The following is a 50,914-nucleotide window of genomic DNA, read 5'->3' as shown; positions in this document are numbered from 1 at the left end:
CGGTGGGCGCCCCTCGGCCGCCACCCCCGCCGCAGAGGCACAGGGAGGGCCGGCGCCCGAGGGCCGCGATTTTCTTCTCCGCGCCGGCCACCCGAAGAGGGGAGGCAGGGCCGAAGCACGAGCGCGGCACGAGCGTCCCCCCCCAGGGCTGGGGGTCGGGACGCGGGTCGGACCCCCGCCCGACTCCGGCCGCCGAACCCCCCTCCTCGACCCGCGGCGCCCCACCCCGCCCGCACGACTCCCGCACGCGCCCAGACCCCGCGCGCCCCCGGCCCTCAGACGCCCCGCGCGCGCCTCTCCGCCCCTCGCGTCCCCCGACGCGCCCGAGCCCTCGGCGCCCTCCGCGCGCCCCGGCTCCCCCTTCCGGGACGCCGGCGACCCCGCGCGTCCCCGCCCCCCGCCCCCGGACGCCCCCCGCCCGGCCCGCCCCCCGCGCCGGGACGCCCGCCTGCGCCGCGGGCCGAGGAGAGGGCGCGGGCCGGCCCGCTCGGGTCCTCCGCTGCGGCTCGGCGCTCGGGCCCAGGCGCCGCCGCGCGCCCCTCCTGGAGGAGGAGGAGGAGGAGGAAGGAGGAGGAGGGAGGAGTTGCGGGAGAGGAGGGACGAGCGCGGCAGTCGCGCCGGCGCTGGGCGAGGAAGCGGAGCGGGCCGCCGCCGGGTGAGCGTCTGCGGAGCCGAGTCGGGGGCTGGGTCCGGGCTTCGCCGTCGGCGCCCTCTCGTCCGTAACCCGGGAAACTGGCCGCGGGGGCTGCTGCTCCCCTCGGGGCGGCGGGGGCGGACCCGGCGCGCGCGGGGCTGGGGAGGCCGCCCGGCGCGCCTGCAGCCGAGGGTCCGGGCGGCGCGAGGCCCGGGCCGCCGCGGCGGGTCCGCGGGCGGGGAGGCCGGGCGGGGGGGCGGCCGGCGGGGAAGCGGCGTCCGGGAAGCCGGGCCGGGCGGGGAGCCGGGCGGGGGAGGGCCGAGGCCTGCTTCCGCCGAGCGCCGGTCCGACCCCTCGGCCTCCCCGTCCGCGGCGCGCCGGCCCGGGCCTCCGCCTTTGTTGCCCGCAGCCCCGCCGGCGAGAGGCCGGGGCTTGGCGAAGGCCTGGGGCGGCGGCGCGGGGCCTGCGCGGCTCGCAGCCCGCCGCCCGGCCCGCTCGGCCGCTCCTCGGGCTCGGGCTCGGGCTCGGGCTGTGGTCCAGGGGCCGGAGGGCGCGCGGGCTCGCGAGGGCCCAGGCCGCGTCGGTGCCGCCGCCGCCCCCGCCCGCCGGGAGGTCGCGCCGGGGGGCCCCCCGCGTGTGCCGCGCGTGACGGTGCTGCTGGATGGGATTTACTCGCACGGATGTGGGGCCGTGGGCTTTTCAGCGGCCCCTGGAAGCGAGACAGGCCTTAATTTTCAATTTGCTTCAGGAGTTGGCAACTTCGGGGACACCATGGTGGCTCATTATGTGGCACAACTATTGACGTTTCTCGGTGGCAGGTCCTGGCACAGAACTCGGAATGCGCGCAGCAGGCTGGATGCCAACTTCACAGTTAGTCGGAAAGTGGAATTTGGGGTTCCCGTCCCCGCGTTTTGGAATTAAGGGCCAGGGGGGGGGGGGGATAGGTGACACGGCGCGGGCTGCCGGGAACGAAATGGACCGTGATGAAGTCAGTTCAGCAAATGTTTCCTGAAGGTCTGTCCTGGGTGAGGCGACGTGCTCCTGGGTGCGAGGTCGGGGTCGGAGAATGTAGTAATCCCAGTAAAAACGGGAGCGAGGCATCGCACGGTTCCCCAGGACGTTTTGAATTGCCGGGGTTTCTTGGAATACAGATACGGGTGATCAGACAGAAGTGAACTGCCACCGACTTCAGGGCGAGGTGTCGGACGTGCCCTCAGCCACGGCAGGCGCACATTTAAATTGGCTTTAAAAACCCAACACAGAGCGCGAAATCCACTTAGCTTATTTGAATGAACGAGTGTTAAGTGGAATACTCCGTGCTGTGGAGGATCCTCCTCACTTAAAAGCATCGGCGGTATTGTTTACCAAGTTGCACAGACAAAGCGGGAAAGTGTAGCCGGGGATATTTCTCTTTTCCTCTGGGCTTTCTAATTTTTCCTCACTGCTGCATCTTCGCGGCGGGTGCGGTAACTTTCGGAATCCGTCTCTGTTCGAAACACAGTCTTTGGTCGCAACCCTTTGGTTCCAGGACCTTCTGAAACGTTTTCTCCTTGCCTTTGGGGAAGCTGGCTCACAGACCGTCCCCTTGATAACGAATCTCAGGAGAACTGATTATCCGGGGTTGGTCAAGTGCTTTCCACTCTTTGGTCTGGTTAAGGACGAGCCTTTACCCTTTTTGGGTCTCCATTTCAGCATCTCTTTGGAAATATTTTCCCCCTTATTATGATCTTTAAATGCCTTCTAAATTGATCGGAGGTACCTGGCACTGCCCTTTTGCCTTCTTTTAGTGGGAAGATAGGGCAGGCCTTAAACATGGCCTCCCCGGAACCGAGGGGCACACTCTCGGGTGTCCCGTGGCATCGTCCCAAGGCAGCACCTTATAGGGAGTGGCAGGGAAGGGGTTTGGGTGACCTTGACCTGGGCTGTAGCCTACCTGGGCAGTGCCATGACCTGGGAGGAAAAGCTGTGCTGACTGGATTCTTACCCATTTTGCCATCGGGAGTATTCCTTTTAATGCCCCTCTTTTGAGGGGAACAGAAGCAAGTGTCTGCTTAAGACTGTCTTGTTATGTAACTTCACTCCTCAGAGAAAACTCTGGTAGTTTTTCTCCACTGCCGTTGGTTTTCAGGAAACTTGTGTTATTAATAGCAAGTATCTTTGGGGCGCCTGGGTGGCGCCAGTCTTTGGGGGTCTGCCTTCTGCCCAGGGTCCTGGAATCAAGCCCCACATCGGTCACCCTGCTCAGCTGGGAGCCTGCTTTTCCCTTGCCCTCTGCCTTCAGCTTCCCCTGCTTGTGCTCTCTCTCTCACTCTCTCTCAGTGTTTCAGTTAAATAAGATCTTTAAAAAAAAATAGCAAGTATCTTTTATTTTGCTCATAGAAGTACTTGTGTGATCTTATTTAAAAGTCACAATATAGTCTGAAAAATGGAAATGTTATGTCCATTTTTCAATTTGTGGCAATTACTGTTTTCTCAAAAATATGCAGTCATGTGGAATGGGTTGTTACACAAATATGTTGAATATGAGGTCAGATACCCCATGTTATTTATATATAGCGTAACTAATGGGTGTGTGCACATAGATTTTAATACTCAATAGCGGTAGGTAGGTAGGTAAATGACCTAAGCTAGGATCACTGTTTGCTATTTTGTTTGTTGGATCTTTTATGGGAAGTGAAGATTATTTCAGTTCTTGGTCCCCATCCCTAATCTTTTTCCAGTTTTAGAAATGGCACATCTGTGGTGCCTGAGTATTTCTGTAAAATTACTCCTTTTACAAGGGAGAAATTTATAATACAAGTGTATGCCATAAAAAGGGGGAACTTTGTTCTATGACTAGATTGAGAGAGAGTAGTTCGGGGAGTAAAAACGAAAGAGCATTGGGACATGTTTTAAATTGCATCTACAGTGAAGTGGTCTTTAATGTTTTTGTGGTTAATTTGTTATTCTGTATAGTATGTTGGTTTAGCAGGTAAGTAGTGAAGGCTTTAGAACTAAGGCACATTTTAAACGGACTTCAGGATCTCTGATGATGCATACAAACATTAAATTTTACTTAATGGGGCAATTATTTTTAGGTGCCTGTGGACTTACTGATGTTTTGAGAATGGATGTACTTAGATAAAGTCATTTAAGATTTGAATTCTCATGTTGCAAAGGGTCGTGAGTACCTTTTGGTGGTGTTTGATCTTTAATATACATTACTAGCTTTGTGACTTTGAACCATGTCCCTCCATGTCCTCCTCCTGTGGGGCTCAAGTGAGGATAATAAACCCACCTGACAGAGTTATTGTGAATATTTTATTTAAAGTAAACTCCAAACTCTGTACCATGGGCTACAAGATTTCTGCCCAGTTCTTCCATTCATCTCAAACAACCCTGTCTTTCTCACCATGAAGTTAACCCTCTAGCCTTTCTGTTCTCTCGCGTTCCAGGCTGTTTCTGGCCTCCTCATCTGTGACGTGGTAGTTCATTTGCCTAGAGTGTTGTTCTTATTGTCAGTTCATTCTCTCTCAAGCCCAGGTTCATGGCATCGGGGAAGTCTGTCCCGACTACTCGTCCTTCTAGGCCCGTCAGGAGTCCTGTCTTACCAGTTTGTATGTTTTCATCATGACATTTACTGCAGTGTATAACTATTTTATTTCTTTTGGTCTTTCTCCTCCTCAAAGTCCCACATGGGCAGAATGTGCTCTGTGTTTCTGTGTCTCCCTAACACATCCTTTAGGGACATGGCATACAGAAAGTGCTTGTAGTTTTTATGTTGTTGTGTACACATTAAAGGCAAGGGTGTACAGGGTAGATGGTAGAAATCTGTTGGCTTTTTGTGTTGCTTATTTTGTGTTGCCCATCTGATCTGCTTAGCTGAATAAATCATAACACTAATAAGACCAACGTTTTTGTAACTTTAGGGCCCAGCTCACCCTACACAGAGAGAACAGTGGTTTTTTTGGTCTGTTTGTTTATGTTTTTTTAAGTCAGGTCTACTCCCAACCTGGGTCCCAAACTTGACCCGAAGATCAAGAGTTACTGCTCTACTGACTGAGCCAGGCAGATACCCCAGGAACTGTCTTTAGCTGTAGACCCATAACGTGGGTCTGAGCTTACTCAAGTGTCCAGCTGGCCACTCACGAGTAGGCACAGGCCTTCATCACTTCTGGAAGTGTAGTTCTCTAGAGTGTATGGAGAGTAACAACTCCAGAGCACATTTCCCTTAATGTTAGCTCACATAGCTTGATAAGGTAAACCCATGGTTATCTGGCACCTCTGGCATTCTCAGTTCTGTGATGCGGAATTCAGCAGGAGGGAAAAAACCTCATTTGGAATCAGACCAGTACGAGGCCTAGATAACTAACTGGTTATGGGGAAGGCAGTCTTTCATAGGGATGAAGATCTAGGTTTGAATTTCAGCTCTGTGACTTTATAGGGTAGGATTTTATTTTTATTTATTTATTTTTAAAAAGATTTTATTTATTTATTTGACAGAGATCACAAGTAGGCAGAGAGGCAGGTGGTGGTGGGGGGGGGACAGGCTCCCCGCTGAGCAGAGAGCCTGATGCGGGGCTTGATCCCAGAACCCTGGGATCACAACCTGAGCCGAAGGTAGAGGGTTTAACCCACTGAGCCACCCAGGCGCCCTAGGGTAGGTTTTTAAAATAAATTCGGTCTTACTTGTTTTATCTGTAAAATAGTAATAGTGTCTTTCTCAGCATTGTTGTGGAGATTAAATGAGAAAACACACAGAAATGTATGGATTCAGTGAGGAGTATAACCTGCTGATATTAATAATCACTTTAGGGGCACCTGGGTGGCTCAGTCAGTTAAGCATCTGCCCTCAGCTCAGGTCATGATCCCAGGGTGCTGGGATTGAGCCCTGCATCAGGTTCCCTGCTCACTGGGGAGCCTGCTTCTCCCTCTCCTGCTCCCCCTGCTTGCGTGCTTTCTCTCCGTCAAATAAATAAAATCCTAAAAAAAAATAATCAGTTTAAAATATACTGAGGTTAGCTAAAAGGAGCATTGTGGGTGATTAGTAACATATATGCAAGACTTCGTTTTTCTTTCTTTCTTTCTTTTTTCTTTTTCTTTTTCTTTTTTTTGCATTTACTTTATTTGAGAGTGTGTGTGTGAGATAGAGCACAAGCAGGGGGAGCACCAGAGGGAGAAGCAGGCTTCCCGCCGAGCAGGGAGCCCGATGTGGGGCTCCATCCCAGGACTGTGAGATCGCGACCTGAGCCAAAGCCAGACACTTAACCAACTGAGCCACCCGGGCATCCCAAGACTTGGTTTTTCTTAAAGAAGCCCTGTGTGGGACAGGGAGTAAGACCAAAGGAACAAGAAAAATGAAAATAAAAGAGGAAAGACTGTGGGAGCCCATGGAAGTATTGATGGTGGCAGCTACTAGGATTGTGAGGGTTACAGATGTGGGCAGCTATCGAGTTGCTTGGCACTGGGTCACTGCAATCAGCTGGGGGGAGATGTAGACCAACAAAGGTACAGCACTTGGCCTTCTGCAGGGCTCCAGGCTCTTGTTTTATACTGGTGCAATATATATACGTATATTTGTATCACTGTTAACAGCCATCACACTGAAATATTTTCTTAAAATTATTAAAAGGGCATCACACTTGGAGAATATGTTTGAGGAGCAGTGACTGTCCCATTGTCCTTGGGAGCAGACTGTTGAGTAATAGAGAAGAAAGAAGGAAGAAAAGACAGAGATCTCTGAAGGCCTGGGAGACAAACCGTTATCTCAGCATCAGTGAACCTGAAGATGTCACTATGCCATCCTGAAGTTTTGCAACAGGTAAATTTGGTCATCCGAAGAGGCACCTATGTACAGCACTTCAGTGACAGCACGAGATTATTTATATTTGGTGTGCGTGCTTGTGTGTAAGGTTTCCCTTTTAGGAGAACAGAGGACTCTGTGGCCCCCAATGGGAAAAATGTCCATCAAAAACAATTTTAAGAATTTGATGTTATTCTTTAGAATGATTTGGGAAAGGTAAATTCATCACGTGCTCTAGATGGCCTATTATTTGGAACTGCTGATGGTTGTCCTTGTGGGGAATAGGTGTTATTTTGGGTACCCCAGCAACACTGGATGGTTGAAGCAGCAGGGTTAATACACCGGTAAAGTAAGGTAATTCTCACTGGTATACTGTTACTTAGTATGATTTTGCTTTTGTAAATTTTGTTTTGGTGTTTATAGTAATGAGATGTTTCTTATTAAAGCTTCATTTTGGTTTTAAAGGAAATATCATCCCTATGACAATAATCATTTTTATCTGTTGACAATTGCTTTTGAAAGTGAAAAAAATATACTTAGGGAATAATATTATTACCAAATGTCACAGACTGTGGAAGTATGTAAGCATTTAACACACATAGAATTATTTTAAGATTTTAATAGTTTTGTGCATTTGGAGAATTACTGCATTTGAGGATTAAAAGGGAGCTTCAGATTATTGGCCAGCTTCATCCTTGCATACATCCTGGGGAGAGGGAAACTGAGGTGAAGCAGTCGGCCCAAGTCATAGACCACAGTGCTAGCAGAGTCGCAACTGGAGGGCACGTCCTGTGGATGCGCGATGTTTTCATTCACTCCTGGGAGGTGGGGAACTTGAATCTGTGTCTTCGTGGAGGAGGTAACAGTTGAGCCGGCTCTTGGAGGGTGAGCTGTGTTTGGGAAGAACCGTAAGCGGCGGGACATTATCTTAAAGAGGCTGAACAGCAGGAGCTATAATAGCAACCTAGAGATTCTTTTCTCCTCTTTCCAGAGTGAGGCTACCTATATTCTGTTTCTTAGTTTACGTCCTTGATTTAATGGAGCTCATTCTAGTAACTTCCTGAGAAAGGTGGGGTTATTGTGTTTTGTTCAGTCTTTGTCAGAAAGCATGTATGTTCCAAATATCTAATTTATAGTCTGTGTGTGTAGAATTCTAGGTTATTGTTTTATTTATTTATTTTTTTTTTAAAAAGATTTTATTTATCTGTCAGAGGCAGAGAGAACACGTGTACGCACACATGCAGGGGGAGCAGCAGGCAGAGGGAGAAGCAGGCTCCCCGCTGAGCAGGAAGCCCAGTGTGGGGCTTGATCCCAGGACCCCGAGATCATGATCTGAGCTGTAGGCAGATGCTTAACCAGCTGAGCCACCCTGGCGCCCTTCGGTTATTGCTGTAGTCAGGATGGAGTAGGTGATGCTGCATTGATAGATGAACTCTGAAATTTTCGCGGGTAAATAGAAGTTCTGTCTTGCTTGCCCCAAGTCTGCACTGCGCCTGGGCTCTTCCTGCATCGTCTTTGGGTCCAGTCTGCTTTCACCCACAGGTCCCCGTCACTGTCCCCCGACGGCTCTGCGTTACCACATCAGGCGCAGGGGAGAGCTGACGGGTCACGCTGGCCCTGAACTATTTGGCCCAGAAGTGACACATGTCATGTTCCTCACAGTCCATTTACCAGAAGCCGTGGCCCTGCACGGGTGCCTAGCAGTGTGCACATGCACAAGAAGTCGCTCCCTGGGAACGCATGCTGCACTGAAAAGAAATTTGCTCTTGGAATTTTGAAGATGTTGGACCAGCAGTTTGCTGCGTTACTGAGTTAGTTGCTGTTTCCCATCAGTTGTGTGTCATGTTCCCCTCATTTTGGGGGAAGCTTTTAGTTTCATTTTGCTATCTCCTACAAATTTCATCACGGTGCGCCTGCTTATTGTTCTTCTTTGTACTGAGTGTTCCATGGAGCCTTTCAGTCTGTGAGCTTGTGTCGTTCCTTTACAGGAAAATTCTCCGTTTCTTCTGTAATTTCTTCCCTTTCATTTTCTTGTCTTGAACTGAAGCTCTTCTTCACCAGATGTTGGACTTCGTGGATCAGTATCTTAATTTTTTTAGTTTTTTCCTCAACTTTTAAAGCCAGAATAAAAACGAAAGCAGCAAACATAGATCTTTGGACCTTACTTTTAACCAGTTTGTAAAACAAAGTTCTCAAAGGGCCTTATCTACTGGGTACTTAACCAGTGAGGCTGTACTTGGTCATCGGCAATGAAAGCGCTACTGTTGTTTAGGGAACTTGCGGCGTTTTTAGCTAGTACATTGGTAAGTGTCTACACAGGTATAAAAATGTAAACATTAAACATTTAATATGTGCATACTTCATAGATGGTGATGAACTGGTATATAGGTGTGCTACCTTCTTTTTTTAAGATTTTTTTTCTTAAAGATTTTATTTATTTATTTGAGAGGGGGGGGGGGGAGAGAGGTCAGCAGGAGAAGCAGACTCCCTGTCCAGCAGGGAGCCTGATATGGGACTCTATCCTGGGACTCCAGGATCATGACCTGAGCTGAAGGCAGTTGCTTAACCAACTGAGCCACCCAGGCACCTTAAGATTTCATTTTTTAGGTAACGTCCACATCCAGCATGGGGCTTGACCTCATGACCCAAGATCAACAGTTGTGTGCTCCACCGACCGAGCCAGCTAGTCACCCCAAGTGTTCTGCTTTTTAAATTTTAAATGTTAAAGTATGAATTAAAGTTAAAGAGGAGTGAATTTAGCTCATTAATCAATTCTTATATAAGCCAGCTCCCTTAATATTTTAAATGATTGGATTTGTGAACATTTTCATATTTAACTTAATAGAAATGTATTGAACACAGTTAAAAAGATGCTTAGAGATGCTCGTGTAAAATTTTGTTTCTGCAGGTTAAATTTCTTAGTCTCTGCATATTTTTCTTTGCCCTGAGTCAGGTACTTACAGAACTGAGCATGCTTTAGAGATCAAGCTATTTTATATGGGAAAACAGACTAACAAAGGAGAGATTGATTCAGTGTCACACAGCAAACTAGTGCTACCCCATATTTTTGTGTCAGTAGCCTATAGGGTGGGAGAGAATCACTTGAAAATTTATTAGAGCTTTTGTTGTAATTATAAATTTATTTATTTTTTTAAAAGATTTTATTTATTAGAGAGAGAGCTGGGCAGTGGGGAGAGAGAGGAGCTGGGCAGGGAGTCTGATGTGTGGGGCTTGATCCCAGGACCCTGGATCATGGCCAGAGCTGAAAGGCAGATGTTTAGCTGACTGAGCCATCCAGGTGCCCCTTAATTTATTCTTAATTAAATTTGAAATTACTTGGCAGTTTTAAGTTCATTTTTCTTAACTTGCTTATCTTTAAATTTCTTTATCTACCTTTGTAATCATGCAAATAATCATAATTCTTTGTAAAATAAAGCTTGTTGTGTAAGATCTGGAGGCCCTAAAAGAAGTCCAAGGAATTCTGTTCCATTTACTATTTTTCATTTATTTTTATTTGCATGTAGTCGTCAAGAACTGTGACGAGTAGGAGATTGCACCTTGTGCTCAGGCTGTCACCTTAGCCTGGCAGTTTCATGATTGCTGCTGGAAGACCTGACACTCCTGGGTCAGAGATAAAGGACTTCATTACTGAGGGCACTGACAGCATGTGAGAAAAGAATGTAGAGGCCCGAGGAGAAAGCAAGGAAATGAAGTGGGAGGCAGTTAACTACTGTGGCTGAGAGCACAGGCAGTTAAGTGGCAGCAGGAGATTGGATTCTGCATGTATTTTGAAAGTAGTTGAACCATGACCCTGAATGTGGCGAGGGAGAGGGAGAGGAACCATGGATGATTGTGGAGGTTTCAATCTGAGCAGTTGGAAGGATGGGGTAACCATAGACCGAAGTGGCAAAGGCTGCAAGTAGAGCAGGTATGGGGCTGCGATGGGAGAGATCCGGAGTTTAGTTTTGAACACATTTAGTCTCGGATATTCCTAACACAGTGAGTGGCAGTGTCAAGAAGGAAGTTGACTAAAACGAGGCTAATGAAAGATGTGGATCTGGGAGTGGAGGAGACACCAGCGCTATTTCAGGCATGAGACCAAGGGAAGTCACTGGGGTGTGAGGAAAAGTGACCCAGCGTGAGTGCTCCGGTATCCAGCGTGACAGATTGGAGACACGGTAGTGGAGAAGGACTGATCAGCTGTGGCAGGTGCTGTGGATAGAGCAGGTAAGAACTGAGCACTGATGCTGGATTGACAGTGAGATGTCATTGGTGACCTTGACCAGAGCAGTTTGTTTGATGTGGTAGAGAAGGTGTCTGATGTGGGTAGAGGGAAACCGGGAGGAAAGGATTAGTAGGTCTCCAGTATGTATGTTTCTCCCAAGGTGTTTTGTTGCAGAGGGAGTTAAAGAGACGGAACCATAGCTGGTGGGGAAGGTAGCCTAAAGACAAGTTTGTATACATGAGAAATGATGCTTTTAGGAGGAATCCAGTAGAGAGGGGAGCTTGTTGGGACATGAGGGAGATCCAGTAGACAAATGGAGGGGAGGGCCTTGAGAGAGGTGCACGGATAGGTAAAGGAACAGGATGGTTTTGTCTGAAGTTTTCTTCTCATGTCCTAATTTTCTCAGTGAGCGAGGAAGCTGGGCCATCAGCTGAGATTAAAGATGGGGGAATACCTGTTACAGGTCGAAGAAAGATCGGGGCTGGTTGGCAATAAACAGGAGAGAGTGAATGGATCAGGGAAGTGTAGTTTGATTTCCAGGCAGCATTAAGTTTCCAGCAGAGGTTCATGGGTCATGACGTTAAGTGAGACCAGGCAGAGTGGTATGTGTTTCTCCAGCCACGTTTTCCTGTAAGGGTATAGACATGGCATGGGCAGAGTTGGATTGAAGCAGTGATGTTTTGCCAAGAGAGTGTGTCAGAGTCAAGTGAGAACGGGAATTGAGGGTACATGCTAGGGAATGATTGTGATTGAGTGTGGAATAGAAGCTGAGTAAGGAGTTAAGAGGGTCACTGAAAAGCTGATGAGTTTATTATTCTGAGTTAATATTTATACATTAAGTCTGTATTAACTCTATATTGATATAATATTCATCAGACTGAATATTTCAGGCCAGACCTAACTATACACAAATCAAAATCAAGTGTCAGATTGGCAAAAATTTGTTTTGGGTGGGGTAAAGAGAAAGAGAAGGCTGCCTAGGCTTTCATTTAAAAAATACAATATTCTTATCTATTGATTTATATTTTTGTTCATTCGTGGTAGAACTGAAAGCCAAGAAAAGGCCTTGCATTTTGCTTGAATCTGATGGATTTACTCAGCCACTCCCTTTAGAAAAGTAACTTAAGAACAAACTCACAGACCTCTTCTTATAAAAACTCTGTATTTATAGAATATTTTGAAAATAAAGTATTGAAAATAGTATTTACGGAGCATTCCGTGGTCCAGATGGCAGTTTTGCTGTATTTCTTTCTGGTCTGGTGTGCCTCCCTATTCTTTCTACATAATCGAGACCACACTGTACATATGATTTTGTTTCCTGTGTTTTTGCACTTAACAAATGAACAATATGAACTTTTCCCTCATGTTATTTATAACCCTGTATAAATATCAGTTTTAGTGGTTCCCTGAAGCTCCAGTGTGTAGATGTGCTAGAATTTTGTTTACAGTTCTCAGACTGTTGGAAATTAGAATGTGTCTGATTCTTAAAATTTATTTTTTTTATCCTATTTAATAATGTAGGGGACATTGTCATGCTTTGGTTTTGTGTTATTTCTTTAAGAGTTATAAGAACAGCATTATTGGATCAAAGAGTATGAATATTTTTCTAAGAGTTGCATAGAACCAAGTTTTTTTTAAACAGCTATGTTAAGACATTTTCAAGTAATGAATATTATCATTTAGAAAAATCTTTACTAATTTGGGTTGTGGAAAGTTATTCCTATTTTAATTTTGTTTCTTTGATCTTATCAGGGTTAGATTTTTTGTTTTGTTTTGTTTTGTTTTGTTTTTTTAAATTTAGATTTACTTACTTGTTTTAGGGAGAGGGGGAGAGGAGAGGAGAGGAAAGTGTTTCTGTGAGTCGAGGGAGGGACACAGGGTGAGAATCTTTGAAGCCGCCTCTCCACTGAGAGGAGAACCTCATTCAGGGCTTGATCTTATGGTCCCTGAGATCATGACCTGAACTGAAACCAAAACCAAGAGTTGGAGGCTTAACTGACTGAGCCATCCAGGTGCCAGAGGGTCAGTATTTTTTTTATGTGTTAGCCACTTGGTTGTCCATGTGCAAAACTGTAAATTAATCCTTACATTGTATAAATCAATACTGGATTAATCAAGGACTTATAGGTGAAAAACAAAACTTCAGTACTTGTATAGGAAATACGGAAGAGTATAGGACTTCAGCATCAGGAGGATTTCTTAAGACAACAAAAGGAGCAAACAATAAAAGAAAACTGACAAAATCAACTAAAATAAAACGAGAAACTTCCTTAAGGTGCCACAAGAAGAATGAAGTCAATACACAAGCATTCTACAGCGGTAGGAAAAAGGAAGTACAGGGTCCCCATGAACTGACAGGCACTGACTTCTGGGGGTCTAAAATGTACCTGCTCTATCAAAAATCTTTTTGTTACCTACAACATTTTTCTCACACTAAGGAAAACAGAGAACGATTAAAAAGTCAAGCTGTTCTGCATTCCCACCAACAATGCATGAAGGTTGCAGTTTCGCCACGGACTTGCTAATACTAGGTCTGGTCATTCAGGTGGCTGTGTGCTGGTATCATTGTGGCTTTTAATTTCTATTAATGACCAGTAATATTAAGCACCTTAATAATAACGTGTGCTTATTAGCCATTTGCATGTCTTCTGTCTTCTTTAGTAAAAGATCTATCCATGTCCTCTGCCAATTTAAAAACTTAGGTTATCTTAATTCAGTTGTAAAGGTTTTTTATTTGTTCTGCATAAAGATGCTATATCAGATATGTGATGTACAAATATTTTTTCCTAGTCTGTGACTTGCTCTCTCTCACCATGTTTTGGAGCATAAAAGTCTGTAATTTTAATGCAGTCCCAGAGTTGAGTGGTTTTCACGAATAAGGTTCTCCGTTCTCGCATGCTGTTAGTTCATCTCCAGAGTGCTGAAGTGGTCGCATTCTACAGTTTGACCCAACTGTATGGTTGCCTCTTGCAGAGAAGGTTTGTCAGCTTCCTCTTGCCATCACCCAGAAGTGAGTTCCCCTGGGTAGACGCTTGTTTGATGTCTGTTCTAGATGACGAATCTGAGGCCTGGGTGCGCACGCTCATTAGGAAATGCTGCCTGTGATCTGAGTTCAAGTGGCGTGGTTCCAGGTCTGTGCTCTTAGTCACTAGGCTCTGCTGTCCCATTCTAAACCGTCCGAAAAGGTGGTAGTTTCTAGACTATGCACCGAAGGTCTGTACTCGGGTCGGTTACTTGGCCCCTTCCCTTGTGACTTTGGACAGATTGTTAAACTTTCTTTCCTTTTTTTTTTTTTTAAAGATTTTTATTTATTTATTTGACAGACAGATCATAAGTAGGCAGAGAGGCAGGTAGGGAGAGAGAGGAGGAAGCAGGCTCTCCATAGAAGAGAGAGCCTGATGTGGGACTCAATTCCAGGACCCTGGGATCATGACCTGAGCGGAAGGCAGAGGCTTTAACCCACTGAGCCACCCAGGCGCCCCTCCTTTTTTTTTTTTTTTTTTTTTTTTAACCTTTTAAAAGATTTTATTTATTTGAGAGAGAGAGAGAGAGAAATGCGCTTGAGTTGGGGAAGGGGAGAGGGAGAGGGAAAGGATTTCAAGCTGACTTTGCCCAGAGCACAGAGCCTGATGCCGGCTCACTCTCAGGACCCTGAGATAATGACTTGAGCCCAAACCAAGAGTCAGATGCTTAACCGACTGAGCTACCCAGGTGTCCCAGACTCAAACTTTCTAAGCTTTAGTTTCCTCTTCTATAAAATGGAGATAAAGATATAAAGACAATACCTTCTGATAGAGTTCTTATGAGGATCCAAGAAGATGAATGTACGTTTTTTAGGATGTAGTCCCCTCTGACTGGGCAGTGGTTGTGCTGGTATTAGTAATGGAAGTTGTATGGTATAGAGGTACTAACGGCTGGCAGGACCCCCTCCTCTTCCTCCTGGGTATCTCCTGTGAATGGGGATAGCCCCTGAACTCTGCCTGTGCAGCCCCTCCCTGTTTCTGCAAACGCTGCTTGCTTATAGTCTGTACTTGAGTCTAAGGTCCTTGAGGGTAAGGCCTTTCATCTCTGTGTAGGTCTGGCAGCATCTCCTTAAACTTTTCCAGGAAGTGCAGTGTCTTACAGTGTCCAGACCAGGATGTCACCTGAAATGATGATGGGAGAGGGACTCGCCGTGGTGAGTGGTGTAAGTTAAACAGAAATCATAGCGAATGTCGTGAGAAGCACTTGCCATATGGGGCGAACCCCAGGGTGCCAAGGTTGTCCGGTGTCAGGGATTTGGGTTGGAGAAGGTGCTCATTCCTGGCATGCAGAGGGAGCGGCGCCACGGGAAGAGGCTGCTTGTGAACAGGGGAGCGAAAGACTGAAGACGACAGTGCGGGACCCGAAATGACACGGGGCATGGAGGGGAAGAGTTTGCCTCCTTGAGATAAACAGCGAGGGAGAACTGGGAATGGTTTGGAAAGGTTTAGGGAGAGATGGATTTAGGAAAAGTATTGAGACCTTTGACCCTGAGGGCATCAGCATCCTGCTTTTCTGGATAAGAGGTGACCGAAACTCACAAGTACATATTTTACCTAGCCTGCCTGTTTTCTTTTCTCAGGTTGTGGTGGGAGTGGCAAAATGGTATGTAAAGTGAAGAAGCAGTTATCATAAATTACATGGGAAATGTTTTGAGCATTTCCATACCCCCCAAAATAATCTCTTTGAGGTTTTTCTGGTACCTTAGAACATGTCTTGCCAATGGAAGCGCAGAGTGAATCGGGTAAAGCACACATGCTCACGGGCCCAGTTCCGAGCTCCCGCGGCTGGACGCTGGACACTGAGTGCAGTTCCCCGGGCAGGAGCTGGGGGGCGCCACGCTCGCGGCTTGAGGGAGCACAGCCTCCCGCCCCGCTCACTGCCAAGCACAGGGAATGCTGTTTCTGCAAAAGCCAAAACCCTCTGCGGATTTCTTTTGGTCAGCCAAACCCGGCACTGATGGAGCTCTTTTTGTAAAAGTTAACGTGGTGTGAGGCGCAGTTCAAAAAGCGGACGATATCGGAAAAGAGCAGTCTGTCGGGCTTCCGACCCCTTGCCCTGGTCACTCGAGCTGCAGTCACGGAGGCCGGGTAGTCTTTGAGACGTTCACTCGATACGTGTGGGCATATGAACACGTACACAAATGGGATCATGTTTGCATTTTGTTTTGTAGCTCGCCCTTTACCAACAATGTATTTTGGACCCCTTGGTTTATCTGCATGATATCCTGTCGTTTTGGTGGATTATAGTTTATTAAAGTAGTTCACTGATTTTTGTTGTCTGTTATTGTTTCAGATATTTAGATTAATTCTGCATTTTTGCCAAAATAAATTTTTTAGCATATGTCTGTAGGGTGAATAAATGGACTCATTCTGTAGAATTAGTTCTTTGACCTGTAGAATCAGTTCTACCCTTAATCTCTACCTCAGCTTCCCCATTTCTACAGTGGGGATATTACTGTTTGGACTACTACTATTACCTGCAAACACATATCAGCCTAATACGCGCTAGGCTATGTTGTGAGGACACCGCATATATTAACGCTTTTTTTTTTTTAAGATTTTATTCATTTATTTGACCGAGAGATCACAAGTAGGCGGAGAGGCAGGCAGGGAGAGAGGCGTAAGTAGGCTCCCCATGGAATAGAGAGCCCAATGTGGGGCTCCATCCCAGGACCCTGGGATCATGACCTGAGATGAAGGCAGACACTTAACCTACTGAGCCACCCAGGTGCCCCATATATTAACATGTTTAAACCTCACAACTGACTTGAGTGGTAGGTTCCGTTATTTTGAAGATCATACAACTGTTAAATCGTGGACCCAGGAAATATATGAACTCCTGCTTTGTGGTTCCAGAGTGCTTTCCACTGTGTTAGATTGCTTTGTGTGCAGTACTGAGTACACTGGGTTCTAAGGGTTTAGTAAGATGCTGTGTATTCAGAAGGCTTAAACCAGAGCCTGGCATGCATTGGGCTAATGTGTGGCCTATATTTACCAGTACTAAGGTAAATGATCAAGTAATAGTAGCTTTTAAAAATTTTAATGCTTTAGGGAACATCATTTTCCGTATGTCATTGTTTTTGGCATGAGTATATATCCAAAACACAAATTCCTGATCACATAATTAACTTCTTAAAAGCATATGTGAATTTAAAATTTTGATAAATATTTTCAGATAATTCTCCACAAATCATACCAATTTGTATTAAGTTTTTTATCAGTTTTTCATGCCCTTGCCAACATTGTTACTGATTTAACTTTTTTCAAACTCATAGGTGAGAGGTACTACCATTTCGCTTTTCCTTTCAGTGCATTTTTAAAGTTGAGATAGAATATTCTCCAGGGAGGGCTGCCTGGGTGGTTTATTCAGTTAAGCATCTGACTCCTTGATTTCAGCTCAAGTCATGATCTCAGGGTCATGAGATTGAGTTCTCTGTTGGGCTCACGCTCAGCGTGGAGTGGAGTCTGTCCCTCTCCCTCTGCTCCCCCCTCCCCGTGTGTGTGCATGTGTGCTCGCTCTCTTTCTCTCTCAAATAAGTTAGTAAAAATTTTAGAATATACTTAGAATAAAAGCCAGCCTTTATAGCGTACCATCTGTTGATTTTTAACAAATATATTCAGTCGTGTAACCACTACCACAATCAAGATATAGAACAGTTTCTAGCACCCCAGATTCCTTTAATTTCATTGTTATGAATGAATTGAAAATCTTCTAGGGTGATAATTGGCTACTTGAATTTGTTTTCTCCCTCTCTCACTTGCTTGGTTTCTCTTGTTTTCTTGCCTTTCTTTTTTCTTTCCTTCCGTTATTTCTCTGTGAACTGTTCTTTTGTATGTTGTGCCTGTTTGCTTATGGGATTTTGTGCCTTTCTCGTACTGATTTCTAAGAGCACAGTGTGTGCTACAGAAATTAGTCCTTTGTCATGTGCTCGCAGTTTTCCTCTGGTTTATCTTTTGGCTTTAGTAATGCCATTCTTTTAGCTATCCAGAGATTTATAACTTTTGCATTGTTGGATTGTCATTCTTTTCCTCTATGGTTTCATGGTTTTATGTTATGCATAGAAAAGCTTTCTGCAGTGCTAAGATTTTTTAAAAAGATTTTTCTACAACTTTTGTATTTTCTTTTATGTTTATGTATTTGATCCTTCTGCACAGTACTTTTATATAAGAAAGTAAGAGCTTTGCTTTCTCCATCATTCCCCAAATCGTCACCCAGCCTGCTCATCATCCTTTCTTGAAGAATCTCTCTTCCCCCCAGTAGCGTCACGTGTTCTGTTGGGCACATACTCTTTCGATGTGTGTTTGGTCTATTTCTTGACTTTCTAGTCTTTTTTCCCCCCTCCAGTTTTAAGCTGTATGTTTTGTTTTAATTTTTAATTTTAATTTTTTTTTTTTTTAATTTGAGAGAGAGAGAGAAAGTGAGAGCATGAGAGAGGGGATCGTCAGAGGGTGAAGCAGACTCCCTGCTGATCAGGGAGCCCGATGTGGGACTCGAAACGGGGGCTCTGGGATCATGACCTGAGTGGAAGACAGTCACTTAAGTGGCTGAGCCACCCAGGTGCCCTAAGCTGTGCAGCTTAATATCTTGTGCAGCTCATTCGCCCTCATTTATCCTTTAGTTTTTTTTCCTCTTTTCCTTGTTTATAGGTCCAATTTCAGTATAATTTTATCTGGTTTCTTGCAGATATCATTGATGTTTTCTTGGGGTCTTGAGAAATGTTTTGACAGGATTTAATTGTTTTATCTGAGAATAAAATGTGTCTTTCTATATATCTAAATCGGTTATGATCCTCTTGAGTTTTAAAGTTTTTCATGTATTTCTGGACATTTTTGAAAAATTAATTTCATCTGGGGTGCCTAGGTGTCTCAGTCGGTTAAGCATCTGCCTTTGGCTCAGGTTGTGATCCCAGGGTCCTGGGGCTGAGCACTGGTTGGGCTCCTTGATTAGTGGGGAGTCTGCTCCCCCTACTTGTGTGCTCGCTCACTCACTCTCCCTTTAGCAGATAAAATCTTGAAAAAAATCATTTCATCTTTTTCGAAACTATTGTAAATCAAATCTAGTCTTTTACTATATTAGCCTATTTTAGCCTTTTTTTTTAAAAAAGATTTTATTTATTTATTTGACAGAGAGAGATACAGAGAGAGAGAACACAAGCAGGGGGAGTGGGAGAGGGAGAAGCAGGCTTCCTGCGGAGCAGGGAGCCTGGTGTGGGGCTCCATCCCAGGACCCTGAGATCATGACCTGAGGTGAAGGCAGAGGCTTAACCACTGAGCCACCCAGGCGCCCCCCCCACCAGCTTTTTTAAAGTAATTACTAGTGATTTTTAAATGTAAATTTTGTAAGTAGTCACTAGAGGGAATTTTTTTTGTTTTCTTTTTTTCCCTAATAGTTGTTCAGCTGCATCTGTTGTATTCTAGGTACTCACTCCTGCCATCTGTAAATAATGACAGTTTGCCTTCTCCTTTCCAATATTTATACTCCTTACCCTTGTCTGATTAATTAGCTAGCATGTTGAAAATAATGTTAATTAATACTTGATAATCCACATCTTTGTTGCTGGCTTTTTATCATTTCTTTATTCATATGACTCTTAATTTTGTTATATCATCATGTGTTAAATGTCCATCTGTTTCTATTTTGAAGGGTTAGGATTGATAATTTTTTTTTGGTGTGTGTGTTTGTGAGAGAGAGAGAGATTTATAGCTGTTGTCATATGATTTTGCTCCTTTGCTCTATGGTAAATTATAATGAATTTACAAATAATCAGCTGTGCAGGCAGTCCTGGGATGTACCTTACATAGCTGAATTGTTTCCCCTCACCACTCTGGTGTTTAAAATTTGCATTTCAGTATTCATGAGTGAGACCTGGGGGGTTTTTTGTTTTGTCTTGTATTGAATGTATTGTCTTTGTCCAGTGGTGGTATCAATATTCTTTAGCTTCAGAAGTACATTTGGGAGGCTGCTTGTACTATGTCCTGAAGTAGGTTAGTGAGTTTTGTATTTCGTGTTTTTAGTAATTAGTCCCCTTTTCTCCCCAAAGGAAGAGGGGTCGTGGTAGTTCTTTCAGGACTTCCTCAAGTTGTTTGACAACTATTAGTCTCTTCTGGATTCCTGCCTCTTGTAAGGCAAATTTTGGTAATACATATTTTGCCTTAAAATTCCCATTTCATCTAAATTTCAAATTTTTATTGAAATTACACAGTACTCTTACATATTTTGTAGTTACTTCATTTCTAATCCATATAAATACAGTTTTATACTGTATTTATACTTATTACTGTTTTATACTTATTACTTCATTTCTAATTCATATAAATACAGTTTTCCTTTTTCTTACAACAGCCAGCTTAGCTGCTCATCAACTAAGTTGTCATTTGACCGAAGAATCAACTCTTAGAATGTTTACCACTATTTTTTGTTTTCTGATTCATTGGTTTGTGTTTTTGTCTTTTGGGGGGGGGGGTGGTTTCTCATTGCTGACTTCTGGAATTGAATGCATACTTTGTTTCTTTTAATTCCTTGCTATTTATTTTTATTTATTAATTTTAAAATTCCTTAATGTTTAGTTTTGTAAGCCTTTAAGGCTTAGAAGTTTTCTGGGAGCACAGTTAGTAGGGTCTTGCAGAATCACATAGTTTTTGATCTGTCGCATTTCCATGATTTTAGTTTATAAAGAGTATACCATTTTTCTTCTCTTTGAGATTTCCTCTTTGATTCAAGAGGATGCTTGGTCATTTTTACTTTTCTGTTTTCCTTTTTATGTTTTTATTGTCTTGTCGTCATTTGAGGAGGTTTTTTTTTTTAAGAGATGGGAGAGGGACAAGGGGAGTGGGGGAGAGAGAATCCCAAGCAGGCTCCTTGCCCAGTGGAGCCCAGTGTGGGGCTCCATCTCCTCCTCTTGAGATTATGACCTAAGCCAAAACCAAGAGTCCGATGCCTAACTGAGCCATCCAGGTGCCCCAGTGAGATATTTCTGATTTTTCAGTTTACCGATATTTCCATTGTGACCTCATATATTAGTACATTTGGAAAAGCAGATGCTTTCTTACTTTTTAGAGTACAGAATCCATATATTAAAGGAATAAAGTAATTATGTAATTTAAATCTGTATTCTTCATTTTCATTTATTTTCTTGGGCTGAAAAAGATATTTTAATGTTCGATTTTGTGTGTATAGTTTTTTTTTTTTTTAATTGATTTATTTATTTTAGAGAGGGAAAGAACATGTGTGGGAGAGGCTGACAGAGAGAAAGAATTTCGAGTGGACTCTGCGTTTAGTGTGGAGCCTGTCTCGGGCTTAATCTCCTGACCTGAGATTATGACCTCAGCCGAAACCAAGAGTTGGACGCTTAACTGAGTGTGCCACCTGGGCCTCCTTGTGTGTAAAAATTTTTGGCATTTTTATTTTCTGTGTGGGTTATACCTTATGTAATGTGCCCCTTTGTATTTGTATGACTGTTTTCACTATCTTGTTACTGTTACACTAGCTTTCTTTTTGTTTGCATATTCCTTTTTTCATTCTTTTCTGTTAGAGGATTTTTCCTTGAAGCAAGTAAGATTGGTGTTTGTCAGTTAATTGAAAAACTTTACTTAAGTATGGACTCACGTATTTTTAAACATTTCATTTTTAATTGAAACAAGTAAATATGCAGTCTTTCGTAATTTCCATATGTAGGACCAGTGTCTTTCCTTTAAATATCCATTGACGGAATTCTATCAGTCTGAATTGTGTAAAATCTGTCCTTCAATGATATATTACATGTGATTTCCATTTTGACATTTCTTTTAAGTAGAAGTTAATCATATTTGCAAAGCAGTCTTTGTACAAAAGCCTGTATTTTTTTAAAGTACTGTTTTGTTGGCTTTTAGAATGGTTTTGTTTACACTTAATTCCACAGAAAATTTTTAGCCATCTGCATTTATTTAGTGTTTACGAATCAATTATTTTTGTAGGAAGAACTTAAAAAAAATTACTTACTTGTTTGCATGCTTAAAATATGCAGTGAATTTAAATTCAAAAAAGTTTGGATGAACCTCAGTCAAACCCAGGAGGTATTTTATGTAATGGGGATATACCAGTGACTGATAACATTCATGATCCCAAGTAGAATACAAGTAAACTTGATTCACTTGATAGAATATGATAATCGCAGAAATGCTGAAGAAGAGGATAGTCTGATAGTGGCTAGCAGATGCTGTTATGGTGTTTTGAAACTTTGTTTTGCATATGATGGGATTTTTAAGACCAGACCTGAAAATCTTTTTCTAATAGTTGAGTTTATCTCAGTTATATATATTGGCATACCAAACATTGGAACCTAAATTCTGTTGCATTTCATCTAGTATTGGCCATTGCCTTTATTTTCCTTTTTATCATATGGTCTACTTTCTCTCCTTTCTCCTCCCTTTCTGGAAGGATTTTATTATCTGTTACTTATTTTTCATTTTTTATAAAGTTAATGGCAAGTAATATACTGACAGATTCAGGAACAACGGAATAGAAACTGAGGAGCTGAAATGGAAGGGCACGAACCATGGTTTGCTAAGAAACTGGCCACCTTTAGGGCAGAGAGATGATAGTGAAACTCTTTGTCTTGGTAACTTATGTGGATGCCTTGCTTACCTTAAATTCTTTCTCTTTGTTCTTTTAAACTGTCTTCACAGATAGTTTAAGCTGGTAGTTCTAAGTATGGTCTGTGGATCCCCTTTGATAATGAGGCTGAAACATTATTTGCCATTCTCTGAGGGTGCAGAAGCAATGGTGGATACAATTGGTGGTGCCCTCCCATGGCCACGGCTGTGGCCCCAGCTGTGATTTGAACATTCATAGCAGTCTCCTGTTCTTTACCTTTAAGCACTTGCAGTAAAAAGCAAGTCACAGTTACGTTTAAGAATGTTACTGAGGAGGGGCTCCTGGGTGGCTCAGTAGGTTAAGTGTCTGCCTTCAGCTCAGGTCATGATCCTGGGGTCGTGGGATCGAGTCCCCCATCAGGCTCCCTGCTCAGTGGGGAGCCTGCTTCTCCCTCTGCCTGCTCTGCCTGCTGCTCCCCCTGCTTGTGTGCTGTCTCTGGTAAATAAATAAATCTTAAAAAAAAAAAAAAAAAGTCACTGAGGAAGCTGTAAAAATTGTTACACTTATTAAATCTTGACCCTGAGTACACATCTTTTCAAAATCCTTGTGACGAAATGAAAGTGTATAGAGCATGGTTTCTCCCACAGACTAATGGAAGAAGGTGTCTCAGGGGAAGCATTTGTGCTGTTGTTGGAGATGCTGCACTACAGCTCCTCTTTCATGAAATCTGTCAGGAGATACCACTTTTACCTGAAAGAACTGTTGAGGGGGCGACTGGCTGGCTCAGTCAGTAGTGCATGTGACTCTTGATCTCAGGGTCATGAGTTCAAGCCCCACGTTGGGCAAAGAACTTAACTTAAAAAACAAAACAAAACCTAAATAAATTAACAAAAGACCTGTTGACCAACTATGGTTTTTTAGCTTCAGGGTTTCGGTAGATACAGTTTCATAAATTTACAGACAGTATTGGTGTCAGTGATAAATCCAGGCTTTAAAGCAAAAATCAGAATTATGGAGAGCTTGTGTCTCCCACTGCTAGTTTACTGCTTCCCAGTGCGTAGACTTTCCTGATGGGATCAGTCAATGGTAATGTTAATAAACGGGATTTTTCAAGATTGAGTAATGAAATCACCATGATACTACAAAATAATACATACCTGGATGATTGATTCAAAATGCAAGCTTAGACCATGGGATTTGAATGTAATAAAGAAGTTATCTAAAGGGTTTCAGATTTCCCAGTGCAACTGAGTTTTTAAGAAACTATCACTTGTTGATTTTTGGTATAATATCACAGGAAAGAATACCCACGGTTATATGAAAATATTATTAAAGAAAATATTTCTCCCTTTACCAGCTATGTATCTGTAGGAGGTTGGATTTTCTAATTAGGCTTTAACTGGAACAACATATTGTAGCAGATTGAATGCAGATGGAAACATGAGAGTCCAGCTGTCTTAAGTCAGACAGAAAAACGATTTACAGTAATGTAAAACAGTGCCGCTTGTCTCACTGAATTTTTATTGTTTGGGTAAATATATTTTTCAGAAAAATGTTATTTATGTTAACATGTAATGAGTATATTGTTATTGAAAAATGATTAACTATTTTAAAGTCTCAGTTTTAATTTCTAGCAGGCAAAGTTTCAGTAGATAAAAGCCACACAGACGAGCTTTTGGTGGTTCTTGAGTAATTTGTAAGAGGATGAAGGGGTCCCCAGACTGGGAAGTTGGGAACTGCTGAGTTGGCTACGTGGCAGCCTGTCACGGGGGGAGAATGGGAGCTTCGATGTGCCACGATCACATTCCACATCTCTCCTCGTGACACATTACTTAACTTGGTTGGGCAAGTTTTAATCTCTCTGAGACCTGGTTTCCTCCCTTATAAACCAGCAATAATAAAGCTATATTACTTGTTGAATGTTAAATAGTTGATGTTGTATTTTAAATGTTTTCATTAGGTGTTTTAATGTCAGGCATGACTATCTCCAGTCATTCCTTTGAAAACAGGCTGGGAAATCGTTTGAAGAGGTTAGCGTCTGCCCATGTGAACAAAGTATTCATGTCTAAAACCTTTTCCTTTGAACCTTTAGACACATTTTCAGTATGTGTAAACTTAAAATTTTATAATTAAAAAGCAATAAAACTAATTCAGAACATTTACTTAGGCATGGTGAGGCAGATGGTAATCCTATAAAAAGATGGCATATATTTTTGGAAGTGCAAACAGAAAAACAGATACTCTTAAAACTTCCAGAGTGATCTTTGCCTGGAAAGTGAAAGGAAGAGTTAAAAGGCCATACGGCCTAATAGAACTTTTTACAGTATTTTCATGTCCAGGATTGATTTTTGTTTATTTGATGTTAATGTTGAGTTGCATATGGATTGGTAGTTGGAAAAGGAATAGTTATCAAGTAGATAATTACCAAGTACTTTTACTCTGGTTGTCAGTCTTTTTTTGTACAAAAGGGATGCAGTAATGGGAATCAGAGCCATTTGAACCCTAAGTTTAGTGAGGTTAATTTAAACGGGACTACGTAGCCCCTCAGAATCGTTACCAGTTCTGCTGCAGGGGCACCTGTGTACGTCGTGCTGCCTCTCACTGTGGACCAGTGTTCTCCTTCATTTCACTGCCGTCTTCACTCAGCACATTTTTTTGAGTGCCTTTTTGGGGCCAGGTGTGTGCTAGATGTGGAGGATAAAAATGTCAAAAAAAAATTAACATGTTCTTTGCTTTCATATTGAGTATAGATCGTCCGCTGCGGTGAGTCATTAATCACTCGTTCATACAGACAGATCTGAGTACACATCCCAGATGAGAATTCTAGGCCGGAGAGGTATGCAGTACTCTGCGGTCCTGGACTTGGGGGGTTTCACCCTCAGGAAGAGCAGAATGTGGTTCTTAGAGGAACTACTGGAACAGCGGAGGCGTGAAGGAGTTAGTTGGTGAGGAAGATGAAGGAAACATTTCCAGTCAAAGAGGCAGTATGGCAGAAGTTCAGTGTTGAGCGAGAATGTGCTGAGTGTGAATGCTTTCAGTGTGACTGGAGCCGAGATCAAGGAAAGAACGGCGTCACGCCACGTTAAGGAGTTAAGTGACTTTTTGGTAAATAATGGCGAATTATGGCTTGAGGGCAAGGTGGGCAGCGTACGCGATCGCCTGCCCGATGAGGTTTGCGGCTCTGACATCGGCTTACGCAGAGTGACTGAGCGTCTCCTGCGCCCTTGGTATGGTCCTAGATTCTTGGGGGGCAGCAGTGGGTAACACGGAGCTTCACTTCTGTGAAGCTCACCTTCTCCAGCGTCCGGAGGGGGAGAAAGCACAGTAAACGAGGAGGGGGTGTGCTGGGGAAAGTACCGCGACGCAGTGCCAGGGGCTGCACTGCAGCTCACCTGCCTGCTCGGGCCAGGCCTCCCGGAGAAGGTGACAGCAGAGCAAAGACTTGGGGAACGTGAGGGGTTTGCAGGGTGGTGGTCGCAGCAGCACCGGTGCCCCGAACGGCCGCGTGTTGGTGGTGGTCTCAGAGTGGCAGTGGGGCAGAGGACAAGTGTGAGAATGGGAGAGGCACATTATGGCGGGCTTAGGGCTGTCAAGACTTGTGCTTGAAAAAGTGAGGCAAATGGAAAGCATCTGGTGTATTACTCTTCTTGTAGTTTGTCCATTGAATTCCAGAAAAAGCAGAGTGTCTGTGGGCAGGTTGGGGTAGATATCGCCTCCATACCGGCTGCCTCGATCCTCCGCCGTACTCTTTCCTGCTCAGGTCTGCTTTCCCAATCAGATCTGAAACTTTCTTCGGCTTCTGTAGCTACTTTTCAAAACTTACCTAATTATGGATCTCTAAAGCGTAGGCTTACAGCGTGTGGCATGTCCTTACAGATATTTTCCACCCAGCCCCGAGATGAGTTTGTATGCATTTCTACTGTATTATCTGTGTCTGCGCACCTTCAAGCACACACGGTCACATGTTTCTCGCATGATGACTAGTGTATTCATAACTGCGGACCCAGAAGGGTTTGTAGCTCTAGATGTTTCCTGACAGGATCATATTTCAAGTGATTAGCAATTTTTAAAGAAGTTGAATGTTAATGTCACTAAAATTACATCAGAAAGTGAGGCATTATCAAGAATGGCTTGTAAATGGAAATTAGATATTAATAAAACCTTTGTATGCAATTGACTCATGTTTGACTCTCTCCAGTGTTCATATGTTGAACCTGAAATTCTCTCAGCCTCTTTTTTTTAAATTAATTTATTTTCAGAAAAAACAGTATTCATTATTTTTTCACCACACCCAGTGCTCCATGCAGTCCGTGCCCTCTATAATACCCACCACCTGCTACCCCAACCTCCCACCCCCCCCCCCCGCCACTTCAAAACCCTCAGATTGTTTTTCAGAGTCCATAGTCTCTCATGATTCACCTCCCCTTCCAATTTACCCCAACTCCCTTCTCCTCTCTAACACCCCTTATCCTCCATGATATTTGTTATGCTCCACAAATAAGTGAAACCATATGATAATTGACTCTCTCTGCTTGACTTACTTCACTCAGCATAATCTCTTCTAGTCCCATCCATGTTGCTACAAAAGTTGGGTATTCATCCTTTCTGATGGAGGCATAATACTCCATAGTGTATATGGACCACATCTTCCTTATCCATTCGTCCGTTGAAGGGCATCTTGATTCTTTCCACAGTTTGGCGACCGTGGCCATTGCTGCTATAAACATTGGGGTACAGATGGCCCTTCTTTTCACTACATCTGTATCTTTGGGGTAAATACCCAGTAGTACAATTGCAGGGTCATAGGGTAGCTGTATTTTTAGCTTTTTGAGGAATCTCCACACTGTTTTCCATAGTGGCTGCACCAACTTGCTTTCCCATCAACAGCGTAAGAGGGTTCCCCTTCCTCCACATCCTCTCCAACACATGTTGTTTCCTGTCTTGTTAATTTTGGCCATTCTAACTGGTGTAAGGTGATATCTCAATGTGGTTTTAATTTGAATCTCCCTGATGGCTAGTGATGATGAACATTTTTTCATGTGTCTGATATCCATTTGTATGTCTTGATTGGAGAAGTGTCTGTTCATATCTTCTGCCCATTTTTTGATATGATTGTCTGTTTTGTGTGTGTTGAGTTTGAGGAGTTCATTATAGATCCTGGATATCAACCTTTTGTCTGTACTGTCATTTGCAAATATCTTCTCCCATTCCGTGGGTTGCCTCTTCGTTTTTTTGACGGTTTCCTTTGTCTCAGCCTAACTCTTGCTGAGAAATGGGAGAGTGTGGTCTACCAGGGGAAGACCTGTAGTTCTCCTAGAACTACAGAAGTAGTTTCCAGTGATTGTTTTAGCATCTGCATTTTATGAAGAAAGTGTTCATCTGTTTTTGGGGTAAGGTAATGGGAAACCCTGGGTTTTGTTTTTGACTTTGTTTTTGCCATCCCAAGTTACCGGCCTAGTGGGTTTGTGTATGCTTGTATGTTGAGGAGGAGGATATGTGGCTCACAACTGGGAAATGCATCCTTAAACTAGAACATGTTGATACTTGAAACCTTTTTTTTTAAAGATTTATTTATTTTTAGCGTCGTTGCACGTGCACACAGTGTGGGAAGGAGCAAAGAGAGAGGAAAAGAGAGAATCTTAAGCAGACTTTCCGCTGACTGTGGAGCCCCACTTGGCGCTCAGTCTTAACCCTGAGATCATGACTTGAGCCAAAATTGAGAGTGAGACCCTTATCCGACTGACCTACCCAGGCGCGCCGGAAACCTTTTCATTCCTCTGAACGCACTTAGAGTCAGACCCAAATACATTGATGTGCGTCTTACGCCCCACTCCACACCATCCACTTGAGGGGCAGCTGGATTCTGTGTTTGCATCTGCAGCTCCCACCTCAGCCCAGAGCTTGCCCCTCCCTCCGTCCGGAAAGCTGTTCTCTCCGCCTCAACCTTCCTTTGCGTGACTGGCATCGGTGTAAATACTGGCTTGTTGGAGAGGCCTTGGAGGGGTCTTCAGTGTTTTGGGAACCTAGAGTAGGAACCCCCGGTATTCTCTGATTGCTTCCTTTCCTTCATGGTATCTCTCACAGTTCCTAACTATCACGTCTCCCTTGGTTTACTTGTTTCCTGTCTGTGCTGCCCAGACAGCCTCTGCCCATATAGTGGCCACCGTGATGGACTGGACTCTGTTACTATCAGAGGCTCTTCCTTCTACTGAAGACAGACTTTCTGTGGGTCAAGACTCCTCTGAGGTTCTGATGATAGTGATGAAAAGAACAAGGACAGAATGTTTAGTCCAAGTTCAGGGGCACCTCAGAGCCACTAAGACCTGCTTGTGGCTTTCACCCACATGTCCACATAGGGCAGTCAGGGAGCAGCTGGGAAGCAAAGTTAAGAGTCACCATATACTCTCACCGTCTCTTGTTTACAGTCTAGTCTGACTGACAGCTTTTAATTGTTGGTCACCGTTCAGAGTTTACTGCTTGAGGATGCTGTATCAGACTGTCTCAGGCCAGCCTTTTCCTAGCATTTCTTTGACCTCTCTCGGAGCTCACAGATGTCCTCTCTTAGTTTTGTGTCAGTTGAAGTTCTCTTAGATCTGATAGAGTATCTTAACACGCGGCAGGTGTGGGGAAGGAGGGAGAGAGCTTTATGAATAACAGCGTACGACAGAAAGGTCCGTAGTGCCTCCTGGAACATTCAGTTACTTCGTACTTTTATTTCCTGATGATAGCATACTTCAGTGTATTGATAATGCCCTGGATGCTCAATTTTCAAAAGCAGATTTTTTATTTTTTAGATGTACTGTAACTGTGTGGAAGTAAGTAATGGGGGGTGGCATTTAGTATTTTTACTTCTTTCTCTTAACTCGTGTATTTGGTAGCATTTCTTCAATAGCCTTTACATGACGGAACACAAAACACCTGCCATGTGGAAGTATGGGGCTGGATTCTGAGTGGTAGACCTTGTCAGAATCGGCGGGTATTTTCTGTGTGGCCTTTTTAGATGGAATTGCCAGTCCTGCATCATTTGTAATAATGACTTTTGATTTTGTGGATCAGTTGCTCCATTTTGATAAGAGGAGATTTAGCCAGTTTTGTACAGTATGATTTCCCCATGCCATTGTTCCTATCATTTACTTAATAGTGAAGGAATATTCATTTGGTATCAGAGATCTTAAACAGATTATAATAAATATGTAGTGATAGTTCCCGATTAGGAATAGAAAAATGAATGAGACATGGTCTCTGTCTTCAAGCACTACCATCTGGGGAATAGGATAGGAATAGAATGCAAGCAATTCTGGGTCACTGTGTGACATACTATTAAATACATGCAGGGTGTGTTCGGAGAAGGGAGAGAGAACTCCCTTCTGGAGGGTGATCAGAGCAGATTTCAGGAAGAGGAATATTTTTTTAAGGAATTCTCTGAAAGGTGGATTAGGAAAAAGAAAGAGAACTTTTGCCAGGAGGAGGGAATAGCATAACCAGGCACAGAAGCAGGAAAACAGAAACCTTTGTTATTAAGATCGAAACTGAGCTAACACTTTATACTAATCCTAGAAAATTAACTGGGCTAGAGCCTGTGGGTCAGATTTTAGGTTGATGTACATGTTTGGGTTTGAGATATGTTGAAGTGACAGTCCAGACAGACCATATATAAGCCATTCTGGTTGTTGATCTGTTGACCTACCTAGTCTGTGGAGAATTTGCTGATTTTCAAGAATTAATGCAAACATGGGATGCCTGGGTGGCTGAGAGGGTTAAAGAATTAATGCAAACCGTACTCTCTTTGCAACGTCCCTGATACTGGGGTTGAACATGTTTGTTTTGTCTCATGTTTGCATCCTTTGGTTTTATAGCTATTGGTAATTAAGTTTTCTTAATCTCTGTGTGAACTGATGCCCAGTTCTTTTATGAACAAAATTGGATTCATTGTGCTAGTGAGCCAGAAAATTATCATGAATGCAGGCGGTTTTATTAGTGTTCAGGTCACCATTTCAGCCTGTTAAGACAAATAAATGCAGTTTCTACTGCTGTGAAGAATTGTACTTTAAAGTTCTCTCTGGGGGTAGGGGGGGCAACACCTGGGTGGCTCAGTGGGTTAATCCTCTGCCTTCGGCTTAGGTCATGATCCCAGGGTCCTGGGATCGAGCCCCAAATCGGGCTCCCTGCTCAGCAGGGAATCTGCTTCCGCCTCTCTCTCTGCCTGCCTCTCTGTCTGCTTGTGACCTGTCTGTCTGTGTCAAATAAATTTTAAAAAAATGTATCTTAAAAAAAAAAAAAAGTTCTCTCTGGAGATGTCTGAGTGGCTTATTCGTTAGGCATCTGCCTCCAGCTCTGGTTGTGATCCCAGGGTGCTGGGATCGAGCCCCACATGGGTTCCCTGCTCAGTGGGGAGCCTGCCTCTCCCTCTGTCTGCTGCTCCTGTTCGTGCTCGCTCTCTATCAAGTAGATAAAATGTTTAAAAAAAAAAGTTCTCTCTGATTAAGAGAAGTTAGTGGATGCTTTGGTATACTTACGTTGTCCTGTTTTTCTTAGCTTCACAAAAGAATTTGATAGATGACATCTCAGTCCCTTTGTGCATCTTTTTGAACAAGTTTTGTTATTTTTTTAAAGCTTTTATTTTTTAAAGTAATCTCTACCCCCGACATGGGGCTTAAAGTGATGTGAGACCCCAAGATCAAGAGTCACATGCTCTTCCCACTGAGCCAGCCAGGTGCCCTGATTTTATTCTTTATCATTTTTTGTGCCTTAAGACATTTTATTCCTATTTTTAGTATATGTGCTGCCAAAGCGAGCACTTAGACATTTTATTCCTATCTCAAAGTCTTAAAGATATTTTATATTTTGTTCCAACTAAAATGAGATTTTCACTGTTAGATCTTTAATCTCATAATTTATTTTCACTGCTGGTGTGAGGTATGGAATCCAGTTTTCTCATTTTTCCAGATGTATAACCAGTTGTCTTCACGCTGAGGACTGAATTGTGTCCTTTGCCATTGGTTTGCTGATGTGCCCTGTTTCCATGTATGCCTGGACCTGCTTCTGTGTGTGATAGTGTTTCTTTACTTGCAAAGATTTCTCCAGATATTTCCCTGGCACATTCATAGGTAGTATTGCAGCATTTATGTTACTCTGGAGTGGTATTTAATTGCAGCAGAATGTATGACTGACTTTCAGGCATTTTTAAAACTTCATATGCTCATGCAGCGTACAGATTTTCATGGAGCTACATAGGTTTGCCTTCCTGAAATATTTCTGTAGCAAGGCAAGTTGATATGATAATTACTATGGAAATTCTAAGTGTGGTAGGTTTCGTGACATCATTGGTTGATGACCCCTGAAGCGGTTGCATAGTTGGGGGTGCGGGGTGTCACGGTCTGACCCAGGACTTACTCATCCTCAAGCCCATAGATCGGGCTTGTGTGATGCAAACACACAATATTAATTTTTACCAGAAAGCTACTTTGTACATTTTTACTTACTATTTATTATTTCTATGATATCAGCTCCTTTCTGTTGTTCTTTTTTCTTGTTGACCTTTTAAAATTTCAACATAATTTACACGTGTTGTATAAGAGAAGAGCTTATTTTACTTAACTTGTGTTTCATATCCGCTTCTTTCTAGTGGTTGTAATTCATCTTTATCACATAGCAAAAAAATCTCTAAATTCTGCTGCGTAGAGGAGTTATACTTAGAGATGTACCTATCACGACCATAGTTGGATTATTATTCTTATCAGAAAAGATTACATGTTGAAATCTGTCTTTGGCTACAAAACCTATATGGTCTACTCAGAAGGAGTGACTTGCCAACTAAAGTATATTGTTACATTCTCCATTTCATGTTTATGAGTGGTCATATTTTTGTTACATTAAAATTGTTAATAACTTAATTATTACATGTTTATGCTTAGGTGGAAGATAATGGTACTTGGATAGTGAGTTCATCTAATAGACAACTTAGTATGTTTAAAAGTAACTGGCCCTCCAAGTACATATATGCATTTTTTTACAGCTTGCTCGAAAACATAGTACATGACAGTAAGACTTTTTAAAATTGCTTTTTCCTTTAAGGAGATGATATTGCTGATCCCCCGATAAATTGTCTGATGTGAGTGGCTTTTATTAAAAATGATTTCATTCAGATTCTATGCACACAGTAACCAAATCCTGTCTATCTGTAAATGTTTGTAAGATGTCTCTCTTAGTTCCCTTTGTGTTATCATCAGTATATTACTAATAGGTTTGTCTTAAATATTGTCCATTCATACATACATTCATACATCTCTCTGTGCTACTAGATTATGAGGCCATAAACGATTTATTAATCTGTGTATGACCATACAGTGCTGGTGTGTAGCAGGGACTTAGCAAATGCATAGTGAATTTGTGAATGTCATCAAGCTTAGAGCTTTTTTTCTTTTGCCAAGAAACAGAGTGGTGCTGAACTGATGGGTGGGGAGGATCTTGCTCTTAGTTTTATTAGCATTTTGCTCAAGTCAAGCTAATCATCTTATTTTAGGACATTATACTTTGATGGTTGCAGAACCTGCAGAGCTTGGACAGAGAGGAAATAAAACGTGTGTAGTTTAAAACAGAATGTCTTGGGGCGCCTGGGTGGCTCAGTGGGTTAAAGCCTCTGCCTTCGGCTCAGGTCATGATCCCAGGGTTCTGGGATCCAGCCCCGTATGGGGCTCTCTGCTTAGCAGGGAGCCTGCTTCCCTTCCTCTCTCTCTCTGCCTGCCTCTCTGCCTTCTTGTGATCTCTGTCTGTCAAGTAAACAAATAAAATAAATAAATAAAATCTTTAAAAAAACAAAACAGAATGTCTTTGCAAGGCAGGTACTACTGTTACCAGTATTACTTCTGGGGCCCCAAATTTTCCCTATAAAATGATATTCAGAAAGTCTTTACAGGTTAAAATCCTATCTTTTCTCTGATGGAATGTTTTATAAGATAGTTTAGAAAACATATTTTTGGATACAGAAGTAAAAATTTGCCAGGGGGAAAAAGAAAGAAGAAGAGGAGGAAGAAATAATCATTCTGGAAATCTGCTTCGTAATCTTCCGAATAGACCGACACTTACACCTGCGCGGCTTCGGCTGGGAGCGGCGCAGAGCGAGCGGGGCTCGGGCGGCGCCGGGCGCCCGCGCGGGGAAGCTGGGGCCGGAGCCTTCTTGGGGGACTCGCGGGCATGCGGGCCCATGCCCTGACTTTCTGCAGGTTCTCGCGGATGGTAGGATTCTTTTTATGTGTCCCTACAGATGATTCCGTATTTGAAAGTGTATGTAAACTATTGAGGAATCGGCCGGGCTTTGTTACTCTGCCAGTTGGACCCGGTGTCATGGTCCCTGAGCCTGTGCTGCTGGGGACGCGGGCGACAGCAGCGAGCGTCGCCCCGGCGGAGCGAGTTAGGAAAGGCGGGAACCTGGACTCTGTCTCAAAAGCGAGGTGCGGAAAGGAGAGTAGGGTTTGTTCTTGAGGCGTCGCGAGGAGTTTGTCAGACGCGGACCGCCGCAGGACCGCGGGCTCTTCCGGGGGCGGCGGGGGGCAGCGGGGGCGGGGGGGGTGGGGACAGCCGGGGACAGCGGGGGACGGCGCCCCGCGCGGACGGCGCCGACCCTGCTGCCGCCACACGCGCGTCCTCCTTCGGGAGCTAAAGGCCTGAAACAGTGAACTCAAACGTGTGTGCAGATACCCCGTAATGAGACTTTTTAAAAACTGCACGTTTTCTGCTTCCAGGGGACGGCTCCGGAGGCTCTGCGAGGCCGGGCGAGGCCGTAGATGCGGCATCGCGGCCTCCGCGGAGGCGTGCGGAGCGCTTCGCGGCGAGCGGCTGAGCCTGGTGCGGGCAGCGCGTCACCATGAAGAAGATCAGCCTCAAGACCTTCCGGAAGTCGTTCAACCTGAGCAAGAGCAAGGACGAGACGGATTTCATGGTGGTGCCGCAGCCGGCGCTGGCCGGCGACTTCGGGAAGGACGAGCCCTTGTTCGGCGGCTGCTACGGGAAGGAGCTGGCGGGCTGCGACCTGAGCGGCGACGGCGAGCAGGGCGGGAAGGGCCGCTCCAAGAGCGAGAGCCTCATGGGGACGTTGAAACGGCGGCTGTCGGCGAAGCAGAAGCAGAAGGGCAAGGGCGGCGCGGCGGCCGGCGGCTCGGCCGACGACGACACCTTCTCCTCCTCGTCGGCGCCGCTGGTCTTCAAGGACGTGCGCGCGCAGCGGCCCATCCGCTCCACGTCGCTGCGCAGCCACCACTACAGCCCCACGCCGTGGCCGCTGCGGCCCACCAACTCGGAGGAGACGTGCATCAAGATGGAGGTGAGGGTCAAGGCCTTGGTTCACACGTCCAGTCCGAGCCCGGCCCTGAACGGGGTGCGGAAGGATTTTCACGACCTGCAGTCGGAGACCGTGTGCCCGGAGCAGAGCAGCTCCCTCAAGGGCTCCGAGTCCCAGCACGGGGACCTGCACCTGCACCTCGAGGACCACGTGCCTGTCGTTATCGGACTTGTGCCTCAGGACTACATTCAGTACACCGTGCCTTTAGACGAGGGGATGTACCCGCTGGAGGGGCCGCGCGGCTACTGTCTGGACACCTCTTCGCCCATGGAGGTCTCCGCGGTCCCTCCGCAGGTGGGAGGCGGCTCCTTCGCCGAAGACGAGAATCAGGTAGACCAGGACCTCGTGGTGGCCCCGGAGATCTTCGTGGACCAGGCGGTGAACGGCCTGTTGATCGGCACCACCGGAGTCATGCTGCAGAGCCCCCGAGCGGGGCACGACGACGTCCCCCCACTCTCACCGTTGCTACCTCCGATGCAGACCAATCCAGTCCAAAGGAACTTCGGGGCGCTCGCCAGCACAGACGCCCACGTGGCCGAAAGCATGCGCTGCCATTTGAATTTTGACCCGAACTCTGCCCCTGGGGTGGCGAGAGTGTACGACTCGGTGCAGAGTAGCGGCCCCATGGTTGTGACGAGCCTTACGGAGGAGCTGAAAAAACTGGCGAAACAAGGGTGGTACTGGGGACCCATCACGCGCTGGGAGGCAGAAGGGAAGCTGGCGAATGTGCCGGATGGCTCGTTCCTTGTTCGGGACAGTTCTGACGACCGCTACCTTTTGAGCTTGAGCTTCCGCTCCCATGGCAAAACACTTCACACGAGAATCGAACACTCCAATGGTAGGTTTAGCTTTTATGAACAGCCCGACGTAGAAGGACATACGTCCATCGTTGATCTAATTGAGCATTCAATCAGGGACTCTGAAAATGGAGCTTTTTGTTATTCAAGGTCTCGGTTGCCTGGATCTGCAACTTACCCGGTCAGACTGACCAATCCCGTGTCGCGGTTCATGCAGGTGCGTTCTTTGCAGTACCTGTGTCGTTTTGTTATACGTCAGTATACTAGGATAGACTTGATTCAGAAACTGCCTTTGCCAAACAAAATGAAGGATTACTTACAGGAGAAGCACTACTGAAAGATTACGAGAACCCTGCATCTTGCACTTTGGGAATAAGAAAAAGAGATTGAAATACAGTTTACAAACTTACATTGCTATCAAAATCTTTTGCTGCCATACTATTTCAGTTTTATGTGTAAAAGTAATCAATCTGTTCAGGGGTGGGGAAGTGTCAGCAAGGTGTCTTGGGTTTATTTTGGTTCTTTAAAAAGGGAAGTCTTGCGGTTTTGGAAGTGTGAATTATCTTTCATAAATGTGCAGAATAATCACAATGTGAATGATCAGATTCTCCTTAACCCCCCCCCCCCCAGTCCTTTGCTGCTATCCACTGTGATTTTTATGCATTAAAAGCACATTTCATGTGTATTCAACCCTAAGTAAAGTTGAATGAAACCTACAGAATGAATATTGTTATGTCTCTTTAAGTGGCCCGTTTTCAAAGATCGTGTTGAATAAACATACCCATATGAAAAAATGCAGAATTTACACATACACTGAAAATGATTTTTAATCTCATACTTCAGATGGATTTATTTAGAACTATGATTTGACATAATCTTGGGTATTGGAATGCAGATCTGCAACATAACTTCTACAACACTTATTTCCAAATTGTTTTTGAGGTTGTGCTGTTTTTTGGTTGTGAAAAGTTGAATTTTTCTGTTGCCTTCATTTTCATCTTGTGGTTTGTCTATTTTAATAAATGGCCTTACATGAAAAAAAAATCATAAAGAAGTGTATACCACCAATTTAGAAATTGTTGCCTTTTCTGTCATTAAGCTCTGGTACAAATTGGAATAACATAAGCAGACCTATGGGACTAGAACTATTATTGAAGAGACACTAGATGATCATAGTTTCCTGTGATAGTAATTTTGTTGTGTTAATTATACTTTCCTTTGGTAAAGTGTTTTATCTGTGATTTCTTTAGTTTAGCCAACATTTTCTTTGGGTGAACTTGATGTAGAACTGACCTTCGTAAAGGACTAGATTCTCTTGGGACATTTAAGTTTATATAAAGTTTTAAATTGATTTGAGTAGAAAACCTTGTTTTAGATTTGGGTTTATATTCTTCTTTTATGTAGTCACTGTTAAGATGTGCTAGATTTGACCCTTCCTTCTCTCCACCAAACAAAACCAAAAAACCTGATGACTTTAGTTGAAAAATTGTATAACTCGTGGAGCCTCCTGTAAGAAGAATATTAAAAACCATATCAGGTATATAGAAGTCTTGTTGCCCATTGTTTATACCGCCATTTAAAAATCGGTTTTTTGTTTTGTCTTGTTTTAAATTTAGTTAAGTCTTAAGTAAATTGGCAGCCAGCATTAGTTGTTTTATCTCTGATTCAGTTGCTTGGGTTGGGGCACAGAAAGGAGTGTGTTATCCCCAGTACTTTGGTTATTTTGAAATTCAGTGTTTATTCGCTTCAGTGAGTGTTTTGGAAGCATCCCATCTAGAAAATGTTTCCACCTCCGATGAAACATATAATTTAAGACATTTCTTCCTTTGCCACTCAGTTTTCCTATCTCTTACCCCTCAATTAAAAGTAAGAGTAAAGGTCTTAGGTCACCCTTAATGGCTTTGTCATGCAGACACGCCAGTGTCCCTGTTTTTTGTTGCTGTTGTTGTTTCTGTTTTATAGGGTCAGAACTGAGAAATACCAAGAAAAGGCACAATAATACCGTGTTATGGTATTTTGACTTAAAGGGGAAAAGGTACTTAATTTTGGTGGAATGTTGATTGTACCTTGTCGCAAAGACTCCTCTTTCATTTTCTGATACGTTTTCACCTAATAGGATGGAATATGGAGTATACTGTAATAATATAATTTAAGTGTTCACTATAAGCTATTTGGATTAAGAACTATAACAGAGTTGTAAACTTATCAAATTAATGCAAGACATTTAAACTATTTTTTTGCAAAACTATTTATTTTTAAACAATTTAAAATATATCTAGGGTGAGTTAAAAGTCCCTGTGCATCTATATTAGATGGCAGGTATTGTCACAGAGTCACTGTGTATTAATAATAAATGTTGAAATGGCTTCTCCGTGTTTCTAGAAGCATTTACATGTACTCTTTGTGAGATCATGGTGCACAGAGGTCTTTGGACTGCCCTGAACCCTGTCTCGTCATGTGGGCAAAGCCTGCCCCCCACGTTTTCCTCATGATGCCATGTGTTCAAGATCTAGCTATTTAGTTTCAAGTTAAGATTAGTTTGATTTTCATCTAAATGTTTTTAAAATTGTATTTTGTGTTTTATGGAGGGCAAGTCTTGATGCTGTTCTATTTCAGAAAGCCAGTTTTTTATGTGCTTTTTGTGTAGTCGTAACATAAAATACTTCAAGGTGAAATGCCCTATTCTAATCCAGTTTGAAATTGCTAGGGCCTGATAGTGTACTGATAAAAATAAAAGTATTTGCCAAGAAATTATTTACCAACAAAGGAGTATTGGGATATTTTCTGCTTTTGTGTAGAAAGAACCATTTGGCATAGGCAGCACAACATAATGTGAGAAACTGGCTTTATAGGATCCTAAAATAAAATAGTCTTTAAAAATGGAAAGGGGAAAAGAGAGAAATCTCTGTCCTATAGTTTGATTTAGATACCATTTGGTTAAATTTCTGGATTCTACTGAATGGCAGTTTAGATGGCGCGGGAAAAACCTGTAAGTGATTTTTAAAATATGTGCTTCTAAAAAATCTGAGCTCAAGGCAAGAAAGAGAAAACAGGAAAGCTGTATCCTTTTGCCATAGTAAATGAATCAGAGTCATTTTTTTTAATCAAACATTTTGTCACAAAACACGATGGAGGCCAGAAGCTAATTCTAGGCTTACTAGGACACTATTAGGCATTTTTATAAATAATAAGAAAGCATAGAAAGTACTTGAAAAATATCTCACTCTTTCTCTTTCTAAGGAAAACTGTTCTCTTTCTACTTGGTGCAATAATCTGAAAATCTAGAAGGTCAGAAACATATCACAGGAAATGATCATAGAACTAAGAATAGTTTTTAAGGAAACCGACTACAAGGGTAACCATCTTGCTGTTGAAGAAAATTGTGTGCCAAAAGACAAAAATCATTGGCATATAGGAAATAAATACAAAGTATACATTATAATTTCTGAGCCAGTATTAATGAAACAGGATAAAAATGACTAAAATCTTGAATAGGTTATACGCAGTGCCCCTGCTAGTGCTATAAATCTAAATATCTTAATAATGCTTTCAGAAACGCCAGTTTTAATCATTGTACATTTCACATTATATATGAGATAATTTGTTTCATGAATGATTCAGAATAATATATATTAAATCCTAATGGCTTGTCATCAAATGTGAAGTCAATTTGAAAATGAAATCACTCTACCAGCAATAGACAGTTTTGTTGAAAACTCTAATAAGGAGCAGCTACCAGTTCCATAAATAACTTTAAAGTTCCAAAATAAAGTATTGGTACATTAGTAATCACAAATTTGGTTCTTTTTGCTACTTTGTAAAATCCTATTAAGGATTTTTTAAATAAACATCCTTTTTATTGATCAGTCACAATATGGTGAATGTGTAGTTGATGTTTCTGAAAAGTGATCCAAACTCTACATCCAGAGATGATGAAAAATTCTTATAGAATTTTGTAATAAGTATACATGTTGGATTAAAGAAATTTTATAGTCGTTGGAGTGCCATGAAATTAATACTTGCAATCCAGATTGCTGTAGTTTACACTTTTTCTGTATGTTTCAAATCAGGTGTGTACCATTTGTACTGAGAACACCACAGAATGAATTATCCAAAGTCCATTGATTTTAATATGTGTTTTGGTTTGTAAACAAATTATAGTAATTTCTTGCACATTTTTGGAAATTAATTGTATAAGAATTTATGTATCTGCTTCTAGATACAGTGTGTAAATAAAAATTTCGTTCACAAGATCTGCCTTGTAGTCTACTTAATAACCTGGATACAGAGTCTGAAGTTTAATTAAATCAGGTACTAGTTGGTTTCTGGATGCCCCATAAACTGGGCAGAGACTGGAGGGTAGGGACCAAAATTAGTAAAAAAAAAAAAAAAAAAAAAATTAGGAAAAAGTGAAATAGCTTTGCTCGTGGGAGACATGAAATGAATTAGTAATCAGCTAATGTTAATTACTGCCCTGAAAGCCTTCAACATAGAGCTGGGAGTAAGCAGGCAGAACACCTGTGAGACCAAGTCTACTTAAAATGAGTGTAGTAATAAAACTTCACTGGAAGAAGGTTGTGCTGAAACATCTTTTAAAAATTTTGACTCTTGTTTTCTTTTTTTGCATGACTTGTCTTGCTAATGGGTGGTGAACACCAGTTCGTCTGTTCCCACTCTCCCTCCCCACGAAGCCTTCTCCCCAAAGTCCATGGCGCAGTAATGCCTGGGCCTGACACTGGCAGAGAACCCAGTCGTAGTGGCATCTGAGTAAGTATGTTTCTTTTCTTTTCTTTTTTTTTTTTTAAAGAATTTATTTATTTGACAGAGATCACAAGTAGGCAGAGAGGCAGGCAGAGAGAGAGAGGAGGAAGCAGGCTCCCCGCTGAGTAGAGAGCCCGATGCGGGACTTGATCCAAGGACCCTGGGATCATGACCTGAGCCGAAGGCAGTGGCTTAACCCACTGAGCCACCCAGGCGCCCCAAGAGTAAGTATGTTTCTGAACACAGCTGGCTTTGCACCCAAACTCCTGGGATTACACTTTTAGTCTTCAACTGCATTTTCCCTGCTTAGTACCAGGAAGCTTTGCCACCTCCTCTAAGGAGTTAGAAGTCCTCTTGGGAAAGGCACCCTTAAGAGTGTAAAAAGTCAAAGAGTGACTGGCCAGAGCAGGGGTTATTTCTATATGGTATATGAACAGGGCCAGCTGTCTTGCCTAGAGGTCACTTTGGGCCATCAAATCCTGCCCTGGGCCTAGGTCACAAGCGAATTTATAAAATTTTTTCTTAAGTACATGGAATTAAGGGTGCCTGGGTGGCTCACCGGGTTAAGCATCCAACTCTTGACTTTAGCTCAGGTCATGATCTCAGGGTTGGGAGATCGAGCCCCATGATAGGCTCTGTGCTGAGTGTGGAGTCTGCTTACGATCTCTCCCGCCGTCCCTCCCCTGCTTTCACACTCGCGTGTGCGCGCTCTCTCAAAAAAATATACACACAAACACACGTATGTATGTATGTATGTATGTATGTATGTATGTATTTTCCATATATGTGTGTGGAATTCTACCCAAGGTTCTTACTAGAGAAAGCCTCTTCCCTTGTGCAGATAATCTGCTCTCTGGCCCCGCCTTACCCCCTACAATTTTTTAAGTAGGCTCCATGCCCAGCTCGGAGCCCAATGCATGGCTAGAACTCACAACCCTCAGATGAAATCCTGAGCTGAGATCAAGAGTCAAACACCTAATGGACTGAGCCATCCAGGTGCACACCCCTAGCAATTTTAAGAGGTGGCATCTCTTCTTCCACTGAGAACTCATTCTCAAGCCACTTGTTTCCCTCCTGCATTTGTCACAAACCATTTCCCTCTCCTCACTGTAGACCTTGGCATTCTTGTTTTCTTGTGGCTGCCAGGTGGTGAGCACCATTTGCCCCAGAGAATCACCGTCCTCATAGTGCTGGGGGGTGTAACAATTGCCTAGAAAACAAAGGGATGTATATCTTGTAATACAGAAGAATCCATTGCTCTACAATATATGGGTTCTGGAATCTCCTGGAATCAATAGGTGAAAATGGAGAGCTGGATTTTACATCATTTATTTCTTAGTAAAATAATAGTGAGCTTAAACTGTGCTAATGTATGTACTACTAACTCTTACTTAACATATATTTTGCATCCTCGATGCAGCCCACAGTGAGACAGGCACCTTAGCATCAGAAAAAAGAAAAACTGATGCAAAGGTGGACCTTGGAAGGTCACAAAGATACCTAGTGACGGAACCGGCTTACAAACTTACCGCCATTTGGTCCCAAAATCCATGCTGTCATCCAGTATGACTACTTGGTGTTTTCTATTGTTTAGAATATTTATTTCTGATTGTCAGGGGGAAACCTCAGCAGAAGCAAATGAATTGCTTCTTTCTTCTCCAGGGGACTACTTTAGCTTAAACAAAGATGTTCTATCCAGGCACTGACAGGTAACCACTTATGGGGCCTGACTTGTGTATCTTATGAGCTTCACCTTTTAATCCTGAGGATGGGAACATGGCTTTCCCTTGCATGGCCTTGGAAAGGTTCACTTAAAAGAAAACTGTCTGATATGCTAATATAGGAACACGATTAGGTAAAGTTGAATTGTAACTCTTGGCAGGACTTCTCCACATGTTTTGTGCATAAAGGAAAATGTTACTTCTTTTTGCTTATGTGTTTGATCAGATTGCCTGAGACACTTGTGCCCTGTTATGCAAGGAGCCACAGTTTTATGCTTTCTAGCAGACTAAAGAAACCTTCCATCCTCTCTTTCTTATTCATATACCCAAGCTCAGCCATTTCTCTTAAACTTCCTGTCATTTTGTAGTAAGTACATCCTGAACAGGAACTTCCTTCTGGAAGTAGTTGTAACTATACTTACACTCTACATTCTAACTTCTTGGCCTGCACCTAAATGGATAGGAAAAAAATCACCATCTCTGTTCCTATGGTAATCCTTTTGATGAATTCAAGGTAAATTTCCTTCCCCACTTACGGAAAATAGCCATTTATATTATAGCTAGCCCACTATCATTAAAACAGAAATAATCTCTTTGTTATAAACTTTGAATAGTTGTCCTAAACTCTATCAGTACATATGACCAGCCTGGCAAGTTTAGGACAATTAACTGAAACTGAAAATAGCTAAATCCTATTTAAAAGGCATTTCAGGGTGCCTGGGTCTCAGATGATTGTGGACTCTTGGTTTTGGCTCATGTTGTGATCTCAGGGTACTGAGATCAAGTCCTACATTGGATTCTGTGCTCAGTGGGGAGTCAGCTTGAAGATTCTCTTCCTTTGCCCCTACCATGACTCATTCTAAAATAAATAAATAAATCTTTTAAAAAATTGCATTTCAGTGTTTCCAATGATGTAAATCTGAAGGCAATGAATTCTCTCAACTTTTCTTTAACAGAATTATCTTCATTTTACCCTTTGTTTTTGAAAGATATTTTCAATGGGTATAGAATTCTAGGTTGACCTTTTCCTTTGCTCTGTAACTACTTTTAAAATGTCATGCCATGGTCTTCTGGACCCTGTTCTTGCTGATGATAAAACAGCTGCCATTTGCACTGTTCTTTCTCTGTAAATTAGGTGTAATTCTTTCACTACCGACCAACGCACACTTTTAAGATTTTTCCTGTTCTTTCTTACTTCTTTTTATATTTTAGTTTTTCTTTGTCTTTATTTTTCAGTAGTCCAATTATTTATGTGCTGAGGTGTGGTTCTCTTTGAATTGATCCTATTTGGATTTTGTTGTGTTTCTTGGATCTCTAAATCTTTTTTTTTTCCTTTTCTTTTGCTAACTTCAGGAAATTTTTCATCATTATTTCTTTAATTTCTTTTTCTATCCCTTTCTTGTTCTTTCCTGGTAGACTTCCAATTTCATGTGTATTAGACTGTTACTCCCCTAAATATCATCGAAACTCTTTATTTTTTCAACCATTCTCTCACCTCTTCATACTGTATCATTTTTATTGATCTATCTTTGAGTTACCTAATCCTCCCATCTATGATTTCCAGTTTTTTGGTTACGCCTAGCTTGTAAATTTTTAATGGTGTTCTTTGATTCCACTTTCTATTTGGTTCTATGGTAGTTTCCATTTTTCAGCTGAGATTTTTTTTCATCTGGATCCATTTCATTGTGTTTTTTCCTTATTGCCTGACTTGCGGTCCTTTGGCCCTATTTTTGTTGTTTGTTGTTTTTAAGCATTCCTGGTAATTTTTGAATTAACTATTTTTATTAACATATAATGTATTATTTGCCCCGGGGTACAGGATTGTGAATGATCAGCCTTACATACTTCAAAGCACTCACCGTAGCACATCCTTCCCCAAGGTCAATAACACAACCACCCTTTCCACACACGCCCCCCCCCCCCAGCAACCCTCAGTTTGTTCTGTGAGATTAAGAGTCTCTTATGGTTTGTCTCCCTCCCAATCCCATCTTGTTTCATATTTTCCTTCCCTACCCCCCACAACCCTCCACTCTGCCTCTCAAATTCCTCATATCAGGGAGATCATATGATAATTGTCTTTCTCTGATTGACTTATTTCACTCAGCATTACCCTCTAGTTCCATCCACATCAATGCAAATGGCAGGATTTCATATCTTTTGATGGCTGCATAGTATTCCATTGTATATATACACCACATCTTTATCCATTCATCTGTTGATGAACGTCTAGGTTCTTTCCATAGTTTTGCTATTGTGGACATTGCTGCTATAAACATACGGGTGCATGTGCCTCTTTGGATGACTACATTTGTATTGTTACATTTGTATCTTTAGGGTAAATACCTAGTGCTATTGCTGGGTCATAGGGTAGCTATTTTCAACTTTCTGAGGAACCTCTGTGCTATTTTCCAGAGTGCCTGCACCAGTTTGCATTCCCATCAACAATGTAGGAGGGTTCCCGTTTCTCCACATCCTCACCATCATCTGTCATTTCCTGACTTGTTAATTTTAGCCATTCTGACTGGTTTGAGGTGGTATCTCTTTGAGGTTTTGATGTGTATTTCCCTGACGCCGAGTGATGTTGAACACTTTTTCATGTGTCTAATGGCCCTCTGGATGTGTTCTTTGCAGAAATGTCTGTTCATGTCCTCTGCCCATTCTTTGATTAGATTAGTTGTTCTTTGGGTGTTGAGTTTGTAAGTTCTTTATACATTCTGAATACTAGCCCTTTATCTGGTATGTCATTTGCAAATATCTTCTCCCATTCTGTCAGTTGTCTTTTGGTTTTGTTGACTGTTTCCTTTGCTGTGCAAAAGCTTTTGATCTTGATGGAGTCCCAACAGTTCATTTTGCCCTTGCTTCCCTTGTCTTTGGCGACGTTCCTAGGAAGAAGTTGCTGCAGCTGAGGACGAAGAGGTTGCTGCCTGTGTTCGCCTCAAGGACTTTGATGGATTCCTTTCTCACATTGAGGTCTTTCATCCATTTTGAGTCTATTTTTGTGTGTGGTGTAAGGAAATGGTCCAGTTCCATTCCTCTGCATGTGGCTGTCCAATTTCCCCAGCACCATTTGTTTAGGAGACTTTTTTCCATTGGACATTCTTTCCTGCTTTGTCGGAGATTAGTTGACCATAGAGTTGAGGGTCTATTTCTGGGCTCTCTATTCCATTTCATTGTTCTTTGTGTCTGTTTTTGTGCCAGTACCATACAGTCTTGATGATGACAGCTTTGTAATAGAGCTTGAAGTTTGGAATTGTGATACCACCAACTTTGGCTTTCTTTTTCAACATTCCTCTGGCTATTCGGGGTCTTTTCTGGTTCCATATAAATTTTAGGATTATTTGTTCCATTTCGTTGAAAAAAAAATTGATGGTATTTTGATTGGGATTGCATTGTGTAGATTGCTATAGATAGCATAGACATTTTCACAATATTTGTTCTCCCAATCCATGAGCATGGAATGTTTTCCCATTTCTTTGTGTCTTCCTTAGTTTCTTTCATGAGTACTTTATAGTTTTCTGAGTACAGATTCTTTGCCTCTTTGGTTAGATTTATTCCTAGGTATCTTATGGTTTGGGGTACAATTGTAAGTGGGATTGACTCCTTAATTTCTCTTTCTTCTGTCTTGTTGTTGGGGTATAGAAATGCAACTGATATCTGTGCATTGATTTTATATCCTGACACTTTTCTGAATTCTTATACAAGTTCTAGCAGTTTTGGAGTGGAGTCTTTTGGGTCTTCCACATAAAGTATCATATCATCTGCAAAGAGTGAGAGTTTGACTTCTTCTTTGCTGATTCGGATGCCTTTAATTTCTTTTTGTTGTCTGATTGTTGAGGCTAGTACTTCTAGTACTATGTTGAATAGCAGTGGTGGTAGTGGACATCCCTGCCATGTTCCTGCCCTTAGGGGAAAAGCTCTCAGTTTTTCCCCATTGAGAATGATATTTGCTGTGGGTTTTTCATAGATGGCTTTAATGATATTAAGGTATCACTACACTTTGAAGAGTTTTGATTGAGAAAGGATGCTGTACTTTGTCAAATGCTTTTTTTTTTTTTTTTTTCAGATTTTTAAAATTGTGGGCGCCTGGGTGGCTCAGTGGGTTAAGCCGCTGCCTTCGGCTCAGGTCATGATCTCAGGGTCCTGGGATTGAGTCCTGCATTGGGCTCTCTGCTCAGCAGGGAGCCTGCTTCCCTCTCTCTCTCTCTCTGCCTGCCTCTTTGCCTACTTGTGATCTCTGTCCGTCAAATAAACAAATAAAATCTAAAAGAAAAAAAAAGATTTTTAAAAATTTATTGTCAGAGATCACAAGTAGGCAGAGAGGCAGGTAGGGGGAGGTAGTTTCCCTGCTGAGCAGAGAGCCACCTGCAGGGCTTGATCCCAGGAGCCTGGGATCATGACCTGAGCCAAAGGCAGAGGCTTTAGCACACTGAGCTACCCAGGCACGCCTGTCAAATGCTTTTTCAGCATCTATTAAGAGTATATGATTCTTGTTCTTTCTTTTATTAATGTATCACATTGATTGATTTACGGATGTTGAACCAGCCATGTTAGCCCAAGAATAAATCCCACTTGGTCCTGGTGAATAATCTTTTTAATGTACTGTTGGGTCCTATTGGCTAGTATTTAGGTGAGAATTTTTGCATCTGTATTCATCAGGGATATTGGTGTGTAATTCTCCTTTTTGGTGGGGTCTTTGTCTGGTTTTGGGATCAAGGTAATGCTGGCCTCATAAGATGAGTTTGGCAGTTTTCCTTCTATTTCTATTTTTTGAAACAGTTTCAGGAGAATAGGTATTAATTCTTCATTAAATGTTTGGTAGAATTCCCCTGGGATGCCATCTGGCCATGGGCTCTTGTTTTTGGGAGGTTTTTGAAGACCCCTTCAATTTCCTTACTGGTTTTGGGTCTGTTCAAGTTTTCTGTTTCTTCCTTGTTCAGTTTCAGTAGTTAATGTGTCTCTAAGAATGCATCCATTTCCTCCACATTGTCGATAAGTCTGTCCAGGGGTTTATCATCTTACTAATTCTTTCAAAGAACCAGCTCCTAGTTTCATTCATATTTTCTACCATTCTTTTGGCTTCTATTTCTTGATTTCTGCTCTGAGCTTTGTGATTTCTGTTCCCTTGCTGGGTTTAGGCTTTTTTTGCTGTTCTTTCTCTAGCTACTTTAGGTGTAGAGTTAGGTTGTGTACTTGAGACCATTCTTGTTTCTTGAGAAAGGCTTGTATCACTATATACTTTCCTCTCAGGACTGCCTTTGCTATGTCCATAGATTTTGAAATGTTGTGTGTTTTTTTTTTTTCTTTTGAAATGTTGTGTTTTAATTTTCATTTTTTTCCATGAATTTTTTTACTTCTTCTTTAATTTCCTGGTTGACCCATTCATTCTTTGGTAGGACGCTCTTTAGCCTCCATTATTTGAGTTCTTTCCAACTTTTCTCTTGTGATTGAGTTCTTGCTTCAGATCATTGTGGTTTGAAAATATACAGAGAATGATCCCAATCTTTTGCTACTGGTTGAGACCCAATTTGTGACCCAGAATGTGATCTATTCTGGAGAATGTTCCATGTGCCCTAGGAAAGATTGTGTATTATATTGCTTTGGGATGGAATGTTCTGAATATATCTGCGATGTCCATCTGGTCCAGTGTCTCATTTAAGGCCTTTATTTCCCTGATAATCTTTTGCTTGGATGATCTGTCCACTTCAGTGAGGGGGGTTGTTAAAGTCCCTTACTATTGTATTATCAATGTGTTCCTTTGATTTTGTTATTAATTGGTTTGTATAATTGGCTGCTCCCATGTTAGGGGCATAGATATTTAAAATTGTTAGGTCTTCTTGTTGGACTGACCCTTTTAGTATCCTTCCTCATCTCTTTTTATAGTCTTTGACTTAAAATCTAATTTATCTGGTATAAGGATTGCCTCCCCTGTTTTCTTTTGATGTCCATTAGCATGGTAAATTGTTTTCCACCCCCTCACTTTAAATCTGGAGGTGTCTTTGGGTCTAAATGAGTTTCTTATAGACAGCATATGAATGGGTCTTATTTTTTTATTCATTCTGAAATCCTGTGTCTTTTGATTGGGGCATTTAGCCCATTTACATTCTGGATAACTATTGAGAGATATGAATTTAGTGCCACTGTATTGCCTGTAAGGTGACTGTTACTATGTATTGTCTCTGTTCCTTTCTGGTCTACTACTTTTAGGCTCTCTTCTTGCTTAGAGGACCCCTTTCAATATTTCCTGTAGGGCTGGTTTGGTGTTTGCAAATTCTTTTAGTTTTTGTTTTTCCTGTAAGCTTTTCATCTCTCCTTTTATTTTCAATGACAGCCTAACTGGATGTAGTATTCTTGGCTGCATGTTTTTCTCATTTAGTGCTCTGAATATATCATGCCAGTCCTTTCTGGCCTGCCAGGTCTCTGTGGATAAGACTACTGCTAATCTAATATTTCTATCACTTAATGATACAGACTTCTTGTCCCGTGCTGCTTTCGGGATTTTCTTTTTGTCACTAAGACTTGTAAGTTTTACTATTAGATGATGGGGTATGGACCTATTTTTATTGATTTTAAGAGGGGTTCTCTTTACCTCCTGGATTCTGATTAGGGAAAGTCTCTACTATAATTCTCTCCAATATACCTTCTGCCCCCTCTCTCTTTCTTCTTCTGGAATCCCAGTTATTTTCATATTGTCTCATCTTATGGTATCACTTATCTCTGAATTTTGGTGCAGTAGTTGTTTGTCTCTCTTTTGCTCAGCTTCTTTATTCTCTGTCATTTGATCTCCTATATCACTAATTCTCTCTTCTGCATCATTTATCCTAGCAGTAAGAGTCTCCATTTTTGACCACATCTCTTTAGTAGCTTTCTTTATTTCAACTTGGTTAGATTTTAGTTCTTTTATTTCTCCAGAAAGGGATTTTATTTCTCCAGAAAAGGTTTCTCTAATATCTTCCTTGCCTTTTTCAAGCCCAGCTAGCACCTTCAGAATCGTCTTTCTTAACTCTAGTTCTGACATATTACCAATGTCTGTATTGATTAGGTTTCTAGCTGTTGGTACTACCTCTTGTTCTTTTCTTTGTGGTGAGTTTTTCTGCCTTGTCATTTTGTCCAGGTAAGAATATATGAACGAGAGAATAAAATACTAAACAGGTGGCAATGACCCCAGAAAAATAAACGCTAACCAAATCTGAAGAGATTCAAAACTGTGGGAGAAGAAAGGAGGAAAAAAGCAATTAAATAAAAAATAAAATATTGTGTGTGTATTATATATATAATAAATATATTTATTATATTATTAATTAATATATTTTATTAAAATTATTTTAAAATATAATATATTTTATAATTAATTTTATATTATTTTATATACTAAATATATATAATAAAAATATTGTGTGTGTGTATTATCTCTCTCTCTCTCTCTCTCTGTATGTATATATATATATATATATATATATATATATATATATAGACTGGTGAATAGAACCCAGTCTTGAGCCACCCACTTGATTTTGGGTGTATTTTGGTCTCTTAGAAGAAACTACCTCCCAAAATTTTAAAGAAATAAAGACTTATATATACACGAAAATAAGGGTAAACACAATGAAGGGATGGAATATGATTGTAAAGGTGAAAATTTAAAAAAAATTCTAAAAAATAATTGATAAGTTGGTTAGAAAAAGGAAGAGGGGAAAAAAAAAGAATGTGATTAGTCTGGAGACTAGAACTAAGCCATGTGCTAGATTAGGGTATATTTTGGTCTGTTATAAGAAACTGTATCCCAAAAGTTTTTAGAAAAAAACCCAAAACCTATAGATATACAAAAAATAAGGTTAAATATAATGAAGGGATAAAATATGATTATGATAATATGGTTTAAAAAGATTTTTTAGAAAGATATTGTTAAACTAGTTAAAAAACATTAAAAGCAGAAAGAGGAAAGGTTAAAAATATAGAACAAGAAAAAAAGTAAAATTTAAAAAATTTAACTTTGCAAGACTAAAGGATTATGGGGAAAAGCCATGAATTCTATGTATTGCTTTTCTCTAGCTCTGGAGTTCTGCTGTTCTCCTTGATTGGTGAGCTTGGTCTGGCTGGATGTTCTTGCGGATCTTCTGCAGGAAGGGCCTCTTGCTGTGATTCTCAAATGTCTTTGCCTGAGGTGGAATTGCACCGCTCTTGCCAGGGGCTGGGCTAAATAATCTGCTCAGGTTCGCTCTTGGAGCTTTTGTTCCCTCAACGCTTTTCCAACAGCTTTGGAGGATGGGAGGCCTCCCAATCTCTGGCTTGGAGGAGCCAAGAGCTTGGGGCCCCACTCTTCAGTTCACCCTCAGAGAAAATCAATCACTCCTATCTCCCTGGTCTCTGGCTACACTCGGAGCTCACCTGCCTGTGATTGAGTGTTTGTATCTCTGGCGCACATCCCCATTTGGAGTCTCCAAAACCAGCAGATTCCTGCGACACTGTTTCTCCCGGCGGAGGAAAGTGAGTCTCCCCGGGTCTGTCACTTGTGGGGTCTCTGCTCAAAGAGCAGTGGTCTGACTGTGCCACGGATCAGTTTCAGGTAACCCCGAGCTGAAAGCTAACTCTCTGGCTCTGTCTTTGTAGTCGGCTTCCCCACTCCAATACCTGGCAGCTTTGCCACACTCTGGCACCCCCAATCTTTCTGTGACCCCACAGGACCTGAGACCATACTGTCCTCACAAGGGTCTCCCGTCCTGGCCTCTGGAGCGATGTCCCTCAGTGGAGCAGACTTCTAAAAGTTCTGATTTTGTGCTCCGCCACTCCGCTGCTTGCCGGGAGCCAGCCTCCCCCCGCCCCCCCGCCCCCGCAATCTATCTTCCCATCCCTTGGGACTCACTTCTCTGCTCCTCCTACGTTTCATAAAGTGGTCAATTTTCTTTTCCTAGAATTGCTGCTCTTCTCTTCTCTCTCCTGTTGAGTTTGTATGTTTGGAATGGTTTGATACCTATCTAGCTGAACTCCTGGGATCTGATGTCATTTCAGTCTGCTACTCCTCCACCCTCTTATGTCTCACCCCTGGTGATTTTTGTCTGGATGAT

General features: G+C 42.5%; 1 protein-coding gene across 5 annotated transcripts; it reads left to right on the top strand.

The window, feature by feature from the left end:
• Positions 1–575: 575 nt before the first annotated feature.
• Positions 576–39,623, top strand: SOCS6 (suppressor of cytokine signaling 6). Of its 5 annotated transcripts, none has more exons than XM_059138966.1 (3): positions 587–655; positions 6,246–6,434; positions 33,978–39,623. In XM_059138966.1, the coding sequence occupies exon 3, from the start codon at positions 34,100–34,102 to the stop codon at positions 35,705–35,707; it is 1,608 nt and encodes a 535-aa protein (XP_058994949.1). In that variant the 5' UTR covers positions 587–655; positions 6,246–6,434; positions 33,978–34,099; the 3' UTR covers positions 35,708–39,623. The 5 variants fall into 5 exon arrangements, with proteins under 5 accessions (XP_058994945.1, XP_058994949.1, XP_058994950.1 ...); XM_059138963.1 differs by lacking the exon at positions 587–655 and adding an exon at positions 944–1,504; XM_059138964.1 differs by lacking the exon at positions 587–655 and adding an exon at positions 1,515–1,648.
• The last annotated feature ends 11,291 nt before the right edge of the window (positions 39,624–50,914 follow it).

The sequence above is a fragment of the Mustela lutreola genome, chromosome 11 (genome assembly GCF_030435805.1).
Source record: "Mustela lutreola isolate mMusLut2 chromosome 11, mMusLut2.pri, whole genome shotgun sequence".
NCBI lineage: Eukaryota > Metazoa > Chordata > Mammalia > Carnivora > Mustelidae > Mustela > Mustela lutreola.
The sequence above is the reverse complement of the archived record's forward strand: the minus strand, read 5'-3'. Positions and strand labels throughout refer to the sequence as shown.

Bases quoted from the DNA above. Each gene is read 5' to 3' on its own strand.
- SOCS6 (XM_059138962.1), top strand. From the start codon at position 34,100: ATGAAGAAGATCAGCCTCAAGACCTTCCGGAAGTCGTTCAACCTGAGC.